The 72,089-nt window shown below is 39.4% G+C and overlaps 3 protein-coding genes and 1 long non-coding RNA gene across 5 annotated transcripts; 3 read left to right on the top strand and 1 right to left on the bottom strand.

Annotated features, from left to right (window-relative positions):
• Positions 1–11,243: 11,243 nt before the first annotated feature.
• Positions 11,244–11,771, top strand: LOC110734694. The gene has a single exon (XM_021914839.1). It carries the CDS (start codon positions 11,244–11,246, stop codon positions 11,769–11,771), a length of 528 nt encoding a protein of 175 aa, XP_021770531.1.
• Positions 11,772–12,414: 643 nt separating this feature from the next.
• On the top strand, positions 12,415–15,452 carry LOC110734842 (pentatricopeptide repeat-containing protein At1g73400, mitochondrial-like). Its single transcript, XM_021914988.1, has one exon. The coding sequence runs from the start codon at positions 12,698–12,700 to the stop codon at positions 14,384–14,386; it is 1,689 nt and encodes a 562-aa protein (XP_021770680.1). The 5' UTR covers positions 12,415–12,697; the 3' UTR covers positions 14,387–15,452.
• Positions 15,453–43,875: 28,423 nt separating this feature from the next.
• LOC110734836 lies at positions 43,876–46,915 on the top strand. Its single transcript, XR_002513928.1, has 3 exons — positions 43,876–44,260; positions 44,402–44,787; positions 46,592–46,915. It is a non-coding gene; the product is annotated as an uncharacterized LOC110734836 (long non-coding RNA).
• Positions 46,916–46,996: 81 nt separating this feature from the next.
• On the bottom strand, positions 46,997–50,845 carry LOC110734821 (protein IQ-DOMAIN 1-like). Of its 2 annotated transcripts, XM_021914969.1 has the most exons (7): positions 50,375–50,845; positions 50,156–50,209; positions 49,790–49,892; positions 49,306–49,689; positions 48,672–48,905; positions 48,441–48,563; positions 46,997–47,878 (listed from the first exon to the last, which is right to left on the bottom strand). In XM_021914969.1, exons 2-7 carry the CDS (start codon positions 50,191–50,193, stop codon positions 47,210–47,212), a joined length of 1,551 nt encoding a protein of 516 aa, XP_021770661.1. In that variant the 5' UTR covers positions 50,194–50,209; positions 50,375–50,845; the 3' UTR covers positions 46,997–47,209. The 2 variants fall into 2 exon arrangements, with proteins under 2 accessions (XP_021770661.1, XP_021770667.1); XM_021914975.1 differs by lacking the exon at positions 50,156–50,209.
• Positions 50,846–72,089: the final 21,244 nt, after the last annotated feature.

The following is a 72,089-nucleotide window of genomic DNA, read 5'->3' as shown; positions in this document are numbered from 1 at the left end:
TGCAGGGGTACTTGCTCTCGTACCCCTGAAGTAGAGTCGACCCTCGACTCTACTTTAAAGAGTCCTTTATCAAGGATCTCTTTCTTAGCCTTGGGGGGAACAGGCGGCATGCTACGGCCGCCTGCAAGAAGGGGCGGATTCCTGTTCCACCTATTGAAGCGCTTGTTCAGCTCAATGTCTGAACTCTTAATGATGAGGAAGGTGCTCCGCCAGTCCTTCCACTTGTTTGCTTTACCTCTTGTCATGAGGGAGCCCCTGTGGCTTGTCAATTGATACCAGCCGGTACCGCCTGTCTTAGGGGTCCGGCTGAGATAGTTCATATGGGCGAAAGCCTCGAAGCTCGGCTCCACCCCGTGCAGTTCGCACCCGGCCACATAGTCGAGTACGTTGACCCAGGAGTTTGGGGCTAACTGCCATAACCCCAACTCATACCCATCCAAAATACGCTGAACATCCGGATGTAATGGGAAGCAAAGCCCTGCCTTGATGGCCGCCTCGCAGCAGCCAAAGCAGGCGCTTTCATAACTGGAACCAGCCGGCCAGACGACTGTGTCTTCTGGATCCGGCACAAACACTAGAAAGTCGGGGCCCATGGTGTGGTTTGCAATAAAGCTCTCCACTTTCTCTTGCATGGCTGTGATTCGGCCCCGAGGTACCGTGCAGTAGTAGGGGGTATTTAGCTCTCGGTAAGAGGCGGATGGTTCCGCCCAATTGTCCCCCTTCTCAATTGCGTGAGAAAGTCTCGCCTCTTGCAGGCGGCTGTTTTTCTCTTCTGTACCCAAAGAAGCATGGCCAGAAGAGCCTGACTCGGAATCGTCCTCCGACGAGTCCGAAGAGGACGACTCCTCCCCTCTCCCGGAGGGGCCCGCCTCCTCTCTTTGAAAAGGAGCAGATTTGTTAACTGTTAAATGGGAAGGGGTCACTATGACTCCCCCACAGAATTGCCGGCATCCAGGCCGCCTTGTTTCACTTCCACATCTGGCGCCTGGTCAGATGTTTCACTAAGCGGCACTCTGGGGGAGGAGCCGTCTGAATTTGAGATCCTAGCTGTCTTTTTTGTTCTGGCCATCCTGCTCTGCATAGACACAGATACAGTCGGACTTTGTATAAAGGGCAAAGATGGGTCCGGAAAAGGGCAGGCGGCAATCCTAGTCCTAGATTCAGCCGTCCCCGGTGACCGGCTGATCACTAACCTAGGTCGTGTCGTGTGCTTCTGTGGTGCCATTTCAGAAAATAAAAAGAAAATTAAGAGTAAGAGAACTGAGTTACCTGAACGAGTGACGATTGATGAAGTTCTGGAAATCCTGTGCAGTCGGCTTGTCAGAACAAGCGGTAGGCAGAAAAGGTCCAAAATGTCAGAGCAAGTTCAGGGGTCCGAATGTTCTCAAAAAGTTCTCAAAGTATGAAAATGACTCAAGACAACTCTCCCTTATATAGGCGAAGTGAGAAGGCGAAGGGTCACTTTCAGAATTCAAAATTTGGGCGGGAAAATCTCTCGTCCTTTCGCCGACTGACACCTGAAGCAGGTCGTCGCCTGTTACAGTGCGACACCTGTCACAGGTAACACATGACCAATCACGTGCCACCTGTGAGGGGCAAATGATTAGGGGATTTTGCTCCTACCAATCGGAATGCGCCACGTGGACCAATCAAGTCCTGCCAAGTGTCCCCCAGTTGGAACAGTCAGGGCTTCCCACGTGGCACGCGCTTATTCGTCCACCTTGGACCTGTTATGTCAAGACATGTGGCATACTCCATGCCTAATGGAGAAACCGGCCACCCAGGCCCAACTTCCGAGGGAAGCCCAATCGGCCCTAGGTTTACCTAAACCTAGGATGGGCACGTTTCCCAAGGTTATAAATACCTCCCTTAATCCTCATTAAGGGGAATTACAAAAAGAGAACAGAAACATTACGGAAAAAACACCTTAATTACACACAGTAATAACCGGCTGATCTCGCTAACAAAGCAGATTACCTACATTAAACACTTTCACCTAGAGAGACCAAATCACTTTAATTTCCGCATTAATTACTCCTTAATCAGGTAATAACTTGACCGTTGGAGGCGGAGCTCACAGGAGTCTCCGTTATTTTGCAGGTACAGGCGTCCGGTTCCAGTCTCGGAATTGTAACTCTCCCGCAGGACATCAGAAAACCCCGAAACACCATGCCCCATGGCCGCCTGGAGCCTTGCTCAAATGGTGCATATGAGCGAAGGCGGAGAAGCTGGGGTTCAAGTTTTGAAACTCGCAGGTGGCGATGTAACTTAGGATATTCACCCACGAATTGGGGGTGAGCTGCCAAACCCCTAAATCGTACCCCTTAAGGATTTTCCTAATCCCGGGGTGAAGGGGGGAACCGGAGGCCGGCTTCGATAACCGGCTTGTAGCAGATGAAGTAATCATCTGCGAGCTCAATATCATCACTCCAAGCCATTACAGCGTCAGCCCGAGGAACGATAATCTCCCAATCCCTTCCAAAGGGGTGCTTTTCCTTGAAGGCCCTGAATCCGCTATTTAGGAGGGCGATGTTACCCGGCAGCATCCGGGTCCTTTTGGGGTTGGGGTTGTCAGCGACCTTTGGCGGCTGCTGATAGTCAGCCGCAAAATTTTCCTGGTCAGAGCCGGAAGATTCGGCTTTTGATCCTTGACCGGCCTCAGCCTCGCCGGCTTCATTAGAGGAGGCGGCTCCCTCGTCGTCTACCTCTCGTACCCCAGAGCTCCCGGAGGTAGAGGGAGCCTCTTCTTCAGATTCGCTCTCCTCCCAATCCCTCTATTCTCCTTGCAGGAAAACCTCATCAGCTGGCACTCTCATAGTGCGCCGGCTCTTAGACCGTCTGGTCGTCTGTTTCGTTCTGGCCATTGTGTCCTGCACAGACACAGAGAGGGAGGAATTCGGAGATGAGCATATTAGTTCCGACAGTCCAGAAGAGGCACCCCCTGTTCTAGACTCAGCCGTTCCGGGGGATTGGCTGAGTGTCCTTGGCAGTGCCGAGTGAGTGAATTGGGAACTCATTTATATTCTCTAAAAAATCTAGGTATACAGGCGGAGGAAAAAAGGTATACAAATTGAAAGGGAGAAAAGCTAAAATGGTACAAGCGGTTACCTCGCTTTTACTCTGAAAAATCTGAAAACCGCTACAGCCGGTAAACCGGGTGTTAAACTGCTCGCACTCGGAAACGTGAACTTGTTGTGACGCAGACGGGAGCAGAGAATCTCTCTCTAGAATCTCTCTCTTTCTCTCTCTAAAAAGTCAATGTGAACGTAAGGTGTGAAAAGGGGGGGGGGGTAACTTTCTATTTATAGAAAGTGAAAGTGGGGGGAAATTTTTTATTTGAAATTCAAAAATTTTACCCGTTAATGTTCACCTTTGATAGGTGGACACGTGTCACATGCCCCACGTGACCCATGTGAGGGGAAAATGTTTAGGGTAAAAATTACCCTAGACAGGTGTCCCAATAAGAGAAGGCCACGTGTCAAGATCAGACTGACCCAAGTGGCCCCCTAGCCATTTGACACGTGGCTTCTTCAGATAGATTCTGAAATGGCGGCCCTCAAGGGCCCAAATCCAAAGAGAACGTCGTAATTCGGCGCAACCCACCACAATCTAGGTCAAGTGACCTAGATAAGGGCACAATTTCCAATGACCCTATAAATAGGGAGATATTTCCCCATTTTGGGGACACATTCAATCATTTATTACACCTGCATTCTCTCACATCAGAGAAGGACCTGAGCTTGGAATCCGAGCAGATACCCACCGGGGTCTCTGTTTGTTTTGCAGGTACAGCTCACACCGGATCAGTCTTCGTGTTGTAACTCTCCCAAGGGACAAAAACACCCAAAACAGGAAGAGCTGGAAGGACCTTTGTACTCCTAAATGCCTCAGGGGTATGGGTTTTAAAGATTTGAGGATTTTCAATGATGCCCTCCTTGGTCGACAAGCATGTTGTCTCACAAGAAATCCAGACTCCTTATTGAATAAAGTACTTAGTCCAAAGTACTATGCTGGGAAGAGGTTCGTGGATGCCCATCTTGGTGCAGATGGTAGCTACTCTTGGCAAAGTATTTGATCTTCAAAGGCTTTGTTTAAGGAGGGGCTAATTTGGATAATTGGGAATGGGTCGAGTATGAATATTTGGAGTGAGCCTTGGATTGACAATGGTGATAGCCGTTTCATTAGCATATCGATTTCAAAAAATGTCTATCTTGTTAGCGAATTAATTGATCACAATTCGGGTGAATGGGATGTGCAACTTGTTAACGGCATTTCAATGAGAGGGACGTTCTAGCTATCTCTCTGAGTTCAAATGTTGGTCCTAACTTACTCACTTGGGCTTTCTCTTCCGACGGCTGCTATTTTGTCAAATCCGCCTATATGCTTGGTAAGTCTTGCAATCATGATCTAATCCATAAATCTTAGTTGGATAGGAGTATAGACATCACTCCAAAGGTGCGCCATTTCTTGTGGCGGGTGTGCACTAGGACCCTATTTGTACGAGCTTATCTTAAGTACAGGCACATGACTGAGATTTCAGATTGCCAATGGTGTGAAGGCATCTCGGAAACAGTGCAACACGCATTCTTTGACTGTCATACGGTTTGACATCTTTGGGTGGAGTGCGAGTGTATTGAAATGTCCCTATGGCCGAATAACATGTCCTTCCTTGATTTGCTTGAATCTTGGAGTAAGCTTGACGCTGTAAGGAGGGTGCTCCCATTGTAGGGGATATTTCTCCTTAGATGCCCATGGCCCTTTAAAAGCCTAGAACTTTACACGTGTTAGGGTGTATTAGGATTTGAATTCCTGACTATTTGGGGGACCTTGAATTAGAAATGATCCTCTCATCACGCTTTTTTGTAAGAAACAAGTAAGATTCGCCAATGAGTTTTAGGAAAACTCATAAATCTCGTTCATGCCTTTCTTCCAAGTAGAGTTCAAGGGATAATTAGCACGAATAGTAAGTTTACCCTTGCCCAAATTGGTCTACGTGTACCAGAATTGAGTTCGGGAGCGAGGGTACTAATATAACATTCCTATTAGGGAGGAATCGCTATTCTAACCCTAGTTACGGCCTCTACTAGCTCTTTCTTTTTTCACAATTTCATCTCCAAACAATATATGGAACGTGGCTCCTAATAACTAAGTTAGTTGATTTTATTTACAAGCGTCAATAACTTAGGAATTACATTCCAAAATTTGTTGTTCTTATTTAATCAATGTTCGTGAAAAGAACAAAATAAACAATATTCGCCTTGTCTTAAGTGATAAAACAACAATTAATTATCAAATTCTAGTCTTGATTAACGAAAGAATATTATGTGAATTAATTAATTAATTAAAATTTTGTTTAAAGTGATCAAACAACACTATTTATTCAATTAAAGTTATTTAAAAAATAAAAGAAAAGTGATTTTATCTGAGTGCTTAGGAAACTAATTGTTCTTCTTTTATGTTAAATCTCCGTTTAATGCATTTATGGACTTTCTTTCTTCTTCGTACCTCCAAGGACTTCAATGGATTCAATTAAGGTTGGAAAGTATTTGGGAAGAGAGAAGAAAATGTAGTACGATAGTAAGACAAATTGAGAGGTTAGGGTTTTTTGAGAATGCTAGGGTTAGAATTCTGATTATTCGGTCCTCTTTCGGGTTGAACGAAGACCCCTAATTATAGGCGTAGGGATCTAGGTTTAGGGTTTTAGAGTCGTGTCGTCAGGTGGCGCGCGCAACTCTTTGAGTCGCACTGGGTGTCACGCGCATCTCAATGAGTCACTTGCGCCAAGCGCGCACAACTTCCTGAGTTGTGCTGGGTGCGGTTTGCCTTATACGAAAACGCTTTTTTATAACTTCCATAACTTTTGATTGCGAAGTCGGATTAAGGCATGTGAGATATCATTAGCTCTGAATATCTACTTTCCAATGCCATTATAATTAGGTTAAAATATTTTATTGATCAAAAGATATGTTTGTTGGAGTGCAAGGGTGTTGGTTTTAGGGCTCGGTTTAGTGTTTTGATCATAACTTTTTCTTTTTAGCTTGGAACTTGGAAAGCTCTTGTTTTTTCGGTAAATGAAAACTTTATTACCAAAAGGTGAAAATTTACAAAGTACAAATTATTGCTTACAAAAGCTAAGCAATAAAACCCAAAAACACCAAAGACCAAAAGGCCAAACATACACCTAAATACCAAAACATTACATGAGCAACAAATTTCTGTCATTAACAGAAGATCTACAAGCTACAGCAAACAAGATATCTCTAAGGACAGCTTCACCAGATTTGCAGCTTCCTGTAAAGATCAGAGCATTCCTTTAAAGATAAATCTGGTACACAGCTTCAGCAAAACACATACCTAAAAGTCTGTTCTTAGCTCTAGCTTTCCTATAGACTTTAGAAACCCACATAACTTCAGCTTCAAAGGACAGAGCATATCTTTTGTAACCAAGCATATCCAAAATCTGTTTCTAGATATTTCTAGCAAACCTGCATTCAAAAAACAAATGCTGAACAGACTCAAGATGCAAATTGCAGAGAAAACACATAGGGTCACATTGCAAATCCCAGATAGACAATCTATCTTTTGTAAGCAACCTATTCCTAATAGCAAGCCAAAGAATGAACAGGCTCTTAGAGGTAGTAGGGTTGTTACAAAAGAGCCTTATCCATGGAACCTTGGGAGTTTGAGTAATAATCTTCAGGTAGATCTTCCTAATCTTGATTATATTACCTTGCTAAACAGCATCCCAGCCACCAATATCATCAATAACAGTCCTACATTTCAAAATCCTACTCAGAACCCAGGAACATTTCCTAGGAGAAGGCTTTTCCCACCAAGGTTTGTCTTTGAAAAAATGTATATGAACCCATTTCACCCATAGGTTATCAGCTTTATGAGCAAGGTCCCAAATTAGTTTAGAGATAGCAGCAGTATTCCACCTAGGGAGAGAAATAAGGTTCCACCCTCCACTGACTTTGGGAAGGCAAACTTGAGACCAAGAAACAAGAGACTTCTTTGAAGGGTTAGCTTTACCAGTCTATAAGAAAGCTCTAAACCTAGCCTCAATTTCCTTCAAGATATTTTTGGGAAGGATGAAGATCTGAGCCTAATAAGTTTGAATTCCAAAAAGAACACTTTTCACCAATTGCAGCCTACCAGCATAAGATAACTGTCTAACAGTCCAACCATTAATTTTGATAGTCACTTTATCAACAAGAGGTTTACATTGAGCAATAGTCAGTTTTTTAGAGGATAGTGGAACCCCTAAATACTTGAAAAGATAGTACCAGAAACAACCCCAATCAGATTTCTTAGCTCATTTTGCTCAGACTTAGAAATACCACCAAAATAAACCTCACTTTTGTCTAAATTAGCAGATAAGCCAGAAGCCTTTGAAAACTTAAAGAAAGCTTCAAAAATCAGAGAAACTGATCCAGTATCAGCTCTAGAGAAAAGCAATAAATCATCAGCAAACATGAGATGAGTCAACCCCATTTTCTCACACCTAGGGTGATAATTGAAATCAGGATTAAATTGTAACTCGGAGAGGCACCTTGAAAGATACTCCATTCCAATGGCAAACAGGAAAGGAGACATTGGATCTCCCTGCCTAAGACCCTTCTTTGCAAGGAAAGACTTAGAAGGGATGCCATTAAACAGAATAGAGAAAGAGACAAAAGATAGGCAAGCCATAACCCAGTTAATAAACTGACTAGGAAAACCAATCTCAGACATAACAACCTTTAAGAAACTCCACTCCACAGAGTCATAAGCTTTTTTCAAATCAATCTTCAGCATACACCTTAGAGAAAGAAACTTATGCCCATAACCTTTAATCAGCTCAGTAGCTAGTAAGATATTATCTCTTATATGCTTCCCTGGGATAAACCCAGCTTGAGCACTGTCAATCACCTCAGAAATCACAGTTGCAAGTCTAGAAGTAAGAATCTTAGAGATTAACTTATAGAGAATAGAACAACAAGCAATTGGCCTGAAATCTTTAGCATGGGAAGGACTATGAACCGTAGGAACTAAAGTTATAGTAGTACAGTTCCATTGCTTCACACATGATCCCAGTATTGAAAAAATCCATGACACCAGCATAAACATCATATTTCACAACCTCCCAAGATTTCTTGAAAAAGTAAGAGTTGAAACCATCAATCCCAGGAGCCTTGGAACTTGGAAAGCTCTTTGAAAGGGCAATTCATCTGTATAGGCCGTGCACGGAAATATGATGGTTGGTTTATCTGTTTGGCTCGGTTTTCAACAATGTAAGATCCGTTAGATCCAATCATTGCATTTGACGCATTTGAGTTCATTATTAATCAAGTTAAAACATGTATGAACACGTTTTAGGCCTAATTAGTAATTGGACAAGGCTCTAATATAACTTGGTCTCAAATATGGGTTTTAACTTACTTCATAATGCATTTCGTAGTCCATAATGTAATCCCCCGTATTTTTTAAATATTTTATAAATGAAATTTTATTTTATTTATAATATTTATTTGTTATTTTCTGGAATTTAATTTCAAAAGTTTCAAATTATTAATCTGGGTCGAAAATTGTTTGAACAAATTATTTTATTCACCTTTACTCTACAATTTATGTCCAATCAAACAAGTCTAACCCATTTGTTTACTTAATTGACCCATTATTTTTATGAGGCCCAATCTTCCTTTTTACCCTACAATAATTCTCTCCTATAAATACCCCATGAATCTCCAAAAATTTCCCACACAAAAAGGTTAGTCTTACTTTCATCCTCCTTTGTTTCATTATTTTGCTTAATGTTAATTTAATTGTTTTGGGTTTTGATTTTAGTATAAAGATTATATTCTTAGTATCAATTATATTTTGATGGTATAAAGATTATAAATTTCAGATTATATTTATGTTATAAATTTTCATATTTTATGAATTATAAACCTAGGGTTTCAATTTATTGAAAATCATGATTTTAGGGTTTTTATGAACAATTGATTTAGGGCTTTTATAGTAATAATGTTTTGAAATTTTGGTGATTATAACTAATGATTAGTTTAACTTAATTCCAGATTATTTTGAACACTTAAATTCGTGTTTTAATTTTTAGATTTTCGTTCGTTAATTGAACTCATCCGATTTTGACAAAAAAGTAGTGTTTTCCAAGAAAGTATGAATATTTGGGTTAAAACTATTCTAAACCATACTTTTAGAATTCTATTTATAAACCCGAGCTATTCCAATTAAACTATGTTCATGTGTTTCTAATAAAGTTTCAAATTTAAAGTTTTTAATTTAATTTCAGACTTTGTAATATGAATTGTATTGTTTTAGTATCAAAATAAGAAGTTTTAATGTTTCTACATATTTTATTAAGCTACTACTTTGATATTTCAAGCGTATATTGTTGATTTTCTGAAAGATAATAACAAACTAAAATTTCAAATTTTCGTAGTAACTTAAGTGTGCTGAAATTTTATGTATAAAGGTGTATTTTAAGGTTTTTATGAAGGAAATATAAAGAGTTATGTATAAGCTTTTAATTTTAATTAAAGGGAAGGTATTAAAGTGTTGCTTAATTAGATTTTGAAGGTTTTTAAGCGATTTAGTATTGCTGTAAATTTGGTTGTTTGGGTATTGATTGAGGTTTTGTTGTTTGGTTTAGGAGAGGACCTCATAAAAGGTGTTTTTAGTTAGAAAAGCGTTTTACCAACTTTTTTATTCAAGGTACGTACAAGTTACGAAACCTTGCTTGTAGGTGCATGTTCAAGGACGGATCGAGAACTTAGTATCATGTATAGGATTGACTGAGTTAAACTATTTGGTTATACATTGTGAATTTCAAATGATGTGCACTATTTTAAATTGCAAGTATTATTTGTGCTCTAATTATGCAAGGTGCGCTTAGAGGCAAAGGTATGTGATTGGTGTAAAGATTAATTTATTACTCATTCATGATTATGCAAGCAGGATGAGTAAAGGAAGAATTTAAGTCTTATAAGACGAGATTAAGGTTTTGGGGTGCCTTATGCACTCAAGGTGTTTATACACCGAGGTAGTTAAAGGAATAAATAATAAATGTTGCTTGTCACTTATAAATCAAGAATTGAAATTGGAAATTAAAGTTGTTTTACTTGATTGAATTGATATTGGATTGATCGTATTGTTTGCATATGAGTCATCACCAAGTCTAAACCTGTAAATCACGTAAAGTGCAAGATGGATGAGCAATAAAACTCTGGATTGGTGCACTTCTTCAGTAATGACAATCAGGGGTTGGGGTATACGGGGTATTAGCTGTGTACTTTTATCGAGGCCGTCTGATCTATGAGTCTCCTATTTCAAATATTTTTTTAAACTAGGAGTTAGGTGAGATCTCATACTAACTACGGTCACGGAGTCGCGCCCATGGTCGTTGGATGTTTATTGATGTTTCCAAATGGAGGCATGGGGTTTTTCTTTTATTGATGTTCCGAATGGGACTTGGGTTGGACAACCTTGTCTATTGCTAAATCCAATGAAATAAATAAATGAGTTAGTTAAAATCAACTAGTGAGGTCTTAATAAATTTGATAATTGAGCCATGTGTTGAGTCTGTATTTTAATGATGCTTCTGCTCGATTATTAGTAACATGTTAGGTATTTTCTTAATTTATTTCGCAGCTTGTATGTACTCAGCTTTGCTGATTACGTGCTTTGTGTGTCTTTCTTTGGTCATGGCCTTCGCCTTTCAATGACCTTGTGACGATCTAATTTTTACACTTGTAATATTGGGGAGCAGATTAACCACAGGTTCTTACACATGCAGCATTCACATCAGGGTTGTGGGATTTTGAGTGGAGAGTTGGTTATTATTCACAGTTTATTTCTTTTCATAAGTTTGAATTTATTTAAACTCTGGTTTAATTTATTTACTACATTTGTGGGGTTTTGAATAAGGGCCTCAATGGTTCCAAGTTGTATGATTTAATATGGTTTTGGGTATTGGTTTTGAAACTTATTTATAATTGAGTTAGTTTTTCCGCTGCTAATTTCTGATATAGCCTTAACGTTTGAACACGTGGCGGTAACACGCCAGTAATTCTCTTGGATTTTGTTCAGGGTATTTACAGGTTATAAGAGAGAATTATTGGGGTGTTACACATAAACACTTCAACTTTGATCTAGCATGAAGAACGGGTTTTTGTAACATCATCACACTTCCTTTCGGTGCAAGAGGCCAAAAGTAGGTGTCTACAGACGCAAAGAAGGTATGCATGGGAGCTATTTTGATGTGGTTTTTGTGGAATAGAAGAAACGATATGGTCTTTAATGGCAAGGATACCTACCATCCTGTCATAATTGATCGAGTTTATCGCCTAGCAGCTGATTGTAACTCCTATGCTAAGAAAATCTATGGGGGTGTCACGAAGAAATCTAGCAGCAGTCCTAAAACCTGGAAAGCCCCACCCGAAGGCACAATAAAGTTTAATTATGACGCTTCTCTCACTGTCGAAGGGTGGGTGGGATTAGGGGTTATAGCCAGAGATTGGAGAGGGGAGATACTCTTCGCAGCAACTCTTCGTGTTAGAGCTCACTGGCCACCGCTCATTGCTGAAGGTAAAGTTGCTGCCATGGCAATTAAGCTCACAAAAAGCCACAACCTGCATGATATTATAATAGAAGGCAACTGTCAAGTGCTCATCAACAAACTGTCCAAGGCCTTGACTTTCTTCACCGATCTTGATAACATCCTAGATGATATTCTTGCTTCTTGTGTCTCTTTTAATTCCGTTAATTGGTGACATGTTAAACGAGACGGTAATGTAGTTGCCCATAATTTAGCCCAATTAACTCCTTTTGGTATAGAGCAAATTTGGGAGAACCATAGCCCATGTGAGGTTTCTCCGTATGTATTGATGAACAAATTATCAATATAATGACGCCTTTAACGGGTTTCCAAAAAAAAAAAAAACTTTTACACTATTTACTTAATCTTCTTTGACCATCATTTATGATTTATTCGTTAGGAAAAATATAGTCACGTGAAATTTAGTTAGATTCGTCTTGAAACTTATTTTCCAAATATCAAATTTTTAAAATTTTTACAAAAGTGTAATCGAAAATATTAATAGCTAAAGTAATGCATTAGCAAGCGTGAAATCTCTCGTAGTGCAATAAAAAAGAATGGAGAAAATATTAAAAAGTGCAATTATTCTAGAGGTTATCATTGGGCGGGTCGGGCCAGGCCAAGGTCGAAAAAATCAGCCCACTCCTCGTGCCTGACCAGGTCAGGCCAATATTTGGGTCCTAGGAGTAGTAATTCGCTGGAATTTGATATATACACGTGGCTGCACACCCATACATATTTTGTTCTCATTTTAATGATTGTTTTTCATTTCATTTAATCATCAAATAAATAAAGAGAAAAAAACCTACGGAGTAAACTTGGATTAGATGGGTGTACGGTACGCTCGGAAATATATAACAATATATTGTAATTTGCAGATTGATTTAGGGTGAAGATGGAGAAGTTTAGTGAAAGAGCTCACTGTTTCAGGTATTGAACAAGGACTCACTGAAGTTTCTGGGTTGTATACGGGCATTTCATGGGGAAGAAACGGTTCGCCATTGTTGCCACTCTCTTGAGCTTTCTTTCAATTGTTATCGGTGAAAAGGTAACCTTCTCCAATCTTTCTTTATCAAATAACACCAGCTAATTTCCTTCAAAATGCGGAGAACTTTTGCAAATTTAATTGTTAAGCAGTGCAAGAATTCAATTGGTTTCCCTACCCTCCAAAACTCAATTTTTTATTCTGTTTCTAGTTCTTTATTTCGTAACGATTCTTCGATTTTCGGGTTTAGATTGATTTCCAAGCCATATTCTTCAAAGGGTTACTCTGAATTTGGGAACCCATTGAGAAAATTTCACTCAACTGGAGTGTCCAATGACTTTGTTAGTGAAGATGAAAAGAGTTTAGTCTATAATAGTGTTGATGGGTTGCATAAAATTATTATTGAAAATGTGGGTTGTGATAAGAATATGGAAAAAGCTGTTGAACAAGCTGGGATTTCCTTGACAACTGAGTTGGTTATAGAAACCCTTAATAGGTTTCGGTTCGATGAGAAAATTGCTTTTAGGTTTTTCATGTGGGCGGCTCGACAGGAGCATTATTACCATGAATACCAGACTTACAATGAAATGATTAATATATTATCTTCTACAAAGTTCAAGGTTAAACAATTTAGGATTGTTTGTGATGTGTTGGATTACATGAAAAGGAATGATAAAACGTTGATACCCGTTGAAGTTCTCTTGACTATTTTGAAAAAGTACACGGAAAAGCATTTGATGAAAGTCTTGACATGTTCAAAGAAAAAGAGAGGAATTAGGGTTAAAGTGCAGCCAGAGATCAAGGCGCTTAACTTGCTACTTGATGCTCTTTGCAAGTGTTGTTTGGTTGAGGATGCAGAGATTCTGTTCAAGAAGGTGAAGAATAAGGTTCCTCCAGATGCCAATACTTTCAATATATTGTTTTTTGGGTGGTGTAGGGCTAGAAACCCTTCTAGAGGAACGAAGATTTTGGAGGAGATGTGTAGCATGGGTTTTATTCCCGATAGTTTTACCTATAATGCTGCAATTGAAACGTATTGTAAAGCAGGAATGGTGACTGAGGCTGTTGGTTTATTTGAGTTGATGAAAAAAAAATCCTCTATCTCATCTCCTCCTACAGCAAAGACTTATGTAATAATGATTTTGGCGCTTGCTAAGAATGATCAAGTGGAGGAGTGTTTTAGAGTAGTTGGGGATATGATACAAAGCGGTTGTCTTCCTGATGTTTCCACTTACAAGGAGTTGATTGAAGGAATGTGCTTAGCTGGAAAGGTGAAGGAAACATACCAATTTTTGGAAGAGATGGAAAAGAAAGGGTATCCATCTGATATTGTCACATATAACTGCTTCCTCAAGGTTCTTTGTGATAATAGGAAGGCTGATGAAGCAATTCAGCTTTACCAGAGGATGGTTGATGTTGACTGTATGCCCAGTGTACACACTTTTAATGCGCTGCTGGAGATGTTCTTTGCCATGGGTGATCCTGAGGGAGCGCTTGAGGCTTGGGATGAAATGGGCAAGAAAAAATGTGATCGAGATGTCAAGACTTACTGTGTGATGATTGAAGGACTTTTTGATTGTGACCAAATTGAAAATGCATGTTTGTTTTTGGATGATGTTGTAAATCAGAGAATTAAGATACCTTATCTGAAGTTTGATATATTTTTGAGGCATCTGTCAAGGATTGACGATCTTCGTAGAATTCATAAACTTTCAGAGCATATGAAAAGGTTTTTCAATCCTGCTATGGCGAGACATTTTGCACTAAGTCAAAAACAAAAGGCATTGAGTTTTAGGAACAAATGAACTTTTGAAATTTATTTGGAATTCTAAAACCTCGTTATGGCATCATGGTATAGCCTATATCAAGAGCAAGCAAATTGAGTGATGGAGAAAGTAAAACACATGCGATCGCATGTGTTGTAACAATGTTTCTAGGACCAAAGGAGGTTTATCAATCAACTGCATTAAAATTATGGTGCTTTAGCTTCTTGGAATGATTGTCTCCACTCTTGGATGTACTATATTGACATTGTAATATTTTATATAAATCTTACATCCTTACCGGCTTGATTTCTGACTTGGTATTACAAAAAAGATTGGAGCAATGAGTTTACTATTCATTACATTGGAGAGTTACAATATTGCCATGGTACAAAAACCACCTGAGCAGCTCTCTAGAAGGGACTTCATGAATTACAATTTTATTGCTGCCCAGGTAAGTATTTGTTTTTATTTGATTCATGTACTGTAGCCTCCTCCCGCTCCTTCTCGTAAAAGGGTCTCTTTCTAATGTTCTGTTCCCAGTTCTCACTTGCATTGCATGTACTTTGTATATTGTTTAGCATCAAGGACTTAACCTCATGCATGACACTATCACTTACTCCATTATTCTGTACATACCCACCAGTAATTATACAACAATTAAGAGTGGGTAGGGTGTTTATTGTGTGTGATAATGTTTCCTTTCCTTTTAGATTTCACATCCCTCTTGAAATCATTGAAAGTTTTTCTTGGAAAAGTATACTAGTAATATGATCACATGAACTAATGAAAAATGATATGTTTGGACAAATGAAGTAATGGATAAATGAAAGAGGAGAAGGTATGAGCTAAGTAAATGATTAACTGTAGTGAAGAAGCTGTATTGAGGGAGAAATAAATTTATTTAAAGCCAAATATATATATGCTTTTATACTATTTACATGTGAGAAGCTTTCCTTCTTTGTCTTGTCAGGCTTTTCTTTTAAATGATTTTACTAAAACATAATATTCGGTTTACTGGTTTACATCCTTAAATCATGGTTGGTGTACATTGCTTCCAGTACTTTATTTAGATCTAGATAAAGTAATATCGGAAAGAAGAAAGAAAGCTTTTGGTAATCTGATCTTAGTTTTGAGTTATGAAGTAATTTGTATTGCTATTTTGCAGTGTATTTTGGTAAAAAAAAAAAAAAAAATTCTGTTGTTTTTTCAATGCTTGTTTTGATTGCTCTTAGCTGCTTAAAATATTACTCTAGAGGTTTGGTGATCCATAGCTTCGTGTTTGATGTTTGATTGTCCAGATTGTGCATGTTAGACTTAGGCCTCGTTCTTTAATTTTAATAATTATTAATAATAATTAATATTTATTAATCATAATAATAATTAATGATAATAATTATCAATTAATAATATTTAATAATTCAAACTATTAACAATTAATATTTAATAATATTATTAATTAATAATTTCTATTAATTATAATAATTTTTTCAAAAAATAAATAATAATAATAACAATTAATAACAATTTCTTTTTATAAACATTTGATATTAGAATCACAATGTGTAGAAACATTTAATGTGGGTATTGATTGTTAGTTCATTGAGTTGAATTATTTTAAAATCTTTCCATACAATTTAAAAATAAAAAAAGAGAGGTTGTTTTCAAGTAGTAGTTTATATATCATTATTATTTTGAGGGTTAAAAATATATGATTAAGACATATTTATAAGTAAAATTATTGTTACTCATTAAATCATTTTATTTTAAAATTTTTGTGAAATAAATATAAGTTAATCGTTGTCTTTTATCTTTCTACTATTAACATATGTTAAATTTGGTACACATTTATTTATGTTTTCACTCACCTAAATCAATGGTATATGCACTTAACAACAACAACAACAATGTTGAAATCGGCTCTGCTATGCTGAAATTTAATGTGCTCTGCTGTGCTGAAATTTAATGTGCTCTGCTGTGCTGACGTGCTCTACTAGAAGCTCAAAAAAACATTATATGGTAAAAAACAGTAAAAACTTATCTCAATAGGATGCAAACCAAATGACAGTAGCCGCGTCGTGGATAACCACTAACCAAAAAGATGATTTCACGCTACCTCCCGGTGCAATAGGCGCAAAGCGGTCGCAGAATAAGCACGGCGTCGGAGTTTGTGTACACTCACAAACCCGATTGGAACTCAGAATGTTTGGCTAGAATCAGAAATCATATAAGATGAAAGCACGGGTATTTATAGGGAAGAAACAATCAACAGTTACCACAAGAAAGTGTCTAGGTTCGTTTAGCCAAGCGAATAGATATGTTACACCAAAACGGCAAGGAATAATTCTGCCGATTAATTAACCGTAATCAAGGGCTAATTAAACTATAATAGTCGAAGTATAATTGACAATATTTTGTTACCGAGGTAAAGAAAAGAGATAAAAATTTCTCCAAACAGCCCACCCATGCATCGCATTCCCAAGACCAAGTTTCATGTCCCAGCCCGACCCAACTTGGCTCGGCGCGTGTGCGCGTGTGTGGTATAATAAAAAAAAAACCCACTTCATACTTAATCAACTTAGTAGGACTAAGATACAACAATATTTAAACATGGGAGAACACTCTTGTTCTTTCAAAGTAGGACATTTAATTCACTATTATACCACTTTTTTTAATTTGTTTTTCATCAAGAATATCCAACAACCTCCCACAAATTCAAAGATTAGAAAAAAGAAAATAAGAAGAAAGATGAATTCTAGCAAAACAAGCAATTGCATAAGTACAAATGTCTCGCGACTTGAATTGACATATAGTGAATATCAACTTATGATCCCTTTCCTATTAATTGACTTTCGTCTTGAACTTAATAGGGGGTTAGGAACCCGTCACTTAAGTCACACAATTGACCATGTATAATATTATGAAATTCCACGAATAAAATGACGCATTATATTGGTCATATGTCTTGAATGCTCATAGGTGCTCTAGAGTATAAGCCCATGAAATACTCATAGGAAGCGGCCCCACTTCCACACCTAAGTAAGTGAATCGTATCCTACAACACACCACCAAAAATATGGATATGGGTTCATTAAGAGCCATATGCTCAACCTCTTACTCATTTATAGCAAGGCACAGACATCTAGGGATGGACAAAAATAAAAATTATGCTTCCGAATTTTTATATAATGTTCCCCTTTGAACTCATAATGACTAGGAGTTCATTGCTTTACAATTCACACAACGGGCTTTAGCCCTATCCTTTCCGATGTTTCAAAACTTTTCTACATAGGCCTTTAGACAATAGATCCGTAACATTCTTTTCGACTTTACATAGTCTAGTGATATCACTCCTTCGGATAACAAATTTCTAACAGCGAATGTGTCTTTTATTCCCATTGTAGGTATGGTTGTTTGCAACAGTAATCGCAGCCTGCGAAACACAATGAAGTGCAAGTGAAGGAGCTGGCTTCCCCCATGTTCCTGAACCATTCTCTGCCTCATGACCTACCATTTCAAGAGCGATGAATTCAGATTCTATAGTAGACATAACAGTTCGATTCGGTCAACGCTCGGTCAAAACTCGACTCGAGATGTTAACGAGCACGAGTTAAGAATGCTCTAACTGGACAAGCTCGTGAGCAACTTGATAATATATTTTATTAATATAGAATTTACAAATAAATTCACCATGTTTAAACAAATTTTACACTTATAGGTGTTATTGTGTTAATATATATTATAATAAAAGAAAGAGTAAATATTTAATAATAAATATATTTTAAAAAAGAAAACAACATAAAGTGAACAAAAAAATATTAATAAAGGCATATAATTATAGAAAGCCCGAAACTTTAACTAGTACGAGTCGAGCAAGTTCTATTGGCTCGAAACTTTAGCGAGCACGAGTTGAGCACATGTAAAAAGTTTTCGAGTAGAGTTGAACACCCCTCACCTCGTGATTGACTCGCACCCCTAATATAGCTCCACCCCCAAAGGGTGATGACATAACCACTCACATACCGCATCACAAAAGTCCTCCAAAACTCTTGGAAATTTGGAGTAGTGCAAACCCCAAACATGGTACCTTTAAGATACCTAATCCGGAGAGCAATCCAATGATCACTACTAGGTTATGAGTGTTTATACGAGTAAGCAATGTTAGTTTTAGTGTAGTTCATAAGAAAAGCATATTAAGACTGATTAATGGGATCACCTTTATTTTTCATTAGGTGGAAACTGGGGTCATATGGAGTTCAAACTAGATCGACATTAAATGAGTTAAACTTTTTGAGAAGTTTTTCAACATAGTGTGTCAGGTTTAAGATAGATTCCATTTTGAGTCCTATTGATTTTTACTCCCAAATCCATGTCTTTCATTTCAAAATTCGAACTTAAGAAATCTTTTGTTTCATTTACTTAATCTAAGTTAGTTTCAAAAATCAACATATCATCCACATAAAGACAAATAATCACACAACTATGGCTATCATGCTTAGAATAAACACAAGAATCACCTTCATTGGCATGAAAACCATTACCAATGTCGAATTTGTCATGCCATTGCTTAGGAGCTTGCTTAAGCCCATACAATGACTTGTCTAACTTACAAACCTTGTTTTCTTAGCTCGGAACAACAAACCTTTTGGGTTGGATTATGTAAATCTCCTCATCCAAGTCACTATTCAGAAATGCAGGTTTGACATCCATTAGGTGTACAACAAGATAAGAAAATGATAGCAAGAGCAATCAAAGTCCTAATGGTTGCAATTTTAGTGATAGGGGAGAAGTATCAAAATAATCAATGCCATGTTTTTTAGTAAAACCCCTCACTATTATTCTAGCCTTATACTTGTCTATGGATCTGTCGGGTTTTAACTTCTTCCTAAAGATCCATTTACAAGTAATGGGCTTGCAACCCCTAGGAAGATAAACCAATTCCCAAGTGTTATTATTGAGAATTGATTGTAACTCACTATCAATTGCTTCTTTCCAACAGAGTGAGGGATGGCTCAAGTGGTTAGAGCTTCCCTCCCGATTTTTAAATCGATTCTCACCCCCGCCCTTGTGGCTCTCTAAACACAAAAAAAAAAGGTTGCTTCTTTTAAAAAAAATAGCATCAACTCGCCAAATTACCTCATCGTAGGTTCTTGTATCATCTTCCAACACAAAGATGTGAACAAAATCATCATCAATATTAAAAGATTCGGATAAAAAGTTAGTAACAAAATCAGGTCCAAAATTGTTATTCTTTTGTGCCCTTTTGCTTCTCCTTAGCTCCAAAACAGAACCATCGTTACTAATAGGAGCATTAGCAATAGGTAATCTAATAGAATTACTAGTAAGTAATTCACTATCATAAGATGAAGACATTTTCCAAGTAAAAATGTTCTCAAAGAATTCGACATCTCTTGCCTCAATGGAATGGCCACCTGCATAAGAAATGTTAGTACCTTTAACAAGGAAACGATAAGTTACACTTTGACAAGCATAGCCAATAAAGATAGCATCTATAGTTTTAGGACCAATTTTGTCCCTCTTGAAGGTAGATATGCCAACTTTTGCTAGTCACCCCCACACTTTCAAGTATTTTAGTCCTTCCATATTTCGTATAGTCTTGTCAAGCTTCTTGTGAGGAACCTTATTTAAAACATGACAAACAAAAAGAATAGCCTCCCCCAACATGTTAGTAGGAATCCCATAACTAATAAGCATAGAATTCATTATATTATATAAATTTCTATTTTTTCTTTCTGTTACACCATACCATTTTGTTCGGGTGCATAGGGAGCTACGACCCCTATTTATAGAAAAACATGGAGATACGACCCCTATTTATAGAAAAATAGTCTGGAAACTGATCGAAAATAAATAAAGTCTCATTCAGAATAAAAGACCTCCTGTCGCTCCTCGCGAACGACGGGAGTTAGCGTCAGACGACATGCACTAGCGCCAGGTGACAACTATTAGCGCTAGACGACAAGCTGCACGCGGAATCCTCTTTTTAATATGATTAAGTAGCAAATTCCGCGTTTATTAAATTAAAATCAGGTATATCATAAAACACTTATTTTATTCCAAATAAAACTCTTTAAAATATAATTATCAATCCTAATTCTATTAGAATATAAAAGAATCTTCTAGATATTCTAAAAGATTAAAATCAATCCTAATAACTTTATGAATAATAATTAATAGGCCTTCCTCTAAATCAATGGGCCACATATAAAATTCATTTCGAGCCCACTTTAGTATTTTGGCCATAACTTCCTCATGATTCATCGGAATTGGGCTTATAATATATCGTTGGAAAGCTCTTTTCGAGCCCGATCCAACTACACTATTATTGGACACTTATCATGGACCAAACTAAATTAGACTGGCTATTTTCATAAATAGAGTATATAAAAAGAAATATTTTCAAAAACAAAAAGAGAGGTATTTTAATAAAAACAACCGCATCATTAGACTTTTCACACTTTCACTTCGTTCGATAATCAAATGCGTGAAAAGTATTCATCACTAGGCTTGGTTTTGGGGAGACACATTTGGATGTCTATAGAAGCCCCCACTTTGACTGAGTTTGGAGAAATGCAAGTTTCGAAAACAAAAGTCAAAGTAGCGATAGGGACGGAGAATGATCCAGAACGTTCTGCGATGCTAAATCATTCTTGTAATGCCGATACCTTCAAACTAGCGTTAGTTAAACAGATAAAAGAGTTAGAAACACGTATCTTGCACCATCGAGCGCACATCTCTGAAGTAATCAATTTTTGTTGCATTATTTGTTGTGACAACCTCCACAGTGCCTCGTGAACGCCATCGTCGAAGACCATTGCTCGTAACCATCTTCAATCGCTTGTGACAATCCTCCACATCCTAGGGAATATCGTCGAAGGTGACTGCTTGTAGCCATCTTCAGAGTTGTGGAAGTACCTCACCACGACTGTGCCTCGCCACTATAAAAAATCTCCTCTATGCTTCCGGACATCGTCGAAGACCGCTGCTTGTAGCTATCTTCAATTTTACTGTGACGTCCTTCCATGTCTCGGGAATTATGTTGCGAACCACTACGTGTCGAGCGATCCACCGAATGACGGTCTTCCGCGCCTTAGGAATTCTTATCATGAGCTTCTTCGCCTTGAGCAACTCACAAATGATTGATGACAAATTTCCTCGCCTCATGTCGTAGACTCCTTCGTCTTGAGCAGTCTTCTGAATGATGATTTTCCACGCTTTGGGAAGTCTAATAGTTTAACAGTTTCCATGCCTTGAGAATCCTGTCGTGAGCTCCTACGCCTTGAATAGCTCTTAAGTGAAATTCCGCTAAGTACCCACGCCTTGGGATGCAATCGCCAACCTCTACGCCTCGGGAAGTGTGCATCAATCGACAATTTCTCTTCGTCTCGGGAAAACTTGTCCGATAATTATAAGTCTCTTCGTCTTGTGAAACTTGCATCAATCGACAATTTCTCTTCGTCTCGGGAAAACTTTTCCAATAATTACAAGTCTCTTCGTCTTGAGAAACTTGTTGTGCGACCCGTTCGTGCCATAGGATATAATCAATTTTTGTTGAATCAAAGTTGTTTTATTTGACAACCTCCACATCTTGGGTAGCGCTGTCCAAGATCGCTTCGCCTTGAGCTATCTTCTCAAATAGGGTGACGACTTTCGCATCCTAGGGAATGTCGTCAAAGACCACTACGCCTTGAGTCGTCTTGTTCAAATTTTCTCATCTCCTCGCCTTGGAAGTGATAGCTTTGGATGTCTTTGAAAATTTACGTTTTCTGTCTTAGGTCTTTGTAAAGATCACTTGTGTGTCTGGTACTTAGTGTACTTAGTGCACCTGCATATATGTTTTTGACTACAGGACTTTGCTTATGTTTTTAATGTTGACTTTGTGTGACTTAATGCTATTGCCTGACTCGACGTGTAACTCGAGGTGATATGACATGACATGACTCAATGTGCATGACTCGTGTGTGCATTGTATTGTGATGTGCTTGACTAAAAATGCAGAAAATTTTCCGTCATTTTTGTGGAGGTTACCGACTTTCTCCCGAAAAAAAAAAGATACAAAAAAGAATCGAAGTGAGTATTTGAGGTGCATGTTGAATGAGCTTAGTTGAATGCATGCGTCAATGTTGTATCTCATAGTGCAAGGATTATAACATCCTAAGCTATCTCAATTGTTGACTCGATGATGAAAGTGTTTGGGTAACTTAGGCACGGAGGCTAAGCACTTCATACTTTGTGATGCAATGATGAGTGATTTTGATATGACAAAGCATACTTCAACGTTGTGTCAAGATTTCATGACAAAAGGTTCCTAAGGGGAGGATTATTTGTCTATGTATCTGTGATGTGTGTGAAAGTGACACTAAATCTAGGCTGCAAAGCATACTTCAACGTTGTGTCAAGATTTCATGACAAAAGGTTCCTAAGGGGAGGATTATTTGTCTATGTATCTGTGATGTGTGTGAAAGTGACACTAAAGCTAGGCTGCAAAGCATACTTCAACGTTGTGTCAAGATTTCATGACAAAAGGTTCCTAAGGGGAGGATTATTTGTCTATGTATCTTTGATGTGTGTGAAAGTGACACTAAACTAGGCTGCAAAGGCTAAGTGTATGAATTTTTTTTTTGAAAAGAGTCAAATAGTGGTGACTCTTAGGCTAGGTAAGCTAATAATGTAGGGATCAAGCCCCCAAGTCTAGCTCTAAATGGATAGGGATGAGCATTAGAGATCCCTTGATATGATCATGTATGAATGTAAATATGAATGTGAATGAATGCATTTTTATTACGGCCGCACCTCGATGTGAGGTTGCTTACGTATCCGTTAGGAATACCTGAAAGAGATCTTTGAAGTTTTGTAACGTTGTTAGGCTAAAGGTTGAAGAAGAAGGGGATAAAGGCTCAAGATCCTATATAACCCCTTAAGGTGTGCAACCTTGCTTTTGAAATTTTTATATTTTTATGCTTGAGGTTTCCTCACTTTTTAACTCTCTTTCTTTTGTTTATTTTTTTGCTCTGTATTTTTTTTTGTTTTTGTATTTTTTGAAAAGTGTGGGCAATCCTGATCATGCGATCTATCACTCACTTGGCATTTATGTTTCTCAGACACGGTACCTAGCTCTCGATAAGAGACGCAATCTGAGACGTGTTCTTATCAAAGATGTATTCATATCAAAGACATTGGAACACTTGCCCTTTTACACACTTTTATTATTCTTATTATTTGAACGTTTGAGATCTAGATAAAATCACTCAAGCTTTTGTATTTAGCAATTTGCAAAAGTTGCACACCATCTTTTCCCAAGGTTAGGTAGATGTGGGTTGAAAAAATAAAGGTTTGTCGTTAGACGAGGCTCAAAGTGGTTTGTCAAGAAATGATTGTATATTTGAAGGGTGAAAGGTGATATGATATGGCCACAAGGGGTGCCTCAAATCATTAGTATACCTTGTGCTTAGTTTGGCATGAATATTTTTTTTTTTAATGCAATGCAATGATCATATGCAAGAAACTAAATCCTCATTTCATTAAAGAAAGAAAGAAAAATCCTCAAAATAAAGTCTAAGGAAAATAAGAGGGTGCCTATGCTAGACTTATTGGGGAAATAGTGAATAAATAAAATAGAAAAAGAGGTCAGAAAATCTTGTCGTTGAAGCTCGCCTCTTGTCTTGTGCCTTATCATCACTCGCTCTTCTTGCCTGGAGGTATGGGAAGTTTGTTATTATCGATCAAATATTAGATGACCTCTTTTAGCTTCCAACAACTCTCATTAATATGTCCCTACCTTGATGGTACTTGCAATCAGCGTCAGCATTCCAATTAGGTGACCTATTTTCAGGTGCTGAATCTTGAAGAGGTCTAATAGGAGTTGTTTAGTGATGTGTAAACAAGATGAGAAACCTTGTTACAAGAAATGATAAGTTAAGAGATTCAAAGGGTTTTAAAGTTCAATTGTCAAGTAATCAGTTTAGTTAGGGGAACTCTCACCCTAAGCTAAGGATATAGCAAAGAGGAACTCTCACTCGTTTGCTTGGGATAGTTTAGATGAGGGAACTCTCACCAAATCATAAACTATAAGCCCTAATTTTGGGAACTCTCACCAAAACTAACACTCAAATTTGGAAAACAAAGTGAGCTAAACTCAAGTCACTTCAATTAACAAAACACACGTTTTTTAGGCAAATAATCTTGGATGATTTTCATTCATTCAAAGTATGCTATTTATAGCATCAATACAACCTTTTCACTTGCCTACTTTAATTAACAAAATGAAATAGACAAAAGGAAATTAACTAAGGGAATGAGTGGAGATTACACGTCCCACTTAACCCCTTTTACAAACATGATTAAACTCAATTAAAAGAACTAAAGACTAGGCTTGAAACAAGGGAAGATGACCAGCCAAAATAGCATCCAAAGAGCCTCTTCAGCACACGCCCAAAACAGCCATTTTCAAGCTTGTGTAACCCCCATTTTAATGCCTTGATTCACGCCTCTTTATTCTTCATAACCCCCAAATAATGAGGTGCAATGTTCAGCCAACAAACTCCATAATTCACGCCCAACAAGTGCCATGAATCACTCCTCTTCAATCAGCTTGTAACCGTTGCACTTGGAGCTTGGAAAACCGTCACTTGCTAGATACCTTCTACAAGGTTAATTACACTAAGTGAAGTGTAACCACTTGTAAAATCTTTCGGACCAAAACCGTGCAAAGGAGTAAGGAATGATTTGGACAGAAACAATTCCTTTGCATTGCTTTGAACTTGGACCTCACCTTGACTACTTGGAGCATTACAATCATTAGAACTTTGACCATATTGGTCATCCTCCTCTTCTTCAAAAGGAATTGCCCTCAATTCGTCATCATCAAAGTATGGAGCAAGGTCCCCAACGTTGAATGTGCTTGAGACACCAAATTGGCCCCCCAAATCAACCTTGTATGCATTGTCATTGATCTTTTCCACGATTTCAAATGGACCTTCGGCTCTTGGCATAAGCTTGTTCTTTCTTTTGCTAGGAAACCTCTCTTTCCTCATGTAAATCCACACTAAGTTACCAACTTCAAATTGCTTCACGTTTTTCACCCTCTTGTTGGCTTGTTTCTTGTAGACTTCATTTGCTTTCTCAATGTTCTTCCTAACTTCCTTGTGGACCTTCAACATGAACTCGGCTTGTTCCCTAGCTCCACCATGAACGAACTTGTCTTGTGGCAAAGCTATGAGATCAATAGGAACATAAGGATTGACACCATAGACTACTTCAAAAGGAGAGTACTTTGTAGTAGCACTAGGAGTCCGATTGTAAGCAAACTCGGCATGAGCTAGCTTGACATCCCAATCCTTAGCACTCTTACTAACCAAGGTCCGAAGCAACGAACCCAGAATTCTATTCACCACTTCAGTTTGCCCATCGGTTTGTGGATGGTGTGAAGTAGAAAACAGCAACTTTGTTCCCATTAGACGCCATATTGATTTCCAAAAATGACTAAGAAATTTTGTATCACGATCGGACACAATGGTGCGTGGCACCCCATGAAAACGAACCACTTCTTCAAAGTATAACTTAGCCACTTTCATAGCATCTTCGGTTTTGTGACAAGGAATGAAATGAGCCATTTTTGAAAACCGATCAACAACCACCATGATTGAGTCTTTACCCCTTTGAGTTCTAGGTAAAGCCACAATGAAATCCATGCTCACATCCTCCCAAGGTCTTTCCGGAACTGGCAAAGGCTTGTAGAGACCTTTGTGAAACACCATCTTGGCCCTTTGACAAGTAGAACAACGACTAACCACATGATGAACCGTGGCTAACATCTTCGGCCAATAAAAGTGAGCTTGAAGAAGCTCCATTGTTTTTTGAATCCCCACGTGACCAGCTAGACCTCCTCCATGAGCCTCATGAATCAACAAGCTTCTAATTGGACACTTAGGAATGCATAACCGATTTCCCTTAAAAAGAAAGTCATCATGTAAGGAAAATAAGTCATATACTCCATGGACACATTTCTGTATTATTTCAATGAAATCTCCATCCTCCTTGTAGTATGCTTTGATCAAATCAAACCCAAGAACCTTTGCTTCGACAACTCCAAGCAAATTATGTCTCCTAGATAAGGCATCCGCAACAACATTAGCCTTTCCACTCTTGTATTTAGAGGAAAAGTTAAAGGTTTGCAAGAATTCAACCCATTTAGCATGTCTTGAATTCAACTTCTTTTGACCATGGATGAACCTTAAAGATTCATGGTCCGAATGTAATATGAACGGTTGTGGTCTCAAGTAATGTGACCAATGATCTAGAGCTCGTACCATAGCATAGAACTCTTTATCATAGGTGGAATAGTTCAACTTGCCTTGACTCAACTTTTCACTGAAATAAGCAATTGGACGCCCTTCTTGAATCAAAACTGCTCCAATCCCCTTCCCACTTGCGTCACACTCAACTTCAAATGGCTTGGAAAAATCAGGGAGTGCAAGAATAGGAGTGTTGCACATTTTCTCCTTGACTTCTTCAAAGGCCTTTTGAGCTTGTGTAGTCCATTCAAACGTCCCCTTCTTAGTACACTCAGTTATAGGAGCCATGAGTGTGCTAAAATTCTTGATAAATCTTCTATAGAAAGAAGCTAGGCCATGGAAAGAACGGACCTCCGTGAGTGTTTTTGGACTAGGCCATGATTGAATTGCTTCAACCTTGCAAGGATCCACCTTCACGCCATCACCTGAAACTATGTAGCCAAGAAAAGTGACCTCATATAACATAAAATCACATTTTTCAAGTTTTCCATACAATTTTTGCGTTCTTAAAACAGAAAAAACTTGAAACAAATGATCTAAATGTTCATCCTCATTTTTAGAGTAAATAAGGATATCATCAAGGTACACCACCACGAACTTGCCAAGAAATGGCCTCAACACCTCGTTCATTAATCTCATGAACGTGCTAGGTGCATTGGTCAATCCAAACGGCATCACAAGCCATTCATACAACCCATGCTTTGTCTTGAATGCAGTCTTCCATTCATCACCTTCCCTCATACGAATTTGGTGGTAACCACTTCTCAAATCAACTTTTGAGAATACATTTGAACCACTCAATTCGTCCAACATATCATCCAGTCTTGGAATTGGGAACCTGTACTTGATAGTAATATTGTTAACAGCTCTACTATCAATGCACATACGCCAAGTTCCATCCTTTTTAGGAACCAACAAGGCAGGAACCGCACATGGACTCATAGACTCACGCACATAGCCCATACCCATCAATTCTTCAATTTGTCTTTGCAACTCCTTAGTTTCTAAAGGGTTACATCTATAGGCAGGTTTATTTGGTAGAGGTGCGCCTGGAATGAGATCAATCTGATGCTCAATTCCTCTCAAGGGTGGTAATCCCTTAGGTAACTCATCAGGAAAACATCCTCAAACTCTTTAATCAGTTTTGCAAGTTTAGGATTTTGACTCACAAATTTTTCATGGATTTCTTTAGAGTACAACATGAATATCTCTTCCTCACCCTCAAACTCCCTCTCAAACTCTTTACAAGATAATAAAGAAATTTGTGGCTTTTGTGGTTGTGAAAAACGTGGAGGTGGTAAAGGGTGCAATTTCTTTTGTTTCCCTTGGTGAGTGATAGTGTAGGTGTTATGATACCCATCATGGATAGATTTTTTATCAGATTGCCACGGTCTCCCAAGAAGAATATGACAAGCATCCATTAAAACAACATCACACAATTGACTATCATGATATGAACCAATCGAAAAATTCACCATACATTGCTTTCTAACCCCAGTGCTAGCATTAGAATCTAACCAACTCAATTTGTAAGGATGTGGATGATTTGTGGTGGTAAGACCTAGTTTAGATACTAAGGTTTTCGACACAGTATTAGCCTCACTGCCCCCATCAATAATTAGATCACATACCTCGTCACCAACTTTACATTTGGTGATGAAAATGTGTTGTCTTTGTGGTGCCAAAGGTTCCTCCACACGAGCTTGCAAAGCTCTCCTAACCACCAAGTTTGTTTTGTCCTCCATTTCAGGATAGCATTGGTCCTCCTCCTCATCCTTTTCATACGGGGTCACCTCCTTCTCTTCTTCAGACTCAAATTCCTCCCAATTGATGCTTTGGGTGGCTATGAGTTTAACCTCTTGCATGGTTAAGGCTCTTGAATTAGGACAATCTTTTTTATAATGTCCTCTACCTCCACACTTGTAACATACAATGTCACTAAGCTTGAAGTCTTTCGTGTTCCTCTTTGGTGGCTCATTAGGCTTGCTAAAAGAAGAACCCTCCTTTGAGTTGAAGGGTGGTTTGCGTACCACTGGAGTAGTAGTAGGCGTTTTCTTCCTTTTCCTTTTAGCATCAAACTTTGTCACAAGTTTGCAAGCTTCCACAAACGTGAGGTTAGTGTAACCGTCAAGTTTGTCTTGTAACTCTTGTTCCAACCCAGCTACAAAACGCCCCAACTTCAGCTCTTCATTTTCAGTCACTTCACATACAATGGCAAGCCTATCAAATTCTTTGATATAGTCTTCCACCGAATCACCATTTTGTTGGAGAGTACTCCATTTCACATACTGATTTTGCTTGTAATTGTGAGGAATGAAACGATCTCTCATTCTTTTCTTCAGCTTTTCCCAAGTGGAAATGTGAGCCTTACCCCTAAGGGTACGCCCTCTTTGTTCTCCTTGCAACCAACTATCACCATAGCCCTTCAACTTGACTTTGGCAATCTTAAAACGTTGAACATCCTCATGAATGTCCTTGTATTCAAAGTACCTTTCCAAGGATTTCTCCCATTCCAAGTACTTCTCTGGATCAAGTGTCCCATCAAAGGCAGGAACGTCCACTTTGAGACTCCTATCCTCCCTCCTAGGTGGAGGGTCTTCACCTTGATCTCTCCTATCTTGCTCGTTCATGAGCCTTGCCATCAAGGCAGCAAGGTTCCCTTGGAGATTGGCATTGGTTTCGGCCAACCTTTCCTGACTAGCAATGGATCGATTAAGAGCTTCCAAAGCTGTCCTCAAGTCTTGATTCTCTCCCATGGTATGTAGGTATTCGACCCCTTTGGAAAATTTAAGAAAATTTCCCCCTACCTGACGCGCCAAATGATGTGTAAACAAGATGAGAAACCTTGTTACAAGAAATGATAAGTTAAGAGATTCAAAGGGTTTTAAAGTTCAATTGTCAAGTAATCAGTTTAGTTAGGGGAACTCTCACCCTAAGCTAAGGATATAGCAAAGAGGAACTCTCACTCGTTTGCTTGGGATAGTTTAGATGAGGGAACTCTCACCAAATCATAAACTATAAGCCCTAATTTTGGGAACTCTCACCAAAACTAACACTCTTCAAATTCGGATACTCAAATTTGGAAAACAAAGTGAGCTAAACTCAAGTCACTTCAATTAACAAAACACACGTTTTTTAGGCAAATAATCTTGGATGATTTTCATTCATTCAAAGTATGCTATTTATAGCATCAATACAACCTTTTCACTTGCCTACTTTAATTAACAAAATGAAATAGACAAAAGGAAATTAACTAAGGGAATGAGTGGAGATTACACGTCCCACTTAACCCCTTTTACAAACATGATTAAACTCAATTAAAAGAACTAAAGACTAGGCTTGAAACAAGGGAAGATGACCAGCCAAAATAGCATCCAAAGAGCCTCTTCAGCACACGCCCAAAACAGCCATTTTCAAGCTTGTGTAACCCCCATTTTAATGCCTTGATTCACGCCTCTTTATTCTTCATAACCCCCAAATAATGAGGTGCAATGTTCAGCCAACAAACTCCATAATTCACGCCCAACAAGTGCCATGAATCACTCCTCTTCAATCAGCTTGTAACCGTTGCACTTGGAGCTTGGAAAACCGTCACTTGCTAGATACCTTCTACAAGGTTAATTACACTAAGTGAAGTGTAACCACTTGTAAAATCTTTCGGACCAAAACCGTGCAAAGGAGTAAGGAATGATTTGGACAGAAACAATTCCTTTGCATTGCTTTGAACTTGGACCTCACCTTGACTACTTGGAGCATTACAATCATTAGAACTTTGACCATATTGGTCATTTAGGGTAATTTTACCCGCCACGTGGTCCAATCAGAGGACGACACGTGTCAGCCTCAGGATGGCCCAAAGTGGACCAATCTCTGCTTGACACGTGTCGCTCCAGAAAATAAGGGAAAAAAGGGCGGCCTTCAGGCCCAAATCCCGAGAAAGCCGCAAAGCGGCGCAGCCCACTACTGATTAGGGTACAGTGACCTAATCAAGGGCACAAATCCCAAAGACCCTATAAATAGGGAGATGACCCTCTTTTTGGGGACATGTTTTGATCATTTATTACACATTTACTCTTTGATAGAGACATCCTGAGCTTGGAATTCGAGCAGATCCCTACCTAAATTTCCGCACCTTTGTTCTCCCTTCAAGTTTCTAACTTGTGCGTCGGAGGCGGAGCACCACCCATCTGGTGTCTCCGTTTGTTTTGCAGGTACAACTCACCCCGGACCAGTCTTTGTGTTGTAACTCTCCCGAGGGACAAAAACACCCAAAACATTTGGCGCCGTCTGTGGGGAGAGTACCTCGAAGATGGTTCAAGAGTCTGTACCACCCCCTAACCGTCTGGGTGATGACCTAGAAGTTTTTACAGACCAGGAGGATGAAGATCCTTAGGTTGAAACCTTTACAGCCGAAGACGGCTCTCTCAGGATCAAGCGCATCTGTCCCAGAGAGACTCTGGAGCGGGGTGCCTCCCAGGCGGGTCCGAGTCGACCCTCTGGGCAGCCGGAAGGGGAAACCCAAGCGGCAGCTGGATCAGCCCCTGTCACCCAAGACGAACTCATGAGATTCATGACAAGTTTCAAGGGCGAAATTAAAGAGTTGATCACCAAAAGCCGGCTGGCCCAAGTAAAGGTCACTCGGCAAAGAAGACTCCTCCAGAGAAGGGGAAGTCAGTCAGAAACCGGCAGCCCACTCCTCATCCAAAGGAGAAGTTAGCCGGGACCATTGATTGGTCAAGAATTCTCCTTCCTGGGAAGAATACCAATAACACTCGTCGGACTCAACAGCCGGTGAGAAGTAAAAAATCAACTCTTGATGCCCGGGAGATCATTAACCGGAAGAGAAACCTGTCGCTGTCTGAGTCGGCTTCAACGTCGAACTTTCCAGACAGCTTCAACAACACCTCTGCCGGGAATGCATGTTCCTTGCATGAGAGTCAGACAGGCGGTAATACCGTCCATTCTGGCCCTCACATGATTGGAGCTGTACCGTATGTGCCTACTCAAGCTTACGGACAGTATCCCCCTCACTTTATGCAGCCGACCCTCTTTGGAGGTCAGGCGGCATATCCAAATGTCCAGCCATTGGACTGACATCTTTGTCTGCTTCGCCTGGGTGAACAGCCTTCTGCATTCACCCGGGAGATAACTGAGGCGGCTCAGCCGACCAAGGTTAAAAATGTGTTGGTTGGTACCTATGACGGTACCACCAATCCGGAAGACCACCTCATGGCTTACACCAACCTCATGTATCTGCAGGGGTTGGGTGATGCCACTTGGTGTCGGTGCTTCCCGGCTACACTGAAGGGCATTGTCGAACAGTGGTTTGGCAACTTGCCGGCTGGATCCATCGATAGTTTCAGGAAGCTCGCCTTCCTGTTTTCTTCCAACTTCTCAATGAACATCCCTGCTAAGAAAACAAGCCTTGATTTGAGCACTGTTAAGCAGGGAGAGAGAGAAGGGCTGCGCTCATATGTCAGGCGGTTCAATCTGATCAGAATTCAGATTCAAGGACTGTCTGACGAGGTAGCTTTTACAGACTTCTTCAAGGGTCTGAGAGACGGGTCGACCTTCAAGTTCGACCTAGTAAAAAAAGGGGCTTTCACCTTACAGGCGGCCCTGAGGGAGGCGGAAAGCTACATCCAGGCTACTGACCTCTGCTCGCCTGGTAGCCAGTCGGACTCTAAGAAGTCCGACAAACCGAAAGACAGCCGGTCTGCTCAGCCGGCCAAAAATAAAGAAGAGAGCAAGAAAAAAAAAAAAGAAATCTGGGCGGTTAATGACTCTGACCAGCCGTCCCAGAAGAAAAAGAAAGAGTTTAAACCGTACGTCCCCAAGTACGAGTTTAACAAAGACTGCAACTCCATCCTCATGGAGGTAAAGGACCGGCTGTCCATTGAGAAGCCGAATCCTATGAAGAGTTATGTCCAGTCACGGAACAAAAATAAATTATGTCAGTTCCATGAGGTCGGCCATGATACCAACGACTGCTTCATTCTTCAACGGGCGTTGGACGTCTGGCTGACAAAGGGTTGTTGAAGTCCTACATTTCTAAGTCCCCAGCCGGGGAAAAAAAGAAAAACAAGGGTCAGTCCTCCAAGACTACCCCCCAGCCTGCTAGTAGCTCGGATACCGACAAGGAGCCGGTCTACACAATAGCAGGCGGGTTTTCTTGTGTTGGCCCTACCATTCGGGGCACCAAGAGCCATCTTTGAAAGATGGACAAGGATGATGACGAGCAGGCGTCTGCAAGCACCTCCTTCCCAGACTTCTTGATTACTGAGAAGGATAGGGGCAGCGTCCGCCGTCCGCATGATGACCCAGTTGTCATTGAATGTAAGGTTGCCAACGAGCTGGTTGGACGGACCCTTATTGACACCGGCAGCTCATCTGACATCATCAGCCTCCGGTGCCAGCAAAAGCTGAAATACAATGTCAGCAGCATGCATCCGGTCACCCACCCCTTGGTTGGTTTTGGGGGTAGGATGGTCTACCCAGCCGGAAGAATTGACTTGCCCATCCGGCTGGGAGAGAAAGGCCAGGGACGACATATTGTCGTCAGTTTCTTGGTCGTTGAGGAGTTGACTGCCTACAACATTATCCTTGGCCGGCCAACCCTCAACGTAGCCAAGGCAGTAATCATCCCGTCTCTGATGCTCATCAAATATGAGAAGGATGACGGCTCTGTTGGTTCCTTGAATGGGGATCAGAAGACGGCTCGGGAGTGCTATCTCTCAACCGTCAGGGGCACTGTGGCCCCAGGCGATCAGGAACCAATTGACCTTGACAATGTCAAGGATTCCGATCCAGCACCTACCCCACCAGCAGCCGAAAAGAAAAGAAAGGCACCTCTGCTGGTGGAGGTGAAGAAGGAGAAAAAATAGCAATCACTGACCGGTGAACGGTCAGATGAGCTCCGTCCCCAACCGGCTTGTGAAAGCATTGATCTCGTTCTGGATGACAGCCGTCCTAAACGTACTGTAAAGGTTGGGACGGTCGCTCATGCTACTTTGGGTGCAGACTTGCACCTTCTGCTGAAGGAATTCAAAGACATTTTTGCCTTTGAAGTGGAAGAGATGCCAGGCGTCAGCCCGAATCTTGCTGTCCACAAGCTCGCCGTGGATCCTAAAAAGAAGCCCATCCGGCAAAAGAAAAGAAACCACGGTGAGGAAAGAAGTCAGGCGACAGCTACCGAAGTAAAAAAGCTGCTAGATGCCAGGTTCATCCGGCCTTGTAATTTTCCCGACTGGGTGGCCAATGTGGTCCTTGTTAAGAAACCGAATGGGACCTGGCGCATGTGTGTTGATTACACAGACCTCAACAAGGCGTGTCCAAAGGACAGTTACCCGCTTCCAAAGATCGACAGTCTGGTCGATTCTACAGCCGGTCACGCCTTGATGAGCTTCATGGATGCCTACTCCGGCTTCCATCAGATACCCTTGTGGAAGAAAGATCAAGAGAAGACGGCCTTCGTCACTGATCAGGGGTTATTCTGTTATACGGTGATGCCGTTTGGCTTGAAAAATGCGCCTGCCACTTTCCAACGGATGATTAATACGGTCTTCATTAATCAGATTGGGAGGAATGTGGAGGCGTACATTGATGATATGATAGTCAAATCAAAGCTCCAGACGGATCACCTTGATGATCTCCGAGAAACGTTCACCACCCTCAGGCGGCATAAGGTTATGTTAAATCCTAAGAAATGCGTCTTTGGTGTTGAGTCTGGGAAGTTTCTCGGATTCCTAATTGATCAAAGGGGGATAGAGGCTAACCCTGAAAAGATACAGGCAGTGATAGACATGAAGTCACCCCGTTCTGTCAAGGAAGTGCAGAGACTCACTGGCTGTTTGGCCGCCCTGGGGAGGTTCCTCAGCCGGTCAGGCGACAAGTGCCTCTACTTCTTCCAAGCAATCAGGAAGAAGACCAGATTTGAATGGGGAGATGATGCTGAGACGACATTCCAGAGGTTGAAAGAGCACTTACATTCTCTACCTAGGTTGGTCAGTCCTTTACCTAGGGAGACGTTGTACATGTACTTAGCCGTCTCAGATCATGCCCTCAGTGCCGTTCTCCTTGCTGAGTGAGACGGCGTGCAGCTCCCGATTTACTCCATTAGCCATGTTCTTAAAAATGCTGAACTCCGGTATCCCATGGTTGAAAAATTTGGCCTTGCTCTGTATATGGCTTTCAAAAAATTGAAGCCCTACTTTCTGGCACATCCGGTAGTGATTTACACCAACCAGCCACTCAAGCGGCCAATGTCTACCTTGGACTCATCCGGGAGAATGTTGAAATGGGCTATTGAAATGCAAAGTCTTGAAATCACTTACGAACCAAGAAAGGCAGTGAAAGGTCAGGCGTTTGCCGACTTCATTGTTAAAATGACCCGTCCGGTGGCTCCGGATAATCTTGATCAGGTTTGGAAAGTGTATGTAGACGGGAGCTCTAAAAAGAACGGCTGTGGTGCAGGCGTAATCTACGAGTCTCCTGAAGGGGACAGATTTGAGTATGCACTACGCTTCAAATTTCAGGCCTCTAACAATGAGGCGGAATATGAAGCCCTGCTAGCCGGCATTCGCATGTGTAAGGCTCGCATGTGTAAGGCGGCAGGGGCCATGAAAATTGACGCCTACTCTGATTCTCAATTGGTTGTTAGCCAGTATGAGGGAAGCTACGAGGCTACTCATCCGGCTATGATTAAATATCTTCAGGCAGTCAAAGAAGAGACCAAGGCACTTGAGGAATTCCGGCTGAATCAGGTGCCTAGGTCGGAAAACAAGCATTGTCAAAGCTGGCATCTTCCGCCTGCCATGATACGCCTCGGTCAGTCTTCTGGGAAGTTCTTGAAAAGAGAAGCATCTATGAGGATCCCGTTGGAATTCTGGACCGAAGCTCTACCTGGATGGATGGCATCCGGGCCTATCTCTCAGACGACACACTTCCTGATTCGCCACAGGAAGCAGCCGTCCTGAAAAAGCGAGCTGCAAGATTCGAGTTGAAAAATGGAGAACTATTCAAGGCGGGGTTTCTGAAGCCTTTGTTGAAGTGTGTCACCCCAGAAAAGGGGAAAGAAGTTCTTGAAGACTTGCACTCGGGATTCTGCGCCTCTCACATAGGCGGCAAGGCCCTAGCCGTCAGAGCCAGACGGCACTATTTTTGGCCCAATCTTGAGGCAGACGCCAAGGAGTTGGTAAAGAAATGTGACAAGTGCCAAAAATTTGGTAAACTCATTCACCGTCCGGCTACTGATCTGACGGCCATCCACAGCCCAATCCCGTTTGCAAAATGGGGCATGGACATTCTAGGTCCTTACACGCCTGCTTCAGGCGGAAAGCGCTACATCTTAGTGGCTGTGGATTATTTCACCAAGTGGGTAGAAGCTGAGGCGGTTAAAAACATCAAAACCTCAGACGTGATTTCCTTCATCTGGAAAAACATTATCACCCGGTATGGGGTACCTATGTCTATGGTGTTTGATAATGGTCCTCAGTTCGAGACGCCTCAGCTAAAAACTTGGTTGGGAGATCAGGGGATCTCAAGCTATTTTGCATCCGTTGGCCGGCCCCAAGCAAACGGCCAAGTTGAAGCCTTCAATAAACTCATCTCAGACGGCATTAAGAAGAAAATAGAAAGAGCCGGTGGCTTATGGGCAGAAGAGTTAATCCATGTCCTATGGGCCATCCGGACAACAGCAAAGGGGGCAATTGGTGAAACCCCATTTCTCATGGTTTACGGTGCTGAAGCCGTCTTGCCCATCGAACTTTACGAGCCGACTCTTAGAGTCATGTTATATGATGAAGAGGCAAAGTGGGAAGCAATGCGCCTGGCATTGGATTCACTCCCAGAACGCAGAGGCAATGCCGCCTTGCGTCATGAGATTTACCGTCTGAGAATGACGAGAGCCTACAACAAAAAAGTACACAAGCGTCCTTTGAAAGTTGACGACTTAGTGTTACGAAAAATGGAGGCAACCGGTAGGGCCAATGAGCTGGGAAAGCTAACCCCAAATTGGAAAGGCCCCTACAAGATCTATGAAGAAGTAAGGGACGGCACCTACCGCCTGGAATCTCCAGAAGGCAGGCGCCTGCCTAGAACTTGGAATGTAGACAATCTAAAAAAGTACTACTTCTAAGAATGTAAACTTTTTGTAAACAGTGAGTCAATTAATGAAGATTCAGACTTTGTTTGCAAAATTGAGTTATCGTTTAATTATCTATCCGGGTAATATCCAGGCGGATTCCCCATTTACCTAACTAAGTTCGATACTTAGTGAAAGTTACATTTGTTTGATCGCCTGGGTAATACTCGGATCTCTTGTTTATTTAAGTTTGATACTTTGTTTATTCAATCCGCCTGGGTAATACTCAGACGAATTCTCCATTTATCTAACTAAGTTTGATACTTAGTATGATCAAATATTTGCTTGTCCGTCTGGGTAATACCTAGACAGACTCGTTTGCTTAAAAAACTGAGTTCGATACTTAGTGTAAATTCAATACTTTGACTAAAAACTAAGCACAAAAACGTTTAGTGGCTATACAACCGGTCCCAAACAAGACCAGAGGCTAAAATGGCCGGATGGTTGCTCATTTTATAAAATCGCCTGTCCCAACATGGACAAAGGCATCCGGCGACACCCCTCCAGGTGCAATTGTCGCAGAGAACAGACTATTTGTCGGTTCTACGTACCCATGCAGACGGCAAAGATTGAACGACCTAATTGGTAAACTCATAGCTGTCTGACCAAAATGACCTGTGAAGAATGATCAAGTTGCCGAATACCGGATGCCATGGGGCATCAGTCGGTCACCGGCTGAAGTTTTCACTTAGGTTATTTATTCCAAAATTGCACTTCCCACCCCAATTGGGGCAAAAGAGTTGTTCAATGGCTATGAAATCTCTACATAGACGGACAAACGTCGTCTGTGTAGTGACTGGAACGCCTGTCGGTGTACGGCTGTGCACTTGGTTTGGGGCAATCAATATTGTGATTGTTTGACTTGCAAACATATCATGCTTTTTACAACGTTTTCAAGTCAATCAACCAACTCCACTTGAAACCAACCACACAGCCGTCCAGGGGTAAGGACAGCTGGACTATTGATTAGTTAGGCAAAAATGAAAAATTGCCGCATGCTTTTGATAAGTTAGAAAAAAATGAAAAATTAAAATTTGCACAAAATAAAAATTCAGATGCAAAATGATCAAAGCCGACTCAGTCGGTGCATTTAATAAAGTCCACCCAACCAAACGGTTGTAGTGGATTAAAATGTTAACCGGACCCCGTCCGGAAGAAAGAAATTGTTAATTAACACGGCTCCACAGCCGTAAATACAAGGATACTCGACACGCAGGCCGGAAAAAGCAAGTTTTGGCATACAACCGCTGAATAAAAGAAAAAATAAAAAAGCAGAGATTGGCACACTGCCGCTGAATGGTCACTTCTGGCCTGCAGACGATGCCTCCTGGTCCTCTTTCTCCTCATCATCTGAGGTATCTCCTGTGCTTCACCAGGACCTGGAAGCTCAGGCGCAGACGGCTCGTTGTTGGAGTTGACCCAAGCTTCGAAAGAGGCAGGCTCTGGCTCACCTTGTTCCCTCAAGTACACCACGTCCTCGGCGTACCTGTGAGCCAGTGCCCAGACGCCATAATCCACGTCCGGGTACAGGGCAGCCCAGGCAATCTTCATCCGGGCGTCATTGTCAGCGTCACTCTCGGCAACAACGCGATTTAGCTCCGCCTCCAGGGTTGCTGCAAAGTTTATCTGAGCCTGAGCAGCATCTGAACCTTGGTCTTCAGTTTGGTGTTCTCTTCGGAAACACCTTTAAGTGTGCCAAGGTTCGTCTGGGCCTTCTTGAGCGCCTCACCAGCCTTTTTGGCGCTCTCGTCCGCCTTCCTTTGGGCCTCCTCCGCCTCCTTCTTAGCCGTCTTCAGATCTGACTCCAGCTGCTGGATTCTAGACGCCTGTGTCATAATTATTGCTTTAGTTTCAAGTTCATTTACGATAGTCGAGTGTAAAGAAATATTATCAGCGTCTATGGCGGACTTCTTGGCCCTTTTTACCTCTTCCCGTTTGCGGGAATAAGGACGTTTGAGACCGTCTACCCGCAGCATGGCCTGCAAAAAGTCAGGCGGTATAAGTATTGCAGGCGGGATAAAACACTTGGAATAAACAAAATTGAATTGACAAGTTTCTTACCTCGCTAGAAGGGATAGAATGCGTTCAAGATTGAACGTCTCTATCCCAGGGATATTGTCCTTTTCCCTCTTCCGGACGGCTTCCAGCATAGCCTTGGCATGCTTCTGGACGTCTGGCCAGCGGGGAGATTGATCTGCACCACAATCAATACGTGATGAGTGCGAGACTAAGGCGGCACCTATTTGTTGTCGGCCGTCTGAAGATGACGTCTGTTGAGAATGGGATTTCACCCGTAAAGGCCACCCCAGCTCAAGCGGGGATTCAAAAGGGTTCTTACCTTCAGAGCCGGCCAAGCAGGAACCGCTTGCAGGCGTGGTGAACCCCGCGGCTGCTGATAAGGGGTTGACAAGATCAAGGCACAAGCTGCCGCCTACCTTCTCGAGTCGCCCCGCTATCCGCATCTGCTGATGCCCGGCTGAGGCACCAGGAGTTGATGCAGAGGTGGACTTTTTGATTTTGTTGAGAACGGTAGGGTTTTCCTCCCTAGCCCGTTTGAGTTGTTTCTCAAACGACTTTCCAATCTCTCCTCCCTGCAAAAATAACCAAAGTTAAGGATTAGCATCCGGGAAAAATGATTTTAAAGGATCAATTTGTGAAAGGGTCAGGCGTTTGATACCTTGGCCTTGACCTCAGCCGCAACCTTCTCCGCAAGATCTTTACGGATGGTTGCAGAAGACCGCTTGGGAGTTTTCTCCGACTGCAACATGTTTACTGCTTCTTCTGCAAAAAGAAAGAAATTGGTTAATATCATAAATCAATTTCAATAGAAAAATACTACAGAAACTCAGGCGCATACGTTTTGTAAACATGTGCCCTAGCCCGCAGGCGGCTAGGAAACACTCATCCCTGAACCAGGCGCTCTTGGGGATCCAGTTCTTGGAAACTTTTATTGTTTCCCCGGTTGACAGAGTTGCGTCTGTGAGGCCGAAAAAGTCTGCCTCAATTATCTTGTTAAAATCTTCCTCTGGGATCCGGGGAAGAGCGCACTTCCTGCCCAACAAGTCGAGCTTCTTATTGTACAGGCGGAATTCATAATTTTCCCGTCTGGTTGGGGCTGATATCAGGTAGAACCTGTGCTTCCAGCCATCGAACTTCGAGACCTTGTCCAAGGTCATCATATATTGAGGCTGCGTGGTTAGAGTGTACCACGCCCTCCAGCCGCCGGGCTTCTGCTAAGATAGTGCATACTAGCAAAAGCCTCCTAGCCGGGGTTAAGCCCCTGAAACTCGCAGGCGGCAACATACCCCAGAATGTTTGTCCAAGAGTTGGGGGTAAGTTGCCAGATTCCGAGGCCGTAGCCTCTCAAAATTGCCTTCACCGCCTGGTGAAGGGGAAAGCGGAGACCAGCCTTGAACGCCGCCTCATAACAGCCAAAATAGTTGTTGGCGTTCTGTTCATCGTTCTCCCAGGCGATGGTGCCATTCTCAGGCGACACCCGGATTCTATACCCGTCTCCTAGCGGGTGTATTTGGGTAAAATTCTTTAAGTTCTCCTCCATTTGGATCCGGTCTTTGGAGGAGACGTGGATGTTGAAGGGATCATCCTTCTCGTTCCACTTTTTCCTTTCTTCCTCCTCGCTATCCGGAAGTGGGGGTAAGTCGTCACTGCTCTCAGAGGTAGAGGCGGAGCTGTCGCTCTCCGTCTCCTCCTCACTTTGATTCAAGGGGGCAGAGGCGGCCTCGTCGCCGCCTTGGTCGCATTCCTCCAAGAAGGAATCAGCAGGAGTTGAAGGGGCGCGCGGAGGGGATCTCTCCAGAGCCGTCTGGCCTCCCTGACCAGACGTTTCTCCCTCAGGCGTTTGGCCGCCTGAGCCTTCGCTCTTGTAATTTGGATCAGTTGCCGTCTGCTTTATCCGAGCCATTGTGTCCTGCACAGACACGTAACTGGTCGGAATCTGAGGCAAAGGGTGGTTCCAACACCCCAAGACGACACTCCCAGTCCTAGACTCAGCCGTCCCTGGTGACCAGCTGGACTCTAACCTAGGTTGTGCCGTGTGTGTTGGTGATGCATCCATTATTGCAAGAAATATGTACAAGCGGTGAAAAAAGAAAAAGAGCTGAAAGAGGCAGAGACGGTACCTTTTGAAGAGATATCTGAAACTAGGCGAGTCCGGCTGGGTCTCTGGAAGACGAGCTTTCTTGCTTGCGCCTGACTCAAACGGGTGACGTCTGCTCTCTCAAAGTTCTCTCTAGAAAATTTTTTGTAAACGTACCAAAATTATGAGGGTAAACGACTATATATAGAGGGTAAAAACGGGGGCATTTCCGTAATTTACCCGGAAGGTGAATGGTTACTCTTTAATGGTAAAATTACCGCCAATCGGAGCGTGACACATGTCACATATGCCACGTGGCGTGCCACGTCACATCTGTGAGGGGCTGTTTAGGGTAATTTTACCCGGCCACGTGGTCTAATCAGAGGACGACACGTGTCAGCCTCAGGATGGCCCAAAATGGACCAATCTCTGCTTGACACGTGTCGCTCTAGAAAATAAGGGAAAAAAGGGCGGCCTTCAGGCCCAAATCCCGAGAAAGCCGCAAAGCAGCGCAACCCACCACTGATTAGGGTACAGTGACCTAATCAGGGGCACAAATCCCAAAGACCCTATAAATAGGGAGATGACCCTCTTTCTGGGGACACGTTTTGATCATTTATTACACATTTACTCTTTGATAGAGACATCCTGAGCTTGGAATTTGAGCAGATCCCTACCTAAATTTCCGCACCTTTTTTCTCCCTTCAAGTTTCTAACTTGTGCGTCGGAGGCGGAGCACCACCCATCTGGTGTCTCCGTTTGTTTTGTAGGTACAGCTCACCCCGGACCAGTCTTTGTGTTGTAACTCTCCCGAGGGACAAAAACACCCAAAACAGAAGTGATGAGTCATTTGGCGTGGAGTCGATCAAAAGAGGTATTGTAGTTCATCCCAATGGGGCTGAACTCTTTCCTTAATTGTTTCTTAGGTCTCTGACTATCCATGGCTAAGACTTCATTAAGATCAAAGGTACTAACGTTGTTGCTAGAGTGGGTGTTTTAAGAAGAAGAAGGATTGTCGTTTTTCTTTCCTTTCCAGCCACTGTGTTATTATTGTTAGTAGTTTTCTTGTTTTGCAAGGTCCTCTTCGATTTCAATACCTATGTCATAGATGGCCTTGAAAGTATTCAAATTATGTTGATATTTCAAATGTTCGAATACTTGTCTTGAAGGTTCTCGATGAACATCCTTACGAACTTCTTTTCAGTCAGTAGGAACTTCAACCATATTAGCGGAAGTTTCCTTCCACTTGTTGAAGAAAGAGATGAAACCTTCGTTTTCCTTTTGGTTTAGCATCTCAAGTTGTCTATGTGCAGTTTCAACTTGAATGTTGCACTTATATTTATCAATGAAAGCGTTTATTATTCCATCCCAAGTAGAGGTCTTCTCTTTATCAAGAGAAAAGAATCAATGTTGACAAACAGTTTTCAGAGATAATGACAAACTGACAAACCAAGGCGATAAGGGATATGCAGCGCCTCATGTGCGCATTATATAAATAATTGAAAAAAATTGGCAGAATTTGGCTTCAAGTGCGCCTCATGTGCGCCTAATCAAAATCACCTTGCCAACGCTTACCCCTTATCACCTTGCGCCTCAGGCGCGCTTTTTCAAACACCGAAGGGAAGGGGAAGGCTAAGGTTGGCTGTGAGAGTCTTATTTAGGTTTTGGGCTTTAATCAATGATACACTTGCTTAAGTTTTAATTATCAGTGGTACACCTATACTTGCAACTAATTAAACGTTAGTAATAGGTTAATGACTTGCAATTTTGACCGATTTTAACTCCCTTCTTAATTTTCCTCCTATATTTAAAGTAACATACCCACCTCTGTCATTATATAAACGAAGCCCTCTTAGGGGGTGTTTGGTTCAAGCATATTAGGTATAAGGTATGGGTTTGGAATGACCAAAACCCATACCTTGTGTTTGTTTTTTGACATTTCATTTTTCAAACCCATACCTCAAACCCTCAGGGTATGGGTTTTTGAAACCCAAGGGGGAAGGTGGGTATGGCTCATACACATACCTTTAGGTTTAAAATTAAAAGGAAGACTATCATTCCTAGATAAAAACCAAACACATGAAATCAAGTATCAAGTTTCAACCCCATACCACCCAAGTTTCATTCCTCATTCCAAACCCATACCATTGTTTGAACCAAACACCCCCTTATTTGCTCTGATTTATGAAGTGTCTTATTCATTTGGCTGATTTGAGTGCCAAATGAAGAAAAAGCTGCATAAATAAGAGCAAATGAGGGGGCTTTGTTTATATAATGATAGAGGTGGGTGGGTTACTTTAAATATAGGAGGAAAATTAAGGAGGGAGTTAAAATTGGTTAAAATTGTAAGTCATTAACCTATTACTAACGTTCAATTAATGGAATGCTTCTTGTAGTTATTTATTTATTTATTTTTAATACAAAAACAGTACTGCTTGCTGCAGTTAATTAGTTGAAAGTATTGGTGTACGGTCGATAGTTAAAATCTAAGAAGGTGTATCATTGATAAAAGCCCAAACCTAGGGTGTATAAATGATAATTTTCCTTTTTTCATTATAAAAAACACCAATTAGAAAGCGACACCTGGAATGTCTCCCTCAATTTGTTACGAATCTAACAAAACTGGTGAAGGGTCTAGTTTGAGAAGATATAGGTAACAGGTGGGATTGCTTTGCGATTACTCAAATGTGGGCTTGTTATGAGAGGACCACGCAAATGTGGGATCATTAGTTTTAATTTTTACAATAATATATTTGCAATTTTCCTTTTTTGGACATCCTAGAAGAATGCTCTTCTACATTTATGGTCATGTGGCCCATTAAAAAAGTGCGGTCCCACTATTTCACATTTTCATTTATTCCACTTAACCAAAAATTATATTGTGTACATTATACTTGGTGCATACTTTTTGAAGGAAGTACTATAGTGAATATAAGAAAACATGATTTTGATTATGTGTATTGGGTAGATTAAGCAACATTTCAAGGACCCTGACTGTCAGAAGCCTTGTGTTAGTAAGGTTTGTTGTTTATTGAATGGTGGAGCACCTTAAGATCTGTCTTTTGTATGCAAATTGAGCTTTAGATGCTTGGTCCTTGTTTCTGAGTGGTTGTTTCTGGTGGGAATGCTTCTAGTGCTAATGGCGTCAAAGGCATAATTATGATATTTTTTAGGCTACGGTTGGAAATTAATGAGATTAATGTTCTGGGGTACTGTTCTCATCAAATATGTTAATAGGATAAAGTTTTGTGTCAATACTCAGGAGCTTTTAAGGAGTTGTTTGGCTTTAGCTTGCTCATTGTATTACTAGATGATTCTGCCACATCGCAATTAAAAAGCTAAATCGGATAGTGGTGGAAAGGATGGTGAGTATGAAACACTGTAAATTGTCCAACAGTTACATTCTAGAATTCAGTGTTTGTATTTTCATCAAAATCGTAGTAATGATTTTATCTATCCATCTCACATGCCTTTTGATCCATAGCTATACCTTTTTTTGTCTTCAGTTGTTGAGATTGATCATGATGAGAGACCAGAAGATGGAACTTTGGCACCTTCTTTGTCAGTATGTCGATCTATAGCTCTGGAGAATTGATATTCAATAGATTCGAAGGTTTTCAGAGGATCTTATGTATTTAAAAGTGAAACAAGTCATAAAGAGAGCACAACAAACCTTTTCAACTCACAAGTTCTGGCTGATTTGGATATGAGGATTATCTTGGTTGCAGTGCAGCTGAAGATTGTCCATTGCTCTTGGATGAGTTTTCCCTGAATCCTCGTTGAGTAAGCTGACCTCCTTTTACACCCACTTCAGCAGAGAGCAGAGCAGTGAACCAGCCAGTTTGATGAACAAGTTACACATGCAATAGCCAATGCTCTGGAAAGTAATAAGGTATTTTTTCCCTTCTTTTCAGTTAAATACTACTACTAGTCCCCGACGGTGAAACTTCTGACGAGAAATGTTTCTGTACAGTTGATGAACTCCAGCCGAATTCTCTGTATATACCTTTAAATTTATTAATTTTTTTATTTTTGGTGGATGTCTGCATAATTGTCATATAGGTCTGATTGTTTATGTTATGTGGAACCTTGTTATTGAGGCTTGATACTCATAATAATATGAACTGATAGCCTGATAATGCCTAACACTTTATAACATGTATAAATAATTAGAATAATTAAACATTACTAACCCTGCTTATAATTCTGGTATACTGGAATGTAGGTTTTGTGTAGAATTTCTGATTATAGATTAGGATTCAACATTGTTTTATTTACTTTTATCTTTGAGTTTGGCTATGATCTATAATATAGATATGCATGTCAGGTTTTTATGTACTAAATTCAGATTACTTGTCAGAGTTAATGTCATGAATCTGCAGTGTCTTTTGGTCCTATTAATCTTAACAGACCCTAGGGAGCCTTAAATAAAAGTGTGCTCATTAATTTATTTGGGCTACTCAACATATTAGTCTCTTTTATACTAAAATTAGTTTACTACTCCCTGTGTGTGTGTGTGTGGCTCTTTTATAACAAAATTAGTTTACTACTCTCTTTGTGTGTGTATGTAACATATTAGACTCTTTTATTATAAAATTAGTTAACTACTCCTGTGTGTGTGCATGTGCTTTTCAATAAACTATTAACTATTATTTTTATTCTTTTTAAAAAAAATTTAATCTTGCAAGTACCTCACTTCTTATTATATTAAAGTCACTTAAATCATCTCAAACTATGTGCCGATCAAAGTAACTCTTTAAAAAAAGAATAAAGATATTAGTGTTTTTTTTTTCTTCTTTTTTTTTTGCAATGAAGGTAGATATTTGGTGTGCATATGACTAAAGATGGGTCACTACTCAATGTAGGGATGTAATCTAGATTCAAATCGGATACTTGGACTACTCTTCATATGCTCCACTGTTTTTTGTCAGACTTTCTTTTGATTAGGTCAAGGTATTAACGTTTATAAGGGCTTATTTGGTTCATCTTATTTTGATCTATATTTATTTTATTTGAAACAAAATAAGCTCTAGATTGGATAAGTTCAAAGAAGAAAAAGCTCAGATAAGTTAAAACAAACTAAGTTCACGTAAGTTCAAACAGTAGAAGTTCAGAGAAATAGGCGCTTTATTTTTAAAATTTCTGGAGTTCCAAATGCGTGGAATGTAAGATTTGAATTGAATTTTCCACTAATGCTGAGAGAGTAGAAGGGAAAAGCTCGACCTCCATAAGGGGCGGAAAAGTAAGAGATGTGAGGCTTTTGAATTTTGACCTTAGGAGTGGCACTGAAGGAGACCTTTGAGAAATCCCATGAACCATTGGAGAGCTTGTCAGCAAGTAGGAGAGAGGAGTTAAAAGGGAGGGGTGGTCCATAGATGATTGAGCTAAGATTGCCTAACACCATCCAGTTGTTATACCAGTACTTTTTTTTTTCCTTCCTTAGCCAGTGTCAACTCTGTCAAGGGCACAAGTGCTGCAAAAATTCTCTGATGATTTCAGGAATAAATCCCTGCATCAGAATCTACATGGGAATTTAAATTGATACGATAATACATTATTTTGCAAAGATTTTTTTTTTTCTGTGATTTTTTTTGTTATAATGTATCCAATTCTAAAGGAAAAATGTTCCAACAAATTAGTTTTGAACTTTGTGCAATGAGAATAAACGTGGCTGTATCATATTGTTTCTATGGCAGGTAACACATAGTAGCTGCTCTTAAGCTATGGGATGATCAGCTGTGGGCTGTGGCATTGACTGATCGTGTGATTTTACTTCCAAGTGGTATAAATGCAATATGCATTGCTGCAGTACTGGGTATAAAGAATTTGCTGTATTTACTAGAATTCAGATTTGGCAGGTAAAGGTAATAATAATTCCTGCTCTTGAAAACCCTGAAGCCAATTAGTCTTGCTGATATTGCAACAATATATGAAATATGCTTCTGCAATCAAAAGCAGGAGATGAAAAGCATATGCTGTAGGAATCAGCAAAGCCTGTCTTTGTTTTGGTGTATCTCTAACACCAGTCTGCCTTACATTGTTTTAGATAGTAGTTCCTGCTGTATCAGTCAAACTCAGAAATAAATGCCAGTTATTATTGGTTACAAAATCATCATGCTTTATCCTCAATGTAAAATAAAGAAACCAAAAGGTTTAACAAACATACTGCTCTAAAGACTATGCCAAAGAAACTAATGACCAGCCTCAAGCAAACACGTACTTTATCAGCAATAATACAAACCGATATAAATAAGGGAGTAGTAAAATCAAAATCAGTTATTTTTAATATTAAGAATTATGTTTTCATTTAGGTTCTAAGTATGATCTGAGGAAGTAGACCGCCTTGATCGTGCAGGAGAAGCAGGCTGAGAAGCCCTTTTCCTAGCTGAACTAACAGAGACTCTGTCGGGTGTGACACTCTTCTCCCTCTTGCATTCACCTCCAAATCGTGTTCTAGCCTTTTCAGATTCAGTGGCAGCCATATAACTTGGAACAGTTTGAGAACTCGCTAGGCTTTCATCATCCCTAACAGATGAACCTGTTACACTATTTCTCCTTGATTGTTCTGATTGCATACTCAGTGTGCTTCTTGCATCATCTTCTGGACCCCAAATGCTCTTCCTTGGGCTCATCTTTGGGCTTTGGGATCTCAAGTTTCTGGTTGCTGCAGTGGACTTTGAAGGAGCTTTGGAAGTGGACAAGCGACCACCAGTTGAAGAACGGGATTGTTTTCGAATGGATGTTGGGGAAGGCTTTTCACGGCCATAATAGGCTTTTGTAAGCTCATGATTCCCAGACAAAGTGTTCTTTGAGGAGGCCATAATACGAGGGGAGTTATCATTGCTAAAGTCTTTCTCAGGAGTGGTTGCGGTCTCCCATGGTTTAGCAGCTAACCATCGTTCTAACCAGCTCCAGCCCCAGTGGGGATTGTTTACATCCATAAACAACGTGTGCGCAGACATTGATGATGCCTTCCATGCTTGCTGTACAGCATATGATTTCATTTAGCTATGTTGACAAACTAAGCTATTGGATTGCTCTTATTCTCCAATTAACTACCTTACAAATTACCGCTACTTTGCAAATTATCAAGGCGTTCTATTTTTATCACTCTTCCTAAGTAAAAGAAAAAAAAAAAACAATTTCTAAAGGACATGAATGTGATAAATTTTGGAGTTGTTTTAAAAAGTGCTATATAGCTCACTCTAGAAATAAATTTGAATAGAAGTATAAAGCACAAAGTACAGAAGTTATAAATATATAAATGAACCAAAATTTTTTTTATTAATTGAACCAAGTTTGAGCCTAGCTCAATCAAAAAACAATCTTAGTTGTACGAAAAGAAGACACCTAATCATGAAGTAGTTTACATCCTTGATAAATATGCTTTTGCATAATGACATAGGTGAACCTTGTGTACATGACTCACTAACTCCTCTCCATTGTCAGCGCGAAATAAATTTTGCATTTTCTACCCTGAAATTCTTCATTTTCTTTGGGCATTGTTGCTGGGCATGTAAGCGGGAAAGAAGTCTAAGTTGTTACCTGATGGGTAAATGCATAAGCCAGAGTCCTTTCTCTTCTAATGGCAGCCTCATGTCTGCTTTGCAACTTTGCTTCGATCTGTTCCTTTGTCTGTCTACTGCTGTCCCAACCATCACCGTTTTGCTGCAACATGCTCAGCACATTTTGTCATCAGCATAAGTACTATAGAAACAAGAAAATTATTGTAGTTTGATTCAAAATTGCAGAAATCACAGTGATGGATTAGCATACTTGTGATTTTTCAAGTTCCTTGGCTTGCTCTTTTGCATATTTCTGCTGAATCTGTTTCTGACGAGCCAGGTTTTCCTCAGCCATCTTCTGTCTTCTCTCATGTACCTGAGACTGCACTCGTGCTAATGTTTGCATTGACTTCAGAGTGTTTGTAGTCTGACGTTTGATTGCCTGTCCTTGCATTACTGCTTTCAACCTCATCAGCCCTCGCAGAGCACGTAATGTTCTCCTCCCCTATAAAAAAAATAAAGGCAATGAAAAAAAGTTCACCATGATATGAAGCGTTTTTATTTATTTTTTCCTTACATGACATGACTCACTCCACCTCGAAAAAGATACATTTCTATTTTGGTTCGTGCAAAAAAAAAAAAAAAAAAAAAAAAAGCAAGTTAAACTTTGAATATTACCATAATGATACCTTCATAAGAATTTCAGTGATAGACCAAGTCATTATAATGATGAATATGGTGATGTATAAGTTTAAAAACCCTTGAAAATGATCTTAAATCAGATATGGCTTATTACATAATTTGAGACGAAGAGAGTAATACTTAATATGCTTACAATCTAAACAAAATTACCATCTTATTTACCCTGAGTTCTGTGATCATAATAATTTTAACAAAAAACATACCATGTATCCTCGGAAAGCTGTTTGAATCTTAATGGCTGCAGCTTCCTCCTTAGACTTTCCAGAAACAGGTGTAGTAGTTGCTGTCAGACGAACAACCTCTGCAGCAGCCTGAGCAGCTGCAACAGCCGCCTCAGCAGCCTTAGCAGTTGCTATAGCAACACTATAGGCATGTTTCGTCTGTTCCTTATCTGCAGCACCACTTAATTTCTGTTCTTTATCTGCTGCACTACTTACTTTTGCTGGTTCAGCAGCAGGATCAACCACCGGTGCCACAGTTGGCTGAGGAAGTAACGCCATTGTTGCAGGGGCAGTGTCTGTTGGTGTTGTGTTAAGACCAGACCTCTTTTTCTTGCTAAACCATTTCTTCTTTGATTTTCCTGACTCCTAAAAATTAAAGTAGAAAACATCAATCTTGTAACATTTGTAATAATCCATTAATAAGGTTGACTAACTGGTTTATCATGACGAGTAAAATAAGACAAACCTGAACAATCTCTTTCACCTCTGGTCCGTTGAGAGCTTTTTTCATTGAAGAGAACCAGTTACCTTTTCTACCCATTTTTGCATCCGTTGATGTAGTCAAACACCTGGTTGTAATACAAAAGTTAAACAAATTTGTTGATTATTCTGTAAAAATCCAAAGAAAACACACTTTTAATCCTAGATCATCCACCCAGATTTAAAAAAAAAATAAAATCCTAGATGAAACATAACCAATAAAAAACTGTCATATGATCATTTTGATGAATTTTTTTTTCGACATTTTGGTATCTCAAAATCTGAACATAAAGGTTATGTAGTGCATACAAATTTTCTGTTTTTATTTTCAAGAACAACAAAATCAAATTACCTTAAATTACACAGCCAAAATTCTTTAGTGCACCCCATTTAAATTTGCACCCTACTAAAAAGACACAAAGATTCAAAATCTAGTTGATCGATCTTAACAAAAAACACTACAACAATCATGCAGTACAACTAAAATATTTCATGGAAAAATACAAATTTTATACAGCAAAAATAGAAGAAAGGTATATAAATAGGTAGCAGAGAAACTGAAAATATATACCAGGTTTAAAAGACTAAAACTTGTAAAGAAGCAAAGTTATGATTTGATGTGTTTTGACAAAGAGGGTATGAAGAAAAGTTATTGCAGGCCAAGAAGAAGGAAAAAAAAGAGAGGAATAATATTGAAGAATTCAATGAAAGAATATTAGTATTAGTATTTGAGTTTGATGATAATGAAAGGGTTTTGTGTTTGTGGGGGGCAAATAACAGTTAGTTACCAACTTAGTCGTTGCTTCATTGCATAGTGTTGTCCCACTACTTTCTTAATATTTCTAGGGGGGTGGGGGAACTCCATCTTCAGCAACATTATTTTATTTTCTATCCAAAATAAAATAAGAATTAGGCTTATCCAAAATAGAAAAAAAAAAATTTCTCAAAAAAAATAATAAAATAAAACATAAATAAAAAAAATTGAAAAATCAAATATTGATCCGTTTTATTCTAATTGTCTCATTTAAAATCTTGCACAGTTTTTCTACGATTCGGGTGGTTGACATGTGAAATAAATTACTATAGAAAGTTGTAATTCATATTAAGTTGTTTCCTTAATGAAACTCATTGAACTTGTTAAACAATGAAAAGTTGAAATTTTTCCATAAATTTAAATTGACTAAAAGGACCTTAGTAGTAATTTACTTTCTATATTTTGTGGGAAGTCCAACTCCCTCTATTTTTGCGTTTTTGTGTCTATTAGCCTTCCACTTTTGTTTTGTCAACCAATAAGCACTATAATGCATGGGTTTTAAAAAATATACGTATATGTACACATACAAATTTAAAAATTGTAACATTTGGAAACTAAAAATCTAGGTAAATTTAAGAAGGTTACACATGAATATATTATGAAGTATAAAGAAAAACACATATATAATCCATTTTTTAGGTAAAAAAAAAATGTCACACAATACTTTATGTATAGGCTAAATCATCAATATCTATAACGGGCCCGTAGAAGAATATATCCCTAGACTCTAGTGTATGTAGCTCTACCTACACTCCCTCTAAAACGATGCGTTTAGCCTCCTATTAACCCAGTATCTAAACCCATCAAAAAGACACACTTCAATCATACAACCATCGAGATCGCTCGTCGACAATGAGATTTCTACCAAGTAATGATCTAACAATTGAACACTTCCCAAACTACCTCCATGGTTCTGCATTCCAAAACCTCCAACGCTAAAGTCGTTGTCGGCGACGATGGCGGAGATGAATAATCAATTAATCGTGTATGTGACTTAAAAGTGTGTGATTTGTTCTTCTAATGGTCATTTCCTTGGAAAATTCAATCAACAAAAATTTCATTTATTGAATTTCCCATCAATTTTTTGCCCCTCTTAAATTTTTTAGTCTCTAATTCTACTTTCGCTTTCTAATTGACAGTTATCATAAGCATAACTTCTTTTTTTTTCTTTCCCAAATCATGAAAGAAAAATTATTAAAGTAGTTTTATTTTTATTTTATTTTTAAATTTATTAATGTTCATTTTCATATTGATAAATGATCACTTTATTCAATATATATTTATTGCGATATTGATATATACATGTTGTATATTCATTTTCGTATTAATAAATGATCATTTTTGTATTGATAAATTTTCATTTTTATTTTGATAAGTTTATTATTTCAATTTTGATAGACATTCATTCACGTTTTGTAAATAATGTGTATTGATTGTTACAAATACGTACTTTTTTTTATGTATAATATGCAGTAGTAAGTAATTAGTATATGTAGTACTTACTACTTAGCTTGCTTGTATCGTTTGTATGTCACACCTAACATAAAAGTATATTTTATGCAAGCAGCAAGATACTAAAAACATTGAATAGAGCTTTATATGTTTAGCCACATATATTTTTTAATGCTCATTAATTTTTATGCCATGTTCATTATCATTCCAATATATGCTCATTTATATATGAGTAGATGCTCATTTACATATTATGTTGACCATGTCAGTTTCTATACTCTTTTAGGTTCATTTTTATGTATATATTGTTTTTGTTTTTTTTTTTTTAAAAAAAAAAAAAATCTTTTTCATGTGTTATTTTTCCTATTATATATATATAGGAACTAAGAACTAATCGGGGCCGTTAGAGCAGAGAAAAGAGGCGCGTGATCTAACGACCCAAAATAAATCAGACAAATTTAATACAACACGCAAATTCAGGCGCCATTTTCTCTCTCCACTCTCTCTTTACTCTCGCTGTATTTTCGGCATTTTCAATTGCTCAAGAGCTTCGAAAACCGCCATAACCATCAAGAAAACTGCTCAATTTTTCTATATAATCACAATTTTAACTTGTATTGTATACATATTTCATTTTCGGAACAAAAAATTTCAAAAATTGGCGAATATTAGGTATTATATCAAAACTTCGATGTTCATACTTTTTCGTCTATTTTTACTAACAATTTTTTACTTATATTTGTGTTTTTTGCTAGATTATGTTAATTTTGAAGTAGCAAAAGTTGAATCCGAGTACTTCGAAGTTCAATTTTGGTGTTTCTAAGTTCGATTTCTTCATAATCAGGTATTTTAACAATTTAGTTTGTTTTTGTTCAAATTATGTTTGATTTTCTTATTGTTTCTGTTTATTTTTTTTATTTTAGATTAAAATCGACATGCATGAGAAAACAATTCGAAATTGAGTCAAAGAATTCTGTATAAATTTATTTTTTTACGAATTATTATCTAAATTTATATCAGGTTAATTTTACAAATTTTGGTATAAAATTATAACAAAGTTTTTTTGAACGAAGATTCATAAAACTTTAGATATGTTTATATTTATGAACTTAAGAAATTTTACTTCAATTGCTACTAATTTAGAATAATTTTGGTTAATTTATGAGTAATTGTTAATGTAGTTAAAAGAAATCAAATAAAAGTTGATAAAAAAAATTTAAAGTCAAGAAAATACAATCGGATATTTGGAGTAGTTTGTTTAGAATTTCTATAGTGAAATTTGATAGTTAGATTGTTTGTTTATAATTTGTAGTTAGATTGTTTGGCATAATTTGATAGTTAGATTTTTTTGATTTTAAGTTGTCCAATATGTTATCATTGTGAACCCTGGTTTCCCTGGCTTGCTACTACTTTGCTACACTTGCTGTGTCACCTACTGTTGCTATGGTCTTTCTGGTCGTTTGCAGTTATACATGTTGCTATTGAGTTCTTAGCTAAAAGAAATAAAATAAAAGTAGATAAAAAAAATTTCAAAGTCAACAAAATAAAACCATATGTTTTGAGTAGTTTGTTTTGAGTTTCTATAGTTTTTTACAAGTAGATAGAAATTGACTAAAATTAACTATAAATTGATTAAATGTTAATGAATTACTGTGAGATCTAAGCTATATTGGCTTGTGTATAAATTAATAAATTGATGTGACTTTTGTATTATGCCTTGTGTATAACATATCAAAAAAAGATGATGATCCTTGCTTATAACATTACCATATAGTTTGAAAGTATGATAAATTATTGTTTTGAATTGAAAACAAAATAAAATGAAAAAAACTACAAAGAAAAAACCACCAACACAACTAGTTCCAGCAAAGAAAATTCCTGCAGCAAAGAAGGCTAATGCAAGTATAAAAACTACTACAGCAAAGAAATCTCCTGCAGCCAAGAAAGTTCCTACTACATAGAAGGTTACTGCAAGTAAAGAAGCTACTGCATCCAAGAATTCTCCTGCAGCCAAGAAAGTTCTTGCTGCACAGAAGAAAAGTCCAAAGAAAGCAGCAAATTCAGATCAATCTCCAATTAAAGGTATAAAATATTGAAATACAATAATTATTTGATAAAGTAAATAGAAACACTTATAAAGTAAATCATTTATCTTTATATGTCTATGTTACAAATTTCATGATGCATAATATTACATGATTGAATATAAAAGTAAATGGTTAGTTTAATAAAGTAAACAAAAAAGTTTACAAAGTTAATATATATGTTTTTAAAGTTTTTTAACATGTGTATACTTATAAACTGATTGTGCAAATTAATTGCATTAGGTACTCAGCTCAAAGGATTTCAAAAACGCAAATATTGATAAAGAGAAGGATTAATGAACTAGAAGCTTCAAAAGGTTCATAAAAGTTTATTAAATTAGAATTTAAAGTTAGATTCATATGTTTTGTATAAAATTTATAAAGTAAATTAATGTATTACTCCAAGGTATAAATCTTAAAGTAAATGATTCGTTCTATAAAGTAAATAGAAACTGTTATAAAGTAAACAATTTACCTTTATATGTCTATAATGTCAATATAAATATTATGATGCATAATAATACATGATTGATTATAAAAGTAACTGATAAGTCTAATAAAGTTAATAAATGTTCTTATAAAGTAAATATATATGTTTTGAAAGTTAATTAACATGTTTTATATGCTATGAAGTAGGTTTTATCCTTTTCTTTGTTCCTTTAAAGTAAATGATTCATTCTATAAAGTAAACAGAAACTGTTATAAAGTAAACTATTTACCTTTATATGTCTGATGTTAATATAAATATTATGATGCATAATAACACATGATTGATCATAAAAGTAACTGATAAGTGTAATAAAGTTAATAAAAATGCTTATAATAACACATCAAATTCTCAACTAGTTTCAGAAACACAAATGCTAATGGAAGATCCTAAAGTACAAAGCGCTATGGATGAAATAGTCAAGCTTTATGATGATTTAAGAGATGAATCTAGTGTGTTTATGTCAACGTGGGAGGAGCAACATAAAAATTCTGAAGTTGATCCTGAAACTAATCAAGAGGATGCACGTGATCCTAAAACTATCAATCTGAATGATGAAAATGAAGATTTGGAAAAGGATCTGGATGACAAAGAGGAGGATGAAAACAAAGATAAGGATGACAAAGAGGAGGATGACAACAAAGACAAGGATGACAAAGAGGAAAATGAAAACAAAGAGGAGGACGAGGAAGAAGACACTAGTAGAATAAACTTAATGGGCAGCCACAAATGGCAAGCGGTTATTGAATTCCGCTTGCCAAAATGTAAATGGTAAGCGGTTTTGGATGAACCGCTTGTCAAAATGCTAATGGCAAGCGGTTTTGGATGAACCGCTTACCAAAATGTAAATGGCAAGCGGTTTGAGCATTGAACCTTTAGAGGAGGAGGAGGATGAAGAAGAGAAGGAGGAAAAGGAGGAGGATGACAATAAAGAAGAGGAGGAGGAAGAAGAGGAGGAGGAAGACAACAAAGAAGAGGAGGAGGAAGAAGAGGAGGAGGAAGAGGAGGAGGAACAGGTGAATGAACTAGAGAAGGAACAACTGAAAAAGGAAGATGAAAAGTAGAAAGAGAAACAAGAGAAGGAGCCTAATAACAAGGCATTTGATGTTGATCTTAGTAATGTAATAAGCTCAGTCACTGAGAGAATCCTAAAGGATATTCTTGTTGAAGAAAACCAACCAACACTTACCGAGAAAGCAATAGAATAAACAATTGAAAGTAATTTGTTAACTTAAGTAAATATTAATCAATCCATAGTGGATAGTGTATGACTCTTTTGAAACTAAATCTTCTATTTTATTTCAGGTGATGCTGATAAACAACTTGTGCCAGAAACAAACATTGTGTTTAAGGACATTAACCAAGAGATAGTTTCAAAAGTTAAAATCAATTTAGATTGTGGAGAAAAAGATGTTGAAATTGATTTTGTTTCAACGACAATGATAGGCAACAAATCAAGAATGAATGAAATGCCAAAGTTGTACCAAGTAGTGGCTGGTTACTGCTTTGTGAAGTATAGTCCATTCAAAAAGTAAGTTATGATTTTTTTTTTCTCTCACGAGTCAACAGGTACGTCGAACCATTCTGGAACAGACACTTATTGATTGGAAGCAAATACGGTAGTTAGTGCACTTACTAGCATACCAGACAGTTATGGTGTCGTCCACCCCCTGTATAAAGAGTGACAAGACGATGTTGCACCTATGTAGTCACATGCCCCCAGTCCTGAGACACGTGTACTCATCTTGTGGACAAAACTGCTGAGAGAGTTGTCAATTTTCTTCTCTCTCACTGGATTTGGATATATGCCTTCAGTCTTGAGACATGTATTTCTATCTTGTGGACATCGAGTATTATTTTTTACAAGAGAATTGTAAAGAACTCTATTCCGGCTGCGAAAGCCAAAATGTTTGGGCTGCGAAAGCCGAAACATTCTTTTTATCATCTTTTTTAAATTGTTAAAATCAGGCTAAAGTTTCAATGACATATCGAAGGACTTTGGACCAACGATGACATGATTGGGAAGACATCATTCCCTTTTTAATCCTTTTTAAACCGATCTCTTCTCATGACATGACATCACCCATAATGTCTTTACTTGTAAAAGTGTTCTACAATTGCAAAGGATCAATCTAAATTCTTTAGCGCGTTAAGACATAGAAAATACTTTTTCTAGCCTTAATAGCTACTTGTTTCAAACACATAGCGAATCAAAGATCGTTCGACATGCTTAACATTTCTGAAAGATTCTCTATTCATTGAGAACTTTGCAGAATAAGTCTTGGATTTATTTCCTTGGCTACTTTGATCCTCGTCTATCCTAGACTCGATCAAAGTGGGGTCTACTGTAGACATCTACTTTTGGCCTCTTGTCCCTACAGGAAGTGCAATGATGATAAATAAAACCATATTCGTGTTGGATCAAAATGAAGAATGCTCATGGATGACTGGCTAAACCGCAAAGACACAAAAAGACTAGCCTAACCCAAAAAAATACAAAACAAGGTCCAATTAACTAAACCCGATCATAATTAGGCTTAGACCCGTGCTTAAGACCCAATAATGACGGATTTAGAGGCGCCTAGGTTAAAATTAAAGCTGCCGCAAAAAAATCTGTGTGCATCTCAAAGAGTCGTGCAAGTCTGGCGCGCGCAACTAATTCAGTTGCGCGCAACACCCAGCGCAACATCTAGAGATGCGCTCGCAAAAGTTTTAAAATTTTATAAAATATAGAATCGAATCTTACCATAAAATCACGCGAAAGACATTCAGTTGCGCTGCCCATAGATGTGCAACTAAATTACTTGCGATGGGATGTCACGCGCAACTCATCCAGATGCGCGCGACACCTGCTGTGGCAGAATGCTCAAAACCCTAATTGCATCCATTTCCTATAAATAGGAGCTTAATACGAGGCTTAAAGACATAGAAATTAACCTAAAATCCTAGCAAAAACTCTTGTGAACTTGTACTTCCAAATCCTCTTGTCCTAAACACTCACCCCTCTTAATCTTTGTTACTACGGTGGAGGTTCCCGAACAAGAAGGAGTCCATAACTCCATAAGTGTTCTAAACAAAGATCTAGAAAAGAGAAGTGGTAAATTCCCGAGCACTTAGATAAATCACATTACTTTTCTTGTTTAAAAGAACTTCAATCAATAAAATAGTGTTGTTTGACCACTTTAAAAGGACATTTAATTAATCGATTCCACGTAGTATCTTGTGTTGAATAAGATTAGAATTGAATAATTAATTGATTGATCGATCACCTAGTCCAAGGCGAATCTTGTTTATTTTTGCTCCATTCACGAATTTTAATGAAATAAAGAATAATGACTTTGCAATGTAATTCCTACGTGATTAATGCTTGTAAATAAAATCAACTAACTTAGTTTTATGTATCGCATTGCATATATTGTTTGGTGATGACATTGTAAAAAAGGAAGAGCTAGTAAAGGCCGCACTAGGGCTAGAATAGCGATTCTCTTTTAAAGGGAACATTATTTTAGTACCCTCGCTCCTGAACTCATTTTTTGTTTATGTAGACAAATTTGGGCATGGGTAAACTTATGATATATGCGAAGTATACCATGAACTCCACATGGGAGAAGCGCATGAACGAGGTTTATGGGTTTCCCCAAAACTCATTGGAGACTCCTACTTGTTTCTTACAAAAAAAAGCATGATGATAGAATCAATTTTAATTCAAGGTCCCCAAAACAATCAGGAATTTAAATCCTAATACGCCCTAAAAAGTGTAAAGTCCTAGGCTTTTAAATGGACATGGGCATCTACGGAAGGACCCCCTACGATGGGATCACCCTCCTTATAGAGGAATAACATTGTCAGTCAGAAATTAGATTACTTTTATCAGGAATAAGAAAATATTAGTCAGAAATTAGATAATTTTTATTAGGAAAGAAATTATTTTTCTCAGGAAATAAATTATCTCAATCAGGAATAACAATTTTTCAGTAATAAATTAGATTATTTTATAAGGAATAGAAAAATATTAGTCAGGAATTAGATTATTTAGTCAGGAAAGAAATTATATTAGTCCGGCATTAAATTATCTCAATCAGGAATAACATTGTTTCAGTCATAAATAATATTACTTTTATCAGGAATAGAATGTTATTCGGGAATTAGATTATCTCAATCAGGAATAAGATTATTTTAGTCAGAAATTATATTACTTTCATCAGGAATAAGAATGTTGTAATCAGGAATTAGAATATTTCAGTCAAGATTCATATTATGTCACATTTTGTTCATAGTCAGGAATTACAATATTTTATTAAATGTTACTTAGCTTATTCTCTCTTTCTCCTATTTTTTATTAGCTTATGAAGAAGAAAATGATGAAATTTGGTCGTGACTTGAAAATCGTATTAGATAACCAAATTCACTTTGCTATTGATTTGAAGGATGAAGAGAAGACATTTTCACAAGAGTATTAATCTCAAGGGGAAGATGATATATATCATTCTAATCCTCAATTCTTAGCAAAAACTTATTAAATAGTGGAAGCTGCTATGTAGATCAAAAAGTTAGCTTCTGATTTGGATCAGTTTGATATTAAGCTTAAGGCTGATGATATTGTAATTTCAATTATCTTATTACTCCCTCCTTCCCTTAATATAAGCCTCTTTCTAACATTTATTACTCACATAATAAAGAGAAAGAGGCTTTGTATTAAGGGACAGAGGAAGTATTATTTTATATATTAAATTCATTTAATATTTGTATCTAATATTAATCTTCATTATATATATAGGTGAATAATGTCATTGCTGATCTTGATTTGGGAAAAGACCAAACTCAAGATAATGAAGGTAATTTAGAGAATGCAGATCAAGGCAACAAAAACCAATGTAGAGGATCAAACTGATATGCTTGAGAGATAGCAGAGGGGAATAAAGATGAATTCAATGAATCACTGTCAACTAAGGACTTGATATTGATCAAAATTTGAATAGAGAACCAAAATCAGTTGATGTTTTAGTTGGTGGAGAAGCTGTTATATATTCCAAACTTGACACATGACCATCAGAAATTATGGTTGGTTCAGTTGGTGGGGAGTTTTTCTTGCTTCTAAAACTGTTGTTGGTTCTAAATTTGTCCCAAGACCATTAGAAACTTCGACATCACCTCAAAGAACAGGAAAGAAAGACAAGGGACTCAATGAATTTTATTCTGCTAGTATGAATGAGAATTAGGCTAAGGTTGTGCAAGAAGGGAGGAGTTTCTTCAAGGGAGATGATTCTATGCCTAAGTTTCTACTAATTAATCCGACTCCTCCTACATACTCCTCAACCATCTCCTACACCATCTCAAGAAAAAAATGCAGAAGTTACTGAAGAAGAAATAATAGTACCTATTGAAAAAGAAAATTAAAGTGATAAGGATGATGACAGCACATCTAAGGTCTAATATTTGTATTTTTATTTGAACAATTTATTAAAATAATATTTTTATTTAACTTTAATATTTTATATAAATAAATGTATATATTTTTTATTTGTATTATACATATGATTTCAAGTTTTTACTAAATATGATGATTTATTCAGTCTAAAGTTAGTGAAGAATATCATTTAGCTATTGGTCAGGCGCATCAGGTAATTTTTTTTGTTATTTATTTAATGAATTAAAGTATTTTAGTAAGAAATTAGCTTTATTTTGTCAGGAATTAAATTAATTTTGTCATAAATTAGTTCATTATTGTAAGGAATTAGATTATTTTTGTCATGTATTAGATTACTTTTGTCATGTATTAGATTATATTTGTCATGAATTAGATTAGTTTTGTTTAAGATTTTTTTTTCAGGAGTTAAATTATATCTATAAGAAATAAGAATATTTCAAGATTACATTTATCGGGAATAAGAATATTTTAGTCAGGTATTAGATTATTTTGATCAGGAATTAAATTATTTTTGTCAGGAAATAAATTATCTCAATCAGGAATAAAATTATTTCAGTCAAAAATTAGATTAATTTTATCAAGAATAAGAATGTTTTAGTCAGCAATTATATGATTTTGGTAAGAAATTAACTTAATTTTGTTAGTAAATAAAATTTCAATCACGAATAAGACTGTTTCATACAGATATTAGATTACTTTTGTTAGGAATAAGAACTTTGCAATAAGGAATTAGAATATTTCAATAAGGATTCATATTATATCAGTATAGATTATTATTGTCATGAATTAGATTAATTTTGTTTGATATTAATATTTTTTTCTTGTAGGAAGTGATGTTTTAAATTTATTGAGGAATAAAGATGATCCAAAGGAATCTGTTGCAAATAAATCTCCTACTACTGCTCCTAATGTTGTTGATTTGTCTCATGATCAGCTTATGGTTTCAGGAGATCATATGCCAAAAACGCATATTGATTTAATAAAAATAGATAAAACTCCTACTGCTCCAAATGTTCCTGTTTCCCCTAAACTACTTTTATTTTTACTGATATATATTCTGAAAAAATGGCTAAGAGATTGGAACATTTAAAAGAAAAGCAACAGTTGATGTTGCAGGCTGATTTGGAAGCTGCTGGTGATCTAGATTAGGTAAAACCTCCCTTTTGATAAGATTCCGATTTGAAATCGACATAGTCTTGTCTCTAGGAGTTTGCATGAATATAAGCCCTTATATCTGAATAATATTACTGAATAGCAAAGATATATTTGTGATTTCCTCTTTTATATGAAATGGGATGAGAAGAAGGATTTAGATCCTACGTCAAAAGATGAAGGAGTTAAGGCGTGTAACAAGAGACTGTACGTAGAAGATACCGGTTATGTTGTCTGTCAGTATATTAGCGAAGATATTTCACAAAGTGATGTTATTTTGGTTAGAGAGGAGTTTTGTTCGATGTGTCCTTCTATCTCGGTTAACAGCGGTGTTCAGGATGCTTGGGCTTCTGTGTTGGATATTGAAGAAAGCAAAATAACTTATAGTGGTGTTTTTCAGTACAAAAGATTTTGTTTTCATATTAGAGTTGTTGTAAGTTTTTTCTTTTTCTTTATATTTTCCTTTTTGGAATTATTTATATATATAACATAATATATATATATTTATGTTTTGTAGGAAGTTATTGACAGATACTTAAAAGAGAAAAGAATTTATCTAGAAGAAGTTAAGTTCATTAAAGAGCAGGAGCAAGTTTTGGAGTCTTTGAAAGATAATCCAGAAAAATGTGAAAAGTTTAAGGAAGAGTTGAAAAAAAAGGGGCTTGCGTTTAAGTTGAAAAACATGATCCTCAGGATGTTTATAATTCCATTGATAAGTGGGTTGAGTGTTTTCCATTGCTCAATATAGCTGAAGCAGAGTTGGTAAGTTTTTCACTTCATTTCTTCTCTTAGTCAGATAATATATTTTCATAGTCAGGTAATAGCTTCTTTTACAAGTATTAGGTTCTTTTAGTCAGGTGTTAGATTTATATATAGTCAGGTATTAGCATGTTTTATTTTGGTATTAGTTTAATATAGTCAGATATTCGCTTCTTATAGTCAGGTGATAATTTATTCTGTTCTGATAATAGTTTTTTTTTAGTAAGCTATTAATACTTTTAATCATATATTATTGTTATAGTCAGGTATTATTAGGGCTGAGCAAAAAATCTGAAAAACCGAAAACCCAAACCGTATCTGTTCCGAATAATTGGGTACCTGAACCGTTTTTAGAATTCGTGACGGGTACCCGAATCGATAAGAAATTAACGGGTTGGGTATCGGATTCCCGTTAAGACAGTTTCGGGGTACTAGAATTACCCGATAATTTTAAAATAATAATTAAAAAAACTGACAACAAATTTAAATGAGACCCGCTTTTTCTTAAAAAAAAAAAAAAAAAAAAAAAAAAAAACCCTGATTCTCTTTCACTCTTTTCTCATTTCTCACTCAATCTCCATCCCACTTTCTCTCTCCTCCTCCTCCCTTCTTCTATGGCTATCTCCATTCTCCAACGCTCCGAGCAAGTGTTCGCTGGTGTCTTCCTAGTTGACAGCAAGCTGACCGACACTATTCCTTTGGGATTCTAATATCTTCTTCTGAATTGGCGAATAATTTCCAAATTCCAGGGTCTTTTTTTTTTATCAATACTAGTCTTATTTTCAATTTTTTTATATAGTTATACTTAATCAGTTTATTAATGCCGAAAGTTGAATACTTAAATTTTACCCTGATTTGATATTTCTGAATCTATTGTATATATCGTTGCTGAGCCAGACCCAGGCAATCAGCCTGATTTACAAAATTTTGTAAATCGGGTGTTTTTGTGGGCCACACAGCGTACTGCATATTATTTTTTCTATTTTTATATTCCTTTGCACTATTTCGCGTTAAGGACGGATTTCTGCCGTTAGTGTGGGCCATATAACGTGGCAATTAAAGCCGTTAACAACAAACCCAAATGAAAAACAGAATATTTTAAAAATTTCGACCCTATATCTTGGAACGCCATTGCTATAATCATTTAGATCTGTTGGCCGATCCTTGTGGGCTCGGAAGATGAAATAAGCGAAGGTTTGTCGAGCAAGTCAAATTACCTGCTTACTCGTAATTCCTGGTATTCAATTCTATATTTACATTTGGGTTTTAATGTACAGATTCGTATTGCTTAAATTTGTTGTTGGGTATTGGGTTTGATCAGATTTGTTTAATCAAAAATTATATTATTCTGAATTTTAGTTAGTACTCATGATTGGGTACCTTATTTTCAATCCAATTCTGGCATTTTGTAGAATGTAATGGTGTGTGGTAGAAGATGGTATTTCAGGGACTCGGTTTTTGAAATTGGGAAAATGATGCAAACGGTGTTAACGGAATTTCACTGCTTTGATTGGGGAAGACGTTAGTCAACATTTTCCAGTAAATATTAACGTCTCCCTGATGTTACATATTTACCCTTACCTTTTTAAGGTATTTTACAAAAATACCCCCTGATGTGCTTTCTTTGTCAATCTGGCTGATCAACTAGTATTTCCTCATTGTTGCTTGAATTTGGTAATTCATTTGGGGCTAATAACTTGATTATTGTGATAACTGATTGTGTGCTACTAGAGGTCTAGAGTACTAGTTTCTATAATTTGTTGGCTTTGATAATGATGTAGGAATTTTTAATTTAATTTTGATTATTCATAACTTAATTAGATGTTACTGCCTTAGTGACTTAGTGCATGCGTGAACATTTATGTCTAGAGTATTTATACTCTTATTATCTTACTCTTGGTGGCTTTGAATCTTTGATATGCAATTATTTATGATTGTATGATATAAGTTTAAACTTTAAATTTTTAATATAAGTTTAGTCGTTGCTAAATTGATATGAGCAAAGCTTATAACAGAGTTCACGCGAGTTTTCTTTTGCAGGTTTTAAAAGCGTATGGGTTTCTGGATTGTTGGTTGCAGATGATCAAACAATGCCTCGTTACGGTTTCTTGTAATCCTTGATCAATGGTCTTGGTGATCCCATCTTTCTGTATTTTTCTTATTCTTCATGGATATTCTCTCACGAGCTCCAAATCTTTCACACTTTCGCGCCCGATCGAGCGTGGCTGCCTGATCGGAAGATTTAAAGCCCCAATTTCTTCCTTACTCTGGGCCCAAATGGGCAAGCTCCGCCCGATCAGGCCTCTGCCCAGTTTAGGGTACGATTTTTGCAACTTTTTTCTCTCTAAGTCCCCTTACTTGATGATTTGGGTATTTTATACCCGGCCAGGTGGCCCAATCAGAAAGTGCCACATGACCTCCGAATAGGTGCCATTTGGACCTATGGAATGATGACACGTGGAGGGTGGACTCTTCCCGTCCTACGTGGACTAAAGGTCCAGCAGGGACCACTCAGGTGGCGACACGTGTCACACAAAGAGTGCTTCAAAATCCTTTTGGGCACAGTGACACGTGTCACTCAGGCGTTGGCCCTGGGATGGCGGCCTTCTAAGGCCCAAATCCCGAGGCGCCGCAAAACGGCGTGACCTAATTCCTAGGTCACCAGATCCTAGGCAGGCACACTTTTCAAAAGGACCCTATAAATAGGGACATTATGTCATTTATGACAGAGAGAGAATTTTTGACACGCAATACGAGACAATACGTCACTTATCTCACTTTACCTGAGCTAGGAATCCAAGCAGATAACTTTACTTCCGCACATTTTATTTCCGAACGTTTGCTGACTTAATCTTCGGAGGCGGACCCCCAACCATCCGGAGGTCCGTTTGCTTTGCAGGTACAGGCGTCCTCAGTTGAATCCAGTTTCAGTGTTGTAACTCTCCCGAGGGAAAAAAACCCCGAAACATTTGGCGCCGTCTGTGGGGAGAGTACCTCTGAAATGGCTTCACAAGAACCTGTACCAAATCCGGAGGCCATTCGGCCTCCAAATGATGTACTGGTCCAAACAGACCATGACTCAGGTGACGACGCTGATGTCGAAACCTATGTGGATCCAAATGGATCCCTCATCTCTAAACGCATCCGCAGTAAGGAACGGCGAGAGCGTCCCCATGCTCAGGCAGGACCAAGCAAAACTGCTGGTCAGCCAAAGAAGCCCTCGGGGCGGCCGGTTAATCCTTCCCAGGCGGCAGGATCAACTCCCGTCACTCGGGATGAGCTAATGTCACTCCTGAGCAGCCTCAGGGGTGAAATCAAGCAGCTCGCCTCAAAGAAGTCGCCAACTCCTAGAAAGGAGCAGTCGGCCAAGAAGCCAGCCCAAGCTGGCAAACAAAAGTCGGTCAGGGACCGTCAATCGACTCCTCATCCTGCTCCTAAGGAGAAGGCCAGGCCCCAATTTGACCTTAATCGGCTCCGTTTCCCATAAACGGGCGCAAGAAAACCCATCCGGCACATACAGCCGGATGGTAGCAAGAAAACGTTCTCTGACGCTCGGCAATACATTGAGGAGAGGAGAACCCAGCAATCAGAGTCGGCTTTAACGTCAACTTATCATGATAGCTTTCGGAATACCTCTGTGAGGTGTTCCCAGTCTGTACATGAGACCCCAGCAAGTAGCCAAAGGGTTCAGTCTGGGCCGCATGTGATTCACTCCGCCCAGTACATGGCACAACCATTGTACCAGGCGCCAGTTGTACCTTACATGCAACCTACCCTCTATGGAGGACAGGCGGCATACGGCTATCAGCCGATGGACTGGCAGCTTAGGCTGCAACACCTTGGAGATCAACCCTCTGCTTTCTCTAGAGAAATAACTGAAGCCGTGCAGCCGGCTAAAGTTAAAAACGTTCTGGTTGGAGCCTATGACGGGACCTCCAACCCAGAGGACCACCTGTTGGCATACACCCACCTCATGTATTTACAGGGGTTGGATGATGCCGCATGGTGTCGTTGCTTTCCAGCCACCCTGAAGGGCATAGCCCAGCAGTGGTTTGGCAACCTGCCGGCTGGCTGCATAAATAGCTTCAAGACGCTTACGTTCTTGTTTGCATCAAACTTCTGTATGAACATCCCTGCCAAAAAGACAAGTCTTGACTTGGGCAATGTACAGCAGGGAGATAGAGAAGGTTTGCGATCCTACGTCAGGCGGTTCAATCTGGTCCGAATCCAGATTCATGGGCTGTCTGATGAGGTCGCCTTCACAGAATTCTTTAAGGGTCTGAAGGACGGGTCTACTTTTAAGTACGAACTCGTCCGCAAACAAATCTTTACCCTACAAGGAGCCTTGCGAGAGGCGGAAGCCTACATACAGGCGACCGAACTCTGCTCTTCCAATAAGCAGTCGGACCATAAGAAGTTCGACCGGCAGAAAGAGAGTCGGCCTGCTCAGCCGGCTCCTAAGCCAGAAGAGAGCAAAAAGAAAAAGCAAGTCTGGGCCATTGATAAATCTGATCAACCGGCCCAGAAGAAGAAAAAAGAGTGGAAACCGTACATCCCAAGGTACGAATTCCACAAGGACTGCTGCTCCATCCTTTTGGAAATTAAGGATCGGCTAACTCTTGAAAAGCCGACTGCTATGAAAGGTTCCGCTGAAAATCGGAACAAGAACAAGCATTGCCATTTCCATGAGGATGTTGGCCATGACACGAACGACTGCTTTAGTCTCAAGCGGGAGCTCGACCGTCTGGCCGACAAAGGACAGCTGAAGTCCTATGTGAAGTCCAAAGTGACTTCAAAAGCAAATCCGGGGCAGTCTAAGAAAAAGACTCCCCATCCTGCTGTGAGTGCCGAAACTGATGAAGAACCGGTGTACACCATAGCAGGCGGATTTGCCGGTGGTGGCCCGACCATTCGAGGTACCAAGGACCATCTAAGAAAGATGGTCAATTCTGTTGAGGAGGGGGATACAGCTAGCACATCCACCTTCCCTAAAGTTGTCATCATCGAACAGGACAGAGGCAAAGTCCGTCGGCCGCATGATGACCCTGTTGTCATTGAGTGTAAAGTCGCCAACCAGCTGGTTGGCCGAATTCTGATTGACACAGGAAGTTCCTCTAACCTCATCAGCCTCAAATGCTTGTCCAATCTCAAGTACAAACCGGATAGCATGATGGAGGTCACCCACACCTTAGTTGGGTTTGAGGGAGGACTTGTGCACCCAGTCGGACGAATTGACCTACCTGTCCGCCTGGGAAGCAGGGGAGACGGTCGGCACATGACCATCCGTTTCCTAGTGGTTGAAGAGCTCACGGCTTACAACCTCATCTTTGACCGACCCACTCTTAATGAGTGTAAGGCCGTCATCATCCCTGCTCTCATGCTACTCAAGTATGAGAAGGATGATGGAACAGTTGGTTCCCTTAATGGGGACCAAAAGACGGCTCGAGAGTGTTATCTCTCGGACGTCAAGCCTGCGGCCGCAGCATCCGGCCGGGGCAAGCAAATGATTGACCTCGACGATGTCGAGGAAGAACAGTCGGCTCCACCAGCCGAAAAGAAAAGAAAGACTGATCAGCTGGTGGTGGTCAAAAAAGAAAAGCAATAGCATCACTGACCGGGGAAAGGTCGGATGATCTTCGTCCCTAGCCTACTAGTGAGCACATTGATATCCCTCTGGATGATAACCGTCCAGAGCGGACTGTTAAGGTGGGGACGATTGCCTTTGCAAAGTTGGGTGAAAACCTTCACCAGCTGCTCAAGGAATTCAAAGACATCTTTGCCTTTGAAGTGGAGGAGATGCCAGGAATCAGCTCGGATCTCGCTGTCCACAAACTTGTCGTGGATCCTAAAAAGAAGCCCATCCGGCAAAAGAAAAGAAACCACGGCGAAGAAAGAAGTCAGGCGGCAGCTGCCGAAGTAAAAAAGCTGTTAGATGCCAAGTTCATTCGGCCGTGCAACTTCCCTGAGTGGGTAGCTAACGTTGTGTTAGTAAAAAAGCCGAATGGAACTTGGCGGATGTGTGTTGATTCCACAGACCTCAACAAGGCATGTCCAAAGGATAGCTATCCACTGCCTAAGATCGACAGTCTGGTCGACTCAACAGCCGGACATGCCCTGATGAGTTTCATGGACGCCTATTCAGGTTTCCATCAGATCCCCCTGTGGAAAAAAGATCAAGAAAAGACGTCATTCGTCACTGATCAGGGGTTGTTCTGTTATACGGTGATGCCGTTTGGTTTGAAGAATGCGCCTGCTACCTTCCAACGAATGATTAATACGGTCTTCATTAATCAAATCGGAAGGAATGTAGAGGCGTACATTGACGATATGATAGTCAAATCCAAACAGCAGGCGGATCACCTTACTGATCTCCGAGAAACATTCGCCACACTCAGGCGGCACAAGGTCATGCTTAACCCAAAAAGTGTGTCTTTGGTGTTGAGTCTGGGAAGTTTCTCGGATTTTTGATTGACCAAAGGGGAATAGAGGCCAACCCTGAGAAAATACAGGCGGTGATCGACATGCATTCGCCCCGTACTTTGAAGGAAGTGCAAAAACTAACAGGTTGTCTGGCGGCCCTGGGGAGATTCCTCAGCCGGTCAGGCGACAAGTGTCTCTACTTTTTCCAAGCAATCAAAAAGAAGACAAACTTTGAATGGGGGGATGATGTAGAGGCGGCCTTTCAAAGGCTAAAAACTCATCTACACTCTATGCCGAGGCTTGTCAGCCCTTTGCCTAAAGAGAAGCTCTTCATGTACTTAGGCGTCTCTGATCATGCCCTTAGTGCCGTCCTCTTAGCTGAGAGAGACGACACCCAGCTCCCGGTGTATTTCATAAGCCATGTTCTGAGAAACGCGGAGCTTCGTTACCCCATGGTTGAGAAATTCGGCCTTGCCCTTTACATGGCCATCAAGAAGCTTAAACCTTACTTCTTGGCGCATGCGGTAGAGGTCTATACTGACCAACCGATCAAATGGCCACTCACAACCTTGGAGTCTTCTGGACGAATGCTCAAATGGGCGATTGAAATGCAAGGATTATAAATCACTTACGAACCAAGGAAGGCAATAAAGGGACAAGCATTCGCTGAGTTTATTGTCGAAATGACAAGGCCGGTTGTTCTGGACAATACAGACCAGGTTTGGAAAGTGTATGTGGATGGGAGCTCCACTGTGAACGGCTGTGGTGCGGGGATTATCTGCCAATCTCCTGAAGGAGATAAGTACGAATACGCACTACGGTTCAAGTTTCAGGTCTCTAATAATGAGGCCGAGTATGAGGCCCTGCTGGCCGGCATCCGGTATTGCAAGGCGACAGGGGCGAAGAAGATATCCGCCTGCTCTGATTCTCAACTGGTCGTACTCCAGGTTAATGGAACGTACGAGGCCACTCATCCGGCCATGATAAAATATTTGCAGGCGGTCAAGAGTGAAGTTGGGTCACTTGAAGAATTTCATCTAACTCAGGTGCCCAGGTCTTCAAACAATCAGGCGGATGCTCTGTCCAAGTTGGCATCATTCGCCTCCTGTGAAACGCCTCGGTCAGTTTTCTGGGAGGTCATGGAAAAAAGAAGTATATCTGAGGAAGACCCCATTGGAATTCTTGACCGAAGCTCAACCTGGATGGACTGCATCCGGGCCTATCTTGCAGACGGCACGCTCCCTGACTCACCACGGGAGGCGACTGTTCTAAAAAAACGAGCAGCTAACTTCAAGTTGCGACAAGGAGAGCTCTTCAGGGCTGGCTTTTTGAAACCCCTGTTGAAGTGTGTTACCCCTGAAAAGGGGAAGGAAGTCCTCGAAGAGTTGCATTCGGGATTCTGCGCCTCCCATATAGGTGGCAGATCCCTCACGGCCAAGGCCAGGCGGCTTTACTTTTGGCCAACTCTGGAGTCGGATGCCATGGCAATGGTGAAAAAATGTGACAAGTGCCAAAAGTTTGGCAAGCTCATCCATCGTCCGGCTACAGACCTGACGGCCATCCACAGCCCAATACCCTTTGCCAAATGGGGCATGGACATTCTAGGGCCATATACAACTGCACCAGGCGGCAAGCGCTATATATTGGTGGCTGTGGATTACTTTACCAAGTGGGTAGAGGCTGAGGCAGTCAAAAACATCAAGACTAAAGACGTCATTTCCTTTATCTGGAGGAACATAATCACTCGTTTTGGGGTGCCCATGTCTATGGTTTTTGACAATGATCCTCAATTTGAGACGCCTCAACTCAAGACTTGGCTGGGAGACCAGGGGGTCTCAAGCTTCTTCGCATCAGTCGGCCGGCTGCAAGTAAACGGCCAGGTCGAAGCCTTCAACAAGTTAATCTCAGACGGGATTAAAAAGAAAATTGAGCGGGCTGGTGTCCTTTGGGAAGATGAATTACAACACGTCCTTTGGTCCATCAGAACGACTGCTAAAGGGGCAACGGGAGAAACCCCATTCCTAATGGTGTATGGTGCAGAAGCTGTTCTGCCCATTGAGCACTATGAGCCGACCCTTCGAATCATGTTGTATGATGAAGAGGCGAATTGGGAGGCCATGCGCCTAGCATTGGACTCACTTCCAGAGCGCAGGGGCAATGCTGCCTTGCGTCATGAGATATACCGTCTGAGAATGACTCGGTCATACAACAAAAGAGTACACAAGCGTCCTCTCAAAGTGGGGGACTTTGTGCTACGGAAAATGGAGGCAGTCGGTAGGGCGAACGAATAGGGAAAGCTAACCCCAAATTGGGAAGGCCCCTACCGAATCTATGAGGAAGTAAGAGACGGCACCTACCGCCTGGAAGACCCAGACGGCAGGCAGCTGCCCAAAACTTGGAATGTAGACAACTTGAAAAAGTACTATTTCTAAGTACGAATGTAAAAACCTCAATTTTGTAAATCTCACGTATTGTTAATGAGAATATGCCTTCATTTCCCAACTTGTCTTTTTATTTAAGCTCTTAGTGTCGCCTGTATACAATACAGACGACCAATACGTTTGTAGAGTGTTTGTCTCAACAGCAGACGCTCCAATCCTTCTGAAGGAACAGATTGTTTTAGAACAGTCGTTCCTACGAAATTCATCAAGTTTACACCAAAACTTGATGAATATTTACGTAACCATTTAAGAAGCCTAAGGCCAGATAAAATCATGATGAGGCCCATGGCCGGATGTTAATAAACAAAAAGAGACCGAATGGTCACAGTCTGCTCCAATATGAGTATGACCGTCTGCTCCAACATGAGTCAGATAACCGGCGACGTCCATTCGGGCGAATTCGTCGAGGAGAAGCATCCCCCATTTGGGTGGCACATTGCTCTACGAATATACCAAGCGGCCCTACCAGATGCTAAGGCAGCATTCGCAGTCGTTTGTTTTAATTGAAAGTGAGATCTAAAGAGACTCGAATTTTCTAACTGCTCTAGTACAGTTCAGAAATGGTCACTGTTCTCATAAGTAGAAGCTAAACGAGGCATAAAGCCGGATGCGTCTGTTATTGTTCGGGGGCAAAACAGGCGGAAAATTTGATTTATAAAAGAGTTAAGTCAACTACTTGGCGCTTATTGAGGCCATTGGCCGAATGATGCCTGAACCTTGCCTATGGGGAAAGACAGGCGGGCAATCATTTTTAAAAGAAAATTGGCTAAGTTACAAACTTGGCCAATTTATCTCAAAGAGGCCTATGGCCAGAGACGCCTGTTTTTGCTTATGGGGCAAAACAGACGGAGGTTCTCTCTTAGCAAATTTGTTAAGTTGGAAATCTGAGTTTTGTTCAAGCCAATGGCCGAATGAAGGCTTTAAGCTGCCTGTTTTAGATGGACGACTGCCGAGTGGTTTGGGGCAATCACCATAAGTGATTGATTGACTTAGAAACCATGCATACCCTTCTAAGTATCAATGATTTCTAAGTCAATCAATCCAATAAACCGAAACCACTCGACATCCGTCCAGGGGCAAGAACATTCGCATGGTATACAGGTTATAATACTTAGCCAAAAACATGCAATGAAAAATAAAAATTCAAGCAGTTCAAAGGACAGAATATGGATAACTTCAGCCAAATGGCCGAATGATTCAAATTAAAAAAGACCAATCGCCACCTGACGATTGGTTAAGATTGTCATCT

The sequence above is a fragment of the Chenopodium quinoa genome, unplaced genomic scaffold (assembly GCF_001683475.1).
Source record: "Chenopodium quinoa cultivar QQ74 unplaced genomic scaffold, ASM168347v1, whole genome shotgun sequence".
In the NCBI taxonomy this organism is placed as follows: domain Eukaryota; kingdom Viridiplantae; phylum Streptophyta; class Magnoliopsida; order Caryophyllales; family Amaranthaceae; genus Chenopodium; species Chenopodium quinoa.
The sequence above is the reverse complement of the archived record's forward strand: the minus strand, read 5'-3'. Positions and strand labels throughout refer to the sequence as shown.

Coding starts and splice junctions, on each gene's coding strand:
- LOC110734821 (XM_021914969.1), bottom strand. CDS start 50,193: ATGGGGTGCACTAAAGAATTTTGGCTGTGTAATTTAAG. Junction 49,690..49,789: donor AGGTGAAAGAGATTGTTCAG/GTTTGTCTTATT, acceptor TTTAATTTTTAG/GAGTCAGGAAAATCAAAGAA. Junction 48,906..49,305: donor CAGCTTTCCGAGGATACATG/GTATGTTTTTTG, acceptor TTTTTTTTATAG/GGGAGGAGAACATTACGTGC.
- LOC110734694 (XM_021914839.1), top strand. CDS start 11,244: ATGGGAGCTATTTTGATGTGGTTTTTGTGGAATAGAAGAAACGATATG.
- LOC110734842 (XM_021914988.1), top strand. CDS start 12,698: ATGCGGAGAACTTTTGCAAATTTAATTGTTAAGCAGTGCAAGAATTCA.